This window comes from Balaenoptera physalus, assembly GCF_965194825.1.
Source record: "Balaenoptera physalus genome assembly, chromosome: 3".
NCBI classification, from domain to species: domain Eukaryota; kingdom Metazoa; phylum Chordata; class Mammalia; order Artiodactyla; family Balaenopteridae; genus Balaenoptera; species Balaenoptera physalus.
The window spans coordinates 50,811,519-50,875,178 of record NC_138890.1 but is presented as its reverse complement, the minus strand read 5'-3'; the positions used below and the strand labels follow the sequence as shown (position 1 = coordinate 50,875,178).

General features: G+C 52.7%; 2 protein-coding genes across 8 annotated transcripts; one reads left to right on the top strand and one right to left on the bottom strand.

Moving 5' to 3' along the window:
• Nucleotides 1-10,946: 10,946 nt before the first annotated feature.
• Nucleotides 10,947-49,504, top strand: TCOF1 (treacle ribosome biogenesis factor 1). Of its 6 annotated transcripts, none has more exons than XM_082454020.1 (26): nt 10,953-11,133; nt 13,554-13,609; nt 16,470-16,621; nt 18,687-18,760; nt 19,697-19,883; nt 20,506-20,579; nt 22,406-22,633; nt 23,521-23,703; nt 23,927-24,154; nt 24,331-24,534; nt 24,689-24,871; nt 25,001-25,255; nt 25,345-25,542; nt 30,754-30,894; nt 31,087-31,272; nt 31,400-31,606; nt 39,287-39,470; nt 40,641-40,777; nt 42,335-42,448; nt 42,757-43,003; nt 43,479-43,564; nt 44,106-44,286; nt 46,204-46,764; nt 47,430-47,527; nt 48,278-48,321; nt 49,114-49,504. In XM_082454020.1, exons 1-25 carry the CDS (start codon nt 11,026-11,028, stop codon nt 48,302-48,304), a joined length of 4,299 nt encoding a protein of 1,432 aa, XP_082310146.1. In that variant the 5' UTR covers nt 10,953-11,025; the 3' UTR covers nt 48,305-48,321; nt 49,114-49,504. The 6 variants fall into 6 exon arrangements, with proteins under 6 accessions (XP_082310150.1, XP_082310146.1, XP_082310147.1 ...); XM_082454021.1 differs by having other exon boundaries at nt 10,954-11,133; nt 43,482-43,564; nt 49,111-49,504; XM_082454019.1 differs by having other exon boundaries at nt 10,954-11,133; nt 49,111-49,504.
• A 1,346-nt stretch (nt 49,505-50,850) lies between these two features.
• Nucleotides 50,851-59,618, bottom strand: CD74 (CD74 molecule). Of its 2 annotated transcripts, XM_082454025.1 has the most exons (9): nt 59,361-59,618; nt 55,715-55,887; nt 55,433-55,506; nt 54,831-54,893; nt 53,966-54,061; nt 53,525-53,612; nt 52,302-52,493; nt 51,747-51,809; nt 50,851-51,471 (listed from the first exon to the last, which is right to left on the bottom strand). In XM_082454025.1, the coding sequence occupies exons 1-9, from the start codon at nt 59,435-59,437 to the stop codon at nt 51,461-51,463; spliced, it is 837 nt and encodes a 278-aa protein (XP_082310151.1). In that variant the 5' UTR covers nt 59,438-59,618; the 3' UTR covers nt 50,851-51,460. The 2 variants fall into 2 exon arrangements, with proteins under 2 accessions (XP_082310151.1, XP_082310152.1); XM_082454026.1 differs by lacking the exon at nt 52,302-52,493 and having other exon boundaries at nt 59,361-59,610.
• Between the last annotated feature and the right edge of the window lie 4,042 nt (nt 59,619-63,660).

The window sequence follows — 63,660 nt, the reverse complement described above, 5'->3', positions numbered from 1 at the left end:
GCAGAAGATAGTAGAAACAGACCCAGGATTAAAGCTGTCACAGATCAATAAGAACGACACAAACAAACCAGGGAAACAGGGCTCGGGATACAGAGGCAATTCACAGGAGAGGAAATGCAAAAGACCAGTAAAATGATGAAAACGTTTCTGCTTCACTGATCAAAGACATACAAATTAAAAATACGAAGGAGAGGCATTTAGCCCCTATCAGAGTGACATAAATTCTGAAGTCTGACAATTGCCTGCCTAAGCCTGGATGTGGAACGGCAGAAATTAGCCAGGCCTTCAGATGCAAGGATGTCCATGGCTGCGTGTTTTGTACAGTGGAAAACTGGAAATAAATACCCATCAACAAGAGAATGGATTAATAAACTGTGGTACATACAATGAAAAGGATTAGAATAGTGATGATGTATTCTGCAGAGCTCTGCACGTTAACGTGGATAAATTTCAAACAAAAGGTTGAATGAAAACAAGTTGCAGAAGACAACGTACGATATTATATCATTTACGAAAACTTCAAAAATCTGCAAAGCAACACTTTATGTGTTTTATGAATATATACATATGTAGCATAAATATGAAAACATGTACAGGAAGGATTCACACCAACCTCAGGGAATGGGGTGGTGACTCTCTGGGCAGGAGGGAGGGGAATAGGCTGAGAAGCTCCTATTTATTTGTGATGTCATGTTTCACAATCTAGGTCCTGGGAACATAGGAGCTGTATGTATTTGTCCCTATATTTTTCATGTTAAATGTTTTATAATAAAGAAAAGCAGGGAGCTGGATAGTTGCTCCAGGGTCAATTGTCTCTCAGGTCACTGATCACGGTTAGAGAATTCCATCTGAAATGTACTCCTAGTCATTGCTCCTAATTCTGTTTCTTCAGGATCCCATGTGAAAACCCAACTATTGGTGGCATACATCCGAATTGGCTCCTGCCCTCAGCAGGCTACTTGTGCAGGCTGGCAACTGCAGAGAGGAACCTGCATCTCCCAGCCGTCCCCTCCATTGCCACCCTCCTCCACCCCTCACCACCTCTTCCGGCCCTCTCAGCAGATGGCTGCTCACACAGCATGTTCTTTTCTGTGGAAAGTCCTTGAGAAGCTCAGAGGAAAAGACGGCTCAGATGAATTGCACCACATTTGTCAGTGGAGTTCTCTTTGCTAACAGTGGACCAGGCTCAGCAAGGGATGCTTAGTTGGAAGAACTGAGCTGGGAGTCAGGACATCTGCTGTTGATCTACTGGGTGACTCTGGGTAAGTGACACAACGTCTCTGAGCCTCAGTGTCTCCCCAGGTACACTGAGAGAGATGCAAACCTAGAAGCATCAGCATTTACTGGGGAGCTTTGAAAAATGCAGATGCAAGGGCCACATAATTGCTTGAGGTGGGGCCCTGGAATGGTCTTTCTAGTGAATCGCCAGGTGATTCCAATGCCTGGGCAAGTTTGGGAATCCTTAGACAGTCATTCCAGGTTGGATATTCACGTCTGTGAGAAAACTCTATCCACATCACCTTATTTTCTCTCCCCACCCCCAGTGCCTTCCTGCATCCTCGTTAATCATCACCCTGAATAGTTTATGCCAAACAGGGTGCTGGGTGAGAATGAGGGAGCAGATGAGTTTCCAGAATGCAGCCCCTCTCAGCCTCCCACTCCTTAGTAACTGCAGGAAAACTGAGAAAGAAGGCGGGGAGAGGGGCAAGCACTGGTACCCTCCACGGGGAGAGGAGGGGCTGTTGGTGGGGACACGGCCCATCTGCATAATTTCTGCCCCTCCGCCCCAAGAACCAGCACCCCAGCCCCTAGAGACAGCTCCTTCCTCTCCTCCCTCCCTCCACATCCGGGCAAGGGCAGGAGTCACCGCAAATCACAGAATTCTAGAACTAGAACGTCAGAGGCAGACCAATGTTTTCCCAATTGCAGCCATTCACCGCTGTCTTACCACCTGTACTATTATTTAATTGATACTTTATTTTACATTGACTCACTGTTTTTTTTTTTTACTTGAATGCCTACTTTAGCCCCACTCTAAGCAATGATATCTGTGAAATAACAGGTTTGATGTGCTGGTTATTTTTTGTCTAATACACTTTCAAATAAATACATAATGATTTCCATTTTGAAATGTCCATCTATGTATCTCCTGAAATCATTTTGTGAGTCACCGCCCTTTTCAGAAACATTAAACTTGTCCATCCCTCTTGTTTACAGAGATGCAAACTGAGGTACAGGCAGAGGTGGCATTTGCCACAGGTCACAGCCCTGGGTGGAACCTCATTTTCCCACAGGCATCCACACTGGAGAGACTAAGGAGTACACACCACAGGGCCCTCAGTGGGCCCCAGGCACCCTGGCGACCTTGACCTTTAGGGAGACCTTCCTTTGGCTGTGCACTGCCCCCTCCTGGCCTGTTCTTCTGCAATGTGGCTCCTCCTGGAAGGAGCAGCCGGAAGAGGGGTCCTTGCTGCAGACGATGATGCTGAGATGAGAAGCTGGGGTAGTCAGGGAAGGCATCATTGTGGAGGTGGCATTTGTACTTGGTTTTGAAGGATGAACAGACTGGGATGGGCCTGAATGCCTATTAGGAAACTGTGATTTGATCCCATGGTCAGTGGTTCATCTGGGGAAGGTTTGGTAAGCAGCAGAGTGGTGCAATGCCAAATGCAGTGTGAAGAACACACAGGGGAAGGGAGAGTGACGGGGAGAAGAGAATGAGGGCAGAGGTTGCCTGGAGGGAAGAGCAATGTGGCAATGGTCCAGGCGAAGAGAGACAGGGCCTACCTCTGCCTCTACCCCACTGGGGACTTCTCCAAGTCAGTTCCTACCTTTGGGCCCATTTCCTTATGGGCAAGACGAGAGAGCTGGGCTCCATGCCCTCCAAGGACCCTTTCGGCTCTGAGAAATAACCACGTAAAGAGGAAATTATGCAATAGCCAGGTCATGGAAGCAACCTAAATGCCCATCGACAGATGAATGGATAAAGAAGATGTGGCACATATATACAATGGAATATTACTCAGCCATAAAAAGGAACGAAATTGGGTCATTTGTAGAGACGTGGATGAATTTAGAGACTGTCATACAGAGTGAAGTAAGTCAGAAAGAGAAAAACAAATATCACATATTAACGCATATATGTGAAACCTAGAAAAATGGTACAGACGAACCGGTTTGCAGGGCAGAAATTGAGACACAGATGTAGAGAACAAACGTATGGACACCAAGGGGGGAAAGCGGCAGGGGGCAGGGGGTGGGCATGGGGGTGTGATGAATTGGGAGATTGGGACTGACATGTATACACTAATAAATATAAAATGGATAACTAATAAGAACCTGCTGTATAAAAAAAATTCAAAAATTACAAAGAAAGAAAGAAAGAAAGTGTATTTGAGTCAAAAAAAAAAAAAAAAGAAGAAATTATGCCGATGAGACTGGATTGTTACAACCCTTTTGGCAGTTAATCTGGCTTTAGCTATTAAAATAAACCTATTCATCTCCTCTGACCCCCTTTTGATTCCATCCTACGAGAATTAAAGCTCTGGTCTGTACGAATGTATTTACTAGGCTGTTCTGAGCGGCACTGTTGTATTAGTCAAACAACTAGAAGGGACTAACCTATATCACACTCTCTCCCGCCTCTGTCGGTCAGTGGTGCCACGGGGAATGGTTAAGGGCACTCAGCAGCGGGAGCCTGTCCGAATGCTGCCATTCACTGGCTGCACGGCTGAGGCCTTGACCTCTCTGAGCCTGTTTCCTCATCTATAAACAGGGCTGATAACCAGTTATATGCTGCCTAGGGTGCACAGCAGAGGCTCATGGTACCCACTCTACAAATGTGAGCTGTTAGTATTACTCAAAAGGCCGTGGCAGATCCAAACATCTGGAGAAATGTTATTAACTGAAAAAAAGCAAGTTGTGGATTTGTGTGTTTAGTATGATCCCCTTTCGTAAAATAGAAAGAAGAGAGAACGGAAAAGGGGGTTGAAACCTGGTGAAGGATGTCTGTGTCTGCGCGGACGAAGGACATGAAGGGATCTGACACTAGGCCCCTGAGACGGGTTGGGGAAAGGAGGGGCTGAGGGTCAGGAATGTTACCGAAAGCTTGGCCTCTCTGTACACCGGTGCCAAATCAAGTCTTGGAGACAGAGTTTTGGGTGAAGAAGAAAAGGATAGCTTTATTACTTTGCCAGGCAAAGGGCAGCTCCTGCCTCGAAAAACTATGTGTCCCAACAGGGGAGGTTCTGATGAGGGGCTTATAACGATGGTTCAAAGGTGGGGTCTCTGAAAAGATTAGGGGTGAGGAGGGCTTGCGCTCCCTTCATCTCGTCTCAGGTGGTCTGTCTCCTAATCTTGATGAGCTTCTCTCATCCCTTTCATCTTTTTTTTTTTTCTAATTTATTTATTTGGCTGCAGCAGCGTCTAGTTCCTGGACCAGGGATCAAACCCGGGCCCCCTGCATTGGGAGTAGGAGTCTTTTTCTTTTTTTAAAGACTTATTTTATTATTTATTTATTTATTTTTGGCTGCGTCGGGTCTCAGTTGCGGCACGCAGGCTCTTCGTTGCAGCATGTGAGCTTCTCTCTAGTTGTGGAGTGCGGGTTTTCTCTTCTCTAGCCGTGGCACGCAGGCTCCAGGGCACGTGGGCTCTGCAGTTTGCAGCACTCGGGCTCTCTAGTTGAGGCGGGCGAGCTCAGTAGTTGTGGCACGCATGGGCTTAGTTGCCCTGCGGCATATGGGATCTTAGTTCCCTGACCAGGGATCGAACCTGCATCCCCTGCATTGTAAGGCGGATTCTTTACCCCTGGACCACCAGGGAAGTCCCAGAGTGGGAGTCTTAACCACTGGACCACCAGGGTAGTCCCTTTGGTTCCTTTACTCTTTCCTCAGGTGGTTTCTTGACTGCAGAAGAATGATTAGCAACTTGATTAGCAACTGTTCGAATCTGCCCTTTGGAACTCAGGGACGGTCATGGAGGCTGGAGTCTTGACAAGAAACTGGGGACAAAAGGGCCTCCGTGCCCGGGAACCCCAAAGGGCCTCACTCGGTTTCAGGAGTGGGCTGGGAATGGATGAGAGAAGGGAAGATTAATTCAGTCTTTATATATCTATGAATTGTTTTATTTGTTACTGCAGTAATAACTTTTCAATCTTTTATAACGTTTAAAATCTCCAGTGCGGGGACTTCCCTGGTGGCCCAGTAGTTAAGAATCCGTCTGCCAATGCAGGGGACACGGGTTCGAGCCCTGGTCCAGGAAGATACCACATGTCGCGGAGCAACTAAGCCCATGCGCCACAACTACTGAGACTGCACTCTAGAACCCGCGAGCCACAACTACGGAGCCCACATGCCACAACTACTGAAGCCTGCACACCTAGAGCCCATACTCCGCAACAAGAGAAGTCACCACAATGAGAAGCCCACGCACCACAGTGAAGAGTAGCCCCTGCTCTCAACAACTAGAGAAAGCCAGCACACAGCAATGAAGACCCGACACAGCCAAAAATTAATTAATTAATTAATTTTTAAAAAATCTCCAGTGCGATTGAAGAAAAAAAGAAACAGAGAAATTGTCATCCCAGGAGAGAGAAAGAAGCTGCAGGAAACACAGCTGACACAAGTGACTTGGCCAGGGAGAGTCCATTTTCACAGTGGATGAAGGGGCCGATTTTGGGTGCTGGGGGCAAAGGCAATCTTCCCACATGGACTCCTCTCTTGCGAGTGTTTGTGCTGGAAGGGTTTTTGTCCAGCTTCTCTGACGAAAAGAAAATTTGAAGATCAGAGAGGGCAAGAGACTAACCCAAGGTCACACAGTAGAGCCAGGCCAAAAAAGCATTTTCCTGACTCCTGGCCCAGTAACCTCTCCCCTGTATCGAGCTACCTCTCACCTCTGTGCAGGAGCCACTCCTGCTGGGAAGAGAAGGGGATAGAGCCCTACCTGCTTAGCTTCCTTTCCTTCTACTGACAGTCCTTCCTTCACTCATTTCCTGAGTGCCCTGCTCGAGAATTCAAGATGACTAAGGCGTACTGCTTACCCGAGAGGCGCTCACAGTCGAGTGGCCTGGAAGCTTCTGGCTTCTAACACTAACAAAGACATCTTTTTCTAAGTGGTAGAAAAATGCTCTGAGGCCAGTTTTGTGTGTGCTTTGTTTTGTTTTGTGTTTGCTGTTTTGGTTTTTTTTTAATGCACTCTTTTGTTTGTTGCTGTCTTAATTGTTGCCATGTTATATTTTATCAGTTTGATGTTTTGATTTTGTGCTTGGGCCCCAAGGCAATGCAGTGAAGGGTATGATTTGGAAAATCAAGGAAACAGAGAAATTGTCCACAGAAGAGGCAGCCTCCCAGGAGCCAAGGATAAACCATAAATGCCTAAAATGAATTTCATTAGGAACAAAACAAAAACAAGCAACCTGTTGCCAGACCAAAGGTATTAGATCATCCTGGTTTGGTTTGGTTTTTGTTTTTTAATTTAATACCAATTCTCCATTTCTTCCCAGGTCAGCCAAGGACGGAAGACCCAGTTCCTTCTCCACTGTCTTCTAGAAGACTTCCACATTTCTGCTTCCAGCCCTGTACTCATGGTGTGTGCCCTGCCTGCTCTGCCTTCCTCTCTTCTTCAGGAGACAGGCTGTAACCACCCTTGCACTGACCAGTATTTATGGACCGGGCTTGGGAATAATGCAGGCAACAAGAGGACCACCAGTCTGCCTTCAGGGAATTTACATTCTACTAAGGCAGGCATTCTCAACTGGGGCCATAATGCCCCAAGGGGATGAAAATTGGTTCTTGGAGGGGTAAAAAAACTTTTATCTTCCTAATGATTTGCATGCTTATCAGCCTGTTCACTGTCTCAGTGAGGAGCCCTACCAGCCACCAGGGCATGGTCATCAATTCGAGTTGCCAACCCTGAGCTCAGGCTCCTGGTCACTGACCTTGTGGCTGCCCCGTCCATGGAGGCTTCCACTCTCTCCCTGAAAATGGACCCCATCGGTCTTCACTTCCCACCCCGCCCAGCCTAGTTCCCAGGGCCGAAAGATCGGGCATCTCTTTTGCCAACACTTTAGAACCCTTTGCCCTTTTCCCCACCCATCTGGCAAAGCCCTGGGCCTGGATAAACCCCACCAAGTACTCTCCCCTGTTTGCACGTGGGTAGGTGACCCATGGTGGGGGAAATCACCCAGCCGACGGGACAGGACACACCGGGTTGTCAACAGTGTCGGACATTTGGGGATTTTGTGGGCAAGTTTGCTCCTCAGCTGTCTGAATGCACGCTCTCCTCCTTCCTTCAGACTCCTCACCACCTCTTCCTCTCTCTCAGCAGAAGACCTTGCCTCCCACTTCGCAGAAAAAATAGAAGCTCAAGATGAAATCTCCCTTAACATCCCACTACAAACCTACATCTACATCTGCACCCATCCTCTCTTTGTTCCTTCTTTTGGTTCTAGAGAAGTCATCCCTCCTCCTTTCCAAGACCAACCTCTCCACCTACATGCCTGATCCCATCCCCTCGCACATGCTCATGAACATCCTCTCGCTGATTATCTCCTTTCTTTCCCACACCCTTAATTAATCTCTCCCCTTGATCTGCCATCAGCCTGTAAACAAACTCAGGTCTCTTCCACCTTCTAACACACCTTCCCCTCCCCGACATATGCTTTGACCCCATCACAGCATCTCTCTCCTCTCCTTCACACAAATACTTCTCAAAAGACCCACTGCCTCCTTCACCCCTCCTTCACTCATCAGACCCGCTGCCATCTGACCCTCTCATCACTCTGCAGAAACAGTGCTCCCCAAAGCTACCAACATCTGCCCGTGTCTGTCATTAACCAAAGCCGCTGCTTCCATCCGCATCCTTCTGACCTCTCAGAGCATTCCCCATTGACTCCTCCCACTTTCCTGAAACTCTCAGCTTCCTTCCCTTGGCTGCCTTCCCTACGCCCACTCTCCAGGGTTTTCTCACACCTCTCAGGCCCTCCTTCTCAGCCTCTGCAGGTATATCCTCGTTTGCACAACCCTAACCTGTGGTGTGTCTCACAGCTCCATCCTGGGGCGCCTTCTCTTTGGAGAATCCAGCCCTCATCCACAGCCTCGTGATCATTTGTCTCCTGACAACTTCCCATCCTCATGTGCCTCCAAACCCAGGCCTCCAAGCGCCTACTCAACATCTACACTGTGTCCCAAAGGCCTTTCAAGCTCAACACATCTAAAGTGGAAGTTGCACTTTTCACGTCCCCCTCCACACCCTCCCATCCTCACTCACCCAACACCGCCTCCCAGTGGTCTCCAGTTTTCCCCATCTCAGTGAAAACTACTGCCTGCCTGTTTGCAGGGAAACCTCAGAGTCCATCCTGACACTACCTCTCCCTTACCTTCCATTCCCACACATCTTTGTGATAATTTTACTTCCTGATAACTGGAACCTTCCACTGCTCTCCAACTGCACTGCCACCAGCACCACCTCTGTGATAGTCTCCCTGGATGCCTGCCGGTACTCCTAACCCTAACTTATCCTGCAGCTACTCATACACACACGACTCCACTCTCCACTAGGCATTCACACGGGTCACATTAAAATGCAAATGTCATCCTGTCCTTCTTGGGCCTACACTGTCAGTGGTTTCCTATCACTCGGAGGATGAAGAGAAAGATCCTTAATGTAAAATCCGCCTCTGCCCACCTTCTGCACTCCCCAGTCCCCCTGCTCTCCCTCTGGCCCTGTTACACAGGCCTTTTCTCACCTCTTCTCTAGCTGTAACTTCTGCCTCAGGCCCTTTGCACAGGTTCTTTCTCTGCCTAGGATTCTCCCCATACCCCATCCTCCCCTGCATATAGCTCAGATTTCCTCACAAAGATCATTTCCTCAGGGAATCCTTCCCCAAGAAGAGATAGGTCCCTCCATCTTGTCAAATGCTTTCACAGTAATGGCTAACGTACACACAAGCGCAGTACTATTCTTTGGAACTCTTCTGTGCATTTCTGCTTAGAACTCATTTACTCCTCATGGCAACCCTATGAGGTAGACATTATAATTATCTCTGTTTTATGGGTGAAGAAACTGAGGGACCAAAAAGTTATGTAACTTACTCAAGGTCACCTAGTTAATAAGAGGCAAAGTGGGAATTTGAACACAGGCAGCATGACTCCACTGTAGCTTTTTTTTTTTTTTTTAATTTATTTTTGGCTGCGTTGGGTCTTTGTTGCTGTGCGCCAGCTTTCTCTAGTTGTGGCGAGCGGGGGCTACTCTTCATTGCGGTGCACGGGCTCCTCATTGCAGTGGCTTCTCTTGTTGTGGAGCACGGGCTTTAGGCACTCGGGCTTCAGTAGTTGTGGCTCGCAGGCTCAGTAGTTGTGGCGCACGGGCTTAGTTGCTCTGCAGCATGTGGGATCTCCCCGGACCAGGGCTCAAACCCGTGTCCCCTGCATTGGCAGGCGGATTCTTAACCACTGTGCCACCAGGGAAGTCTCCAATTCTTCCATAAGAAAACACTATCCTTTTCCTTTCTGCACTTACTACTGTTTGTAACAATGTATTTGTATGACTATTTGTTTAGCTTGTGTCTCCCCCATTAGACTATAAGCTCTATTGGGGTAGAGACAGTTTTATCCCCAATAGTAAGTACTCAATAAATATTTCCTAAATAGCTGAATGTAGATTAGTCTCCTCTTTCACCACATTCCATCAGTCACCTGGTCCTGTCCCTGTTTCTTCCTAGAGCAGCAGTTCCTAAGCCTAGGAGGTTCAGGTATGTGCTTATCCATGTCCTAAAACTGGATGGAAAATGTTATGTGTCTGTACACTTCAAATTTTTCTGCAGCAAAGGTTAGGTTCGTGCTGTCTTCATTTTCTCGATGGATCCATGAAGTTAAGAACAGCTGATTCAAATATTCCCCAGCCTAGGTCACCCTCTCCCTGCCAACCTCCCCTCCACAACTACAACACCCTCACGTCCAGTTTTGTTCTCCACAAATCCATCTTCTTTGGTCATAGCAATCTTTTAAAAACATAAATCCAGGTCACCCTCCTGCATAAAATCAGTCAGAGACTATCTATTGCCCTTGGAGCAAAGGTGCAAACTGTGGCTGGGGGGAGGGGGTGCTGTAGGTCCTGCTAACTTCTCCATCCTTTTGTGTCCTCACTCGTTCCCTCAACCCTCCAACTCTACAGCCCAGCAGCACAGACTTGGTTTTTTGTCTGGGTTTCCCAGCCTGTACCAGGGTGGTTTCTCCTGTCTATACTCATGCAGTGCCCTCTGCGCGGGATGCCATCCCTCTCCTCTGCACCTAGAAATTCCTACTCCATCTTTAAGTTTAAGCTTAGATATCTCCTTGGGGTCAGGGGCCCCTCCTTCTTTCTCCCACAGGCTGTATCTGTCCCGGACAATGCACAGAAGACATTGAACCATAGTTGCTTGGTTACCGACTGTCTCCCTCCTCCCTGTGAGCTTTGAGGGCAGCTGCCATATCCTATTCATCTTTTTATCCCCCAATCCTAGCCTAGCGCTAACTCAAGGTATGGTGCTCAATAACTATTTGTTCAATGAATGAATGAACAATGACAAATAGTACTTGGTTTATGGGCTCTAAAACATCTGTGAAATGCATAAACGAGTGGGTAACTGCAAGTTCGGATCTAGAGAGAGCTGGAGATTAGGATGTTCAGAGATGAGTAAAACCTGATCGCAGCTGTCAGACAGCTAAGTGGAAGACAAATCTCAAGGAACAAGTCTGAAGGATTTAAGCGGAAGTCATTCGAATCGTGGCCGGCCCAGGGGGCGCGTCCGGGTCCGATCACGCCCTCCCAGCCAATGGGAGGGCTCGTTGTCCTCCTTGCCTCCGCCCCTTTCACCCACCGGGGCGGGGCCGGCCACTCCTGGAGATAAGACTACATGTTCCGGCGTGCCGCGCGGCGGGTGGAGGAGGAGCCGGAAGTGGGGGTCGCGAGGTCTAAGGGCAAGAGGGAAGTGGCGGGCGGGGACTGAGGGGGGCGTGCAGGTAAACCGACAAGCCGGGGGTTGCGGGCATGGCCGAGGCCAGGAAGCGGCGGGAGCTGCTTCCCCTGATCTACCAGCATCTGCTGCAGGCGGGCTATGTGCGCGCGGCGCGGGAAGTGAAGGAGCAGAGCGGCCAGGTAAGCGTGCCCGGGCCGTGTGCGAGGGCCGCGTGCAAGATCTGAAGAGAGGAGGCCCGCGCCTCCTCCCCTGGCGGCCTGGAGGGCGCCCAGAGCCGGATTCCCGCGGTGCTCCGGGACGCGGCCTGGGGTGCCGAAGGAGACTCAGCCTCTGCTCCCCACCCCGGCGGCTCCCAGTTCTTATGGGCCTCAGTTTCCCTGTCTGTGCAGTGGGCGGGCCGGGACGTGAGATATGACGCTCAGGGCTTTATAATTCCCGCGCCCCTTACCTCCACCCCCTTCCTGGGAGCGGCAGTTTAAAGTTTCCGAAGTCTCGGGCCACGTGGCTCGGCGCGGCTCCCTGGGGCGAGAAGGTTGCTGCGAGTCTGAGAGGTGGATTGCGACCAGCTCTGGTGGGGCGAAAGAGCGCCAAGAGAGGGGGTCTGAAGCGCCTTAATTGAGCTGGAGCTCAAGCCCTTAGCAGCCCTTCTGTACTGAGTCGGACAGCTTTGGGATTCGAACTCGTGGTGCAGTCATTTCTTACTTCATCCATTCTTTGAGCAGCTGTTAATCTGGCGGTCAGAGTACTGGTGACAGAATAGTGAGCACGGTCCCCCAGTTCACTGTTTAGAGTTTACAGTCTGAATCTGGTAGGGGAGATAGACATAAATCAAAGAACCATAAAAACACCTGTACACTTAACACTGCATTAAGTGCCAAGAATGAGGGGCATAGGGTGTTAAGACAAGAATGGCAGTTTGCCCTGGTCAGGGATATCCAGGGTTGCTTTCCTGAGGAAGTGGATGTTGCTTTGAGATCTGAGAGCAGGGAGGTGGATATTCCAAGCAGAGGTGCAAATTGTTGCATATGTACTGCCCCAGAAGGTTGGCTGAAGTGTGGAGTACAAGGGTGATAGAGGTCCCTGGGGAGACAGAGGCAGGGAGTTGGCTTACTTTGGTTTTCATCTGAAGAGCAGTGGTAAGCCACTGGGAAGTTTTAAGCTGGCGTGGTGGCTACTGACTTGGTTAATCAGTACCCCTTGGCTGTGGTGGAGGCTGTGGTCATGATGCTTGCTCTCGGGACCTCCTGGAGAAACTAAAGGATGATGGGCCTTACGACATTACCTGTGCTTTTTCCAGTCTTCTTTGGACCTCGGTAGCCCTTCTTACTCCAGTTAACATGACTTAACAGCTACAGGGGGTGAAGGAGAATACCCATCTGCTTTGGGGCATTTACCTAAGCAAAAGTATCCTGCCCTCATGGAGCATACATTCCAGCAGGAGCCGACAGAGGACTGATTTTTTTTTTTTTTTTTGAAGTTAATGATACAGTGTGTGGGGTGATGGAAGGTAGGTGCTAGCTATAAAAATAAGGCAGGCGGGGGCGGGGATAAGGAATGTCAGAGTTAAATTATCTATATAGGGTGGTCAGGAAACCCCAATGAGAAGGTGACATTCGGGCAAGGACCTGAAGGAAGCGAGGGAGTGAGCTGTATAGTTGGCAGGAGAGAGCATTCCAGACAGAAGGAATAGCAAGCCCCCATGCGGGCAGGGTGCGCTGACAGATTTGAGGGACAGTGAGGAGGCCAGTGTGCCAGGGGCCGAGGAGAGTGAAACTGACACTTTGAATTACTGTCAGTTACACTCTCAATGTTACTGGCTCCTGTGCTGGTCCCTGACTAGATGGTCTCCATCAGGCCTGACAGCAACATCTTAGGTGGGTACTGCTGTTATCCCCACGTTAGAAAGAAAGAACCAGAAGTTTGAAGAGATGAAGAGAGTAGCCCATCCAGTTAACACAGGCGCTCTGCCTGAGTCCAGGTGCACCCTCTTGACCACTCTGCCTAAATCCCCGGCACTGCCCTCGCCCCACATTACTCACTCAACCTCTTTGGGGCACTTGACACCCCAGGTTCTTGACATTTGCAGAGAGAATAGGCTTCTGATCTTGGCTCCAAAGGCCTCTGCTTCTACCAAAGGACTGGCACCATTTGTTTTCAGTCTCTTCCCAGCGGGTGAGCTGACAGCGCGGTATCTGGTGTGGTTCATACTGTCCTGGGGAGATTGACCAGCCTGGCTTTTGAAAGCCTTCTGAAAGGTCAGGGGTGGAAAAAGCCCTGTCTCGTGGCACCTAAGCCTGGAGAGTGCCAGGGAGGCTGGGGGCTAGATAAATGCTAGCCTGGAACATTCCAACTCTAATCTTCAAAGATACTCCTCACCAACATGTTGTCTTAAAAGGTTTTAGCTGGAAATACTTGGCCCTGCTTGTCTCTGGAAGGTTTGGGTGGTACTGGAAGGGTCAAGCAGACATACTTCCCAGAGCAGAAAGACCCCCTTCTCAACCACCTCTCTGTAGATCATGACGTTGTGAGAGTGGGGCCCAAGGAGGACCCTTACTGTGCTTGGGGGATTGATTGCTGCTTTCTCTTTACTTCTCTGCAGAAAAGTTTCCTGACTCAGCCTGTAACCCTTCTGGACATCTATACACACTGGCAACAGTAAGTCTAATGGGACTGAGAGAGTACAGCAGGGACACTGCAAGCCCTCAGCTTGGGATCAGCTAGGATACTAATCTGGTGTAAGGTCTGTCCCCATAGCCCACCGTAGATACTATTATCACCTCCAGGAAGCCAGGTCACAGATACGGGTGTCTGGTAATGGAGAGGACACTGAGCTGTGATCAGTGCCTCTTAAGGACAAAAGCTTCTCAGCAGCTTTTATTATTCAATCAGTAAACATTTATTGAGTAACTACTGAATGCCAGGCTCTGTTCTAAGTACAAAGATATTGTCATGAGTGAGACATACATGGTTCCTTCTTTCCTGGAGCTGACATTGGAGTCCAGGAAGGTAAGCACGCCTCAGAAAAAACAAATGAGTGTCAAATTACAGTGGTATAAGGATTATGCAAAGAGGTGCCCAGTGCCAAAACTATCTAAACAGGTTAGCCTAGCCTCATTTGGGGGTTTAGGGGAGGCTTCCCTGAAGTGACCTTTGATTTGAGAGCTGCAGGGAGTGGGGGAGTGAACAAGGCAATAGGTGTGGAGGGGCCAGTAGAGTGTACCTGGCAGAGGGAACTACTGGTGTGAGGCCTGTAGCTGCGGGCACAGTGCAGACGAGGCTGGACCGTCGGCAGGGCCCACTCCATGCAAGGCCTGATCATCCATGGGGAGCAGTTATGTCTTTGCCCCAAGAGCTGTGGGAGCCATGGAAGGGTGAAGCAGAGAGTGATGAGATCCCTGCAGCATGGCGCGACCAGGTGAGGCTGTGGATATCATTATGCAGATAAGAGCTGATGGAGCTTGAGGCAGTAATAACATGGAGGGAGACGGTAGATTCCAGGAATGTGAGAGGATGAGATGAGGGTCTGTGGGTGGTTTGGAGAGGCATCTAGTCCACTCCCAGGTGTCTGACTTGTACACCTGAATGGAAGGAACCCAATTTGGAGGGAAAGATTTCAAAGACACGTTGAATGTGAAATGCCTGTAAAACATGGGAAACAAGGAGGGGAATAATCTAAGGACATATCAGCAGAGGAATGGTTTGAAAATGAAGGAGGGATAATCGTTCCCTCCATGAACTGGCCTGACCACAGCCAACTATGGGAGTGAAGGACCTGCAGTCATGTCCCATGAGGAATGATAGTGAATACTGAACTGTCTGGGATGGGAAAGAGATGTCAGAGGGGCAGGCAAGGGACCTCTGTATGCACATCTTTGAAGATGAAGGGACTGGGGTGTTCCCTGGGACCCGAGAGACTGAAGTGGGACTCATATGTACCTGCTTTAGTAAGACAGGTTTCAGCTTCTGAATAAAAGCAGTGGGTCATCAGAGCTCTCCAGAAATGAGGTAGGCTACAGTGGAGTTGTGAGCTCCTTGTCATCAGAGGTGTGTCAACAAAGGCAGGCATGGTGTGGAAGGGATCCGAGCTTCCAGTAGAGAGCTAAGGTCTTTGAGAGCCCTATCAAGCCTCAGTTCTCGGCTCTCCTCTGCTGCTGAAGTGAGCACAGGGCACACCCCCACTTCCTTTCCCACTTGCCCAGGTGTCTGTGTGTTTGCACAGCACTTCCTTCCCCAGAGAACTCCTTCAGTGAGCTGCAGCGCACGCCCGTCCCTGCCACCAGCCCCTTCCGTGGGTGAGGAGTACTGACTGGGATGAGGCCCTCACACTCACCAGAACTAGCCTAACCTAGTGGTTCAAACCCAGCAACTAGCTGTATGACCTTGGACAAACTTGGCCTCCCCAAGTCTGTCTCCATCCGTAAAATGAAGATAATAATGGTAAATAAAGTGCTAAACCTAGCCATTGGAGGCATCCCCCTCCCACCCCCACTCACCTCCGTATTTACTGAGCACTTACTGTGAGCCAGAACTGTTCTTGATATAGCTGGGAACAAACCAGAGAAAAATCCCTGCCCTTGTGAAACTTACATTCTGTTGGGAGGAGAGAGGCAGAGTGAACTGGTACATGTAGTAAATGAGACCTGTTTTTGCAGAAGGTTCCCAGCAAGTAGCCTTCCTGGGAACAAGGGACCCAAGCAGCACATCCCAAACTGGCAGAGCAGCATCCGTCCCGTCTGGAGAGCATGGGGCACAGACAGTGACTCCCTCGGGGCAGGAGGCTGGGGTCAGGGGAGATGATGCTCGAAAGTTCCAACAACTCAGCCATCTGGGTGCTTATCCTCCCCAGTGCCTGAGACTTACTCTTTGACTCTGGGCAACTCACTTGGCCGTGAGACTCATGCTATGTGTTCAAGGTACTGAGGGAGCTGGAAAAGGCTCCTGCCAGCCCTCCTCTCCAGGGACCTGGCTGCGCAGTGGAGGCTTCAAGCAGGAAGTAGGTAAAATAACAGGAGAGAGGAACGTGCTCTGAAGAAAATGAAACAGGATGGCAGGGCAGAGAATGTCTTGGGGGGGTGGGTAATCAGGGAGGGCCTCTCTGAGGAGGCTGTATTTGAGTTGAGGCCTGAAGGACAATAGGGACCGACCTGGGCAGAATCTTCCAGGAAGAGGGTCACTGCAGGTGCCACAAGTTCTGGAGGAAGGAGGAGCCTGGATGGTGCTGTGAAGTGTCTATAGGGCCGGCACTTAACGCTCAGTGACTCTTAGCAGCTGTTATATAATATTGTCCACCCTTCCTGAATATTTGAAGACTCATAGACAATTGTAAAAATACGATGAAATGAGTGAAAATGCAGAACACAAAATTGTATCTAACACTGTGTTTCAGCACTGTTTAAACTCTCTTTATGCACGTTTCCTTTGGGGGCGGGGAGGATGTGGGGAGGTCTTCCTTTTCAACTCTCCTGGGGTTGTCCTTGTCACCCGGTTGAACTAGCCAGTCACCCTTGTCCTGCAGAACCTCGGAGATTGGCCAGAAGCAGAAGGCAGAGGAAGATGCAGCCCTGCAGGCCAAGAAGACCCGCGTGTCAGACCCCGTTAGCAGCTCAGAGAGCTCAGAGGAGGAGGAGGAGGAGGAGCAGGAGGCAGAAGCGGAAACCACCAAAGCCAGTAAGAGCCCTGTGTGCTGGGGGGCTCAGCTCAGCGCCCTGCACCTTTCGGGAACAGGCTGTTGTATACTGGATTGTTCCAGGGGAGAGTCCACCTCCAGCTTCTCCTTCAGTGAGCCCTCAGAGGACCGGCCCTTTTAGCGGGAAGGTTGGAAGGGTCCCACATACCTATTTCAGTCTTGATTTGAGCCCTTCCTCTGGGCCAGACATCGTGTCCCAGGTGCTAGGAATCCAATGGTGAACAAAAACATGGATGGGCCCTTACAGTCTAATTTGGGGCACGTAGAGTCAGCCCCTCCAGTGGGACCCAGGGGCTGCATTTTTACAAGCCCTCCAGGTGATTCTGATAAAGATAGAAAGAAGCCCACATTTTCAGAAGAACTGCTAGAGAGATTTCAGAGAGGGCAGCTGGCGGGCACCTCTTCTGTGTGCTTATGGGCTGCTTCAGGAGTTGCCGATCTTCCTGTTATTTTGGAAGTGTGCAGGTTAGCACTGGCAAGCCGTCCCGGGCACTCTGGTTTCAGGGTGTTGGCAGGGGTGACCCAGGGAGGCCTTCACAGCCCCTTTCTCCCATGTTCTCAGGGCAGTTTGTGCTTTAACCAACAGTGGTCATAGCTCTACAGAGGAATTATCGTTCTTCTTTGCATTATTGGTTTTTACTTACATAGAAGGTAATTTCTTAATTTTTAAATATGTTTTCTGATTGTAAAAGAAATACAGGCTTCGTTATGGAGTATTCATTATAGAATATGTGAAAATTACTTTTCAGAAAGGTAGGGAAAAATTACCTATATTCTTGCCACATATAATTTGGCAAATTATTCTTCCATTTATTTTTCCTGAACATGTTTTTTCAGATACTTGAGATCATACTGAATATGCATTTTATACCTTGCTTACTCTTTTAAAATTATAATGCAAAACAGGTTCACTGTGAACTGTACAAAAGCATACAGAAGAAAAGTGGGAGGTTTCCTGTTCCCCTCGCCTGCTCCCCTTCCACTCCCTAAATGTATCTCCTGGAGGGTAGCCTTACAGTGCTCTCCTTTGTATATGAAATCATACAGATAGACATCCATACTTGCCTACGTCCATACCTACACACTATTTAAAACAAAAATTGTAAAATTTCCTACTGACGGGCTACTTGATATTAATAAATTTTTAAAGCTGTAATAATGGAATTATAATTATACTTTTTAAGAGTCCTCATTGAGAGAAACATGCTGAAATATCTGTGGGCAACATGATACGGTGTCTGGTGTTTTCTTCAGAATAATACTCAGCAGGGAAGGGCGAATGGGGGGACAGTTGAAATAAGATTGGCCACAAGTTGATAATGGTTGGGGCAGGGTGGTTTTATACACTTTCTCTCTACTTAGGAACGGGCTTAAAATTTTCTGTAATTAAAAATAGAGATGGAATTAAATGTCAGGAAAAGAATTAGATCATATCATTCATTTCAACAACATCCTGTTTATTTCACAGCATACATTAGAAATCTTTCCCTAATCTGAGCTCTAAGGAGACGATACCCCGGTGTAAAAGCAACAAGAAGCTGGAAATCTCGACATCTAACAGGGTCCCGGTCTCATGGTTCAGCTACTTCTCCACTGAGAAACCGCTTAATTCAAGCAGCTTTCTCTGTGGACCTGGGGCTGCCTGACCTGCCCCTGTATTGCTGAGTGACATTAGGGCTGCATTGTGGCAGGTAGCCTGTGGGAATGGCACCCCTGGAGTTATGCGGGGCCTCCGGGGTAGTATGCGGCAGGACTAGGAGCCAATCCCTTTTCCTCTGGGGGCTTCAGCATCTCATGCCACCAGGGAATTGGGACCCCATCGGGGATGCAGACACATGGCTTTCATGTCGTCACTCTCCTCTCTTGCTCCTGGGGGATGTGGCTGATGCACCACCGAGCTCTTTCCCGGTCCAGGCTTAGCCTCAGATCTCATGCCAGCCCCAGGCAGCCATACCAGTTGAATTATTAGGTGACCTGAGCCTGTTTGCCACTCACCCATGAGAAGATGCTCATCTGGCTCACCCAACCAGTGTTTTTGTCTTGCAGTCCCGGCACTAGCATCTACCAACTCCTCAGCCACGGGGAAGGTTTTGCCTTCAAGTGTGAAAGAAAAAGCCAAGGTGAGTGAGACCACCTTCCAAGCTGTCACCCGTGGGAGTTGAAGTGCCCTGTAGGACACAGTCCCCTGTGTCAGAGAAGGATAGGGTTGTGGGTAATTGCCCAACTTGGATTCAGATCTCAGCCTCAGTCGCAGTGTGGTTGTGGTCTGTCCCTTCACCTCTGTGGGCCTCAGTTTTTTTTTTCTGTAAGATGGGGATAACGCCTACCGCCATGGGCCACTGGGCACATTACACACCTGGAAGAGACAGTTCCTTTCCTCCTCCGGCCCCTCATTCACCTGTTCACTCAGCAAATCGTTACGAATACAGTTATGTTCCAGGCACTGCACAAGGCAGTGGAGACACCAGAGCAAATAAGACACTTGTGGCTCTGAAAGCTTGAGAAGCATTTTTTTGTTTCTTTTTTTTGGTTTTTTTTGGCCGTGCTGGGGGGCTTGTGGGCTCTTAGTGCCCCGACCAGGGGTGGAACCCGTGCCCCCTGCAGTGGAAGTGTGGAGTCCTAACCACAGGACCACCAGGGAAGTCCCTCAAGAATCACTTTCTAGGCTGGAAACTACTTGGAAAGTAGAATATCCTTTTTTGGTCATCCACAAAGCAGTGTCACAGACATGTAAAGGATTATGTCCCTGATGTTGCCTGTAGCATTAGCAAAAAATATGTAGAAAGAATTATGAGGCTATGGTAATGTCCACAGCAAAATGCTACTTACCGCTGAGCAAAACTGCTGTGTCTCAAGAACTGTAATTCGGTTCTCTCCACACCTCTGCGAGGGGAGGTACCATTTTTAGCCCCACTTTGAAGATGAAGAAACTGAGGCTTAGGGAGGTAGTGTGCCCAAGCTCACAGGGCTAGGAAGTGGTGGAGCTGGGATCAGATGTGGTCTGTGCCCTCATTTGCCAGGCCATACCCACTGTCTGTCACTCCTGTTCTGTGTAGGCAAAGACCAAGAAAGCCAGCAAGACGGTGAACTCCACGGCACACCCTGCCTCCGGGAAGGCAGTAGCCCACCTCCTCACCAAGAAGTCACCCCAGAAGGCGGCAGGGCCCTCGGCAAATACCATCCTGGTCTCAGAAACTGAGGAGGAGGGCAGTGTGTCGGCCCTCAGAACCACTGCCAAGCCTGGTGAGCGGCCCTGCCCTCTAGGACCGGGCCCCCCGAGTGCGGGCTGAGGAAGCAGACCTGGGCGCTGCTTTGTCAGGCCCTGGGACCTTCTGGAATTCAGTGGGGTGTCTCTATGACAGCGAGGACCCCCACCTCAGGCCATTTTCCCCTCCCCTGGGTGAGGAAGAGTCAGCTGCAGGGACACCTCAGGCTTTGCGGAGGGCGTGTGAGCAGCCGGGGTGGGGTTGGAGCCCTTTCTGGTTTATTGCTCTCAGGTGGGTGCGGGGCCCGCCGCAGAGGCTCAGAGGCTAAGCTGAGAGGCCTGGGCTTACCTCCGTCTCCCATGTAAAATAGGCATCTGCCCTGCCTGCTGCTGTGTGCTGGTGGAAGGAGATCTTCTGAGCCACCAGCTCCTGGCGCTCGTGTATTAGGACCTAACATCATAGGCCTTACCGGGGCCTCAGAGCCACGCAGGAGCACAGGGGGAGTGGCATGCCCCTGGGCTGTGCGCCTTCCAGAGAGCGCGGAGCTGCGGCAGGAGGAGGAGCGCTCGCACCTGGCCCTGTGTAGCTGGCGTGGAGGGTGCCGGCGAGGGGCAGGCGGGTCTGGAAAGGCCCTCAGTCCCTCCTTGTTTATTCCTCAGGAATGGCGGCCGCCAGCCAGGCCGCCAGCTCCAGCGAGGACACCTCCAGCTCGAGCGATGAGACGGACGTGGAGGTAATTGCCGCCCATCCTCAGGAGCTGCCCTCTGCAAACCTGTAACCCTCCTGGGGGCCTGGCCGGGGCCTCACCTACCAGGGGCACCAGATGAGTTCAGCAAGAGTGTCAGGGTGACCGGGAGCTGGGAAGGCTGAGACCTGCGGAGGCGGGGAGCCAGGCGCTGCTCACTGCTCTCTAGGCAGGCGAAGGTGTGGGGCTGGGGGGAAGAGACGCCATCCTGCCTGTGAGGTGGGGGGAAGCCTTCCTGGGAGAGGCGGCCCTGGACCACGGCCTTGACGCACAGGAGGCTTCACGGCGAGGGAGGTGGGGGGAGAGGTATTCGAGCGGGAAGAACTGCACGAGCAAAGGCCACGGGGCAGGAGCGTGGCTGTCCGGGTGACTGGGGTGTGGGGTGAGGCTGCTGAGGAGGCTCTGGGCCTGCTGGTGAATGCCAGGCCTCAGCACCGGCCAGGGGCAGGCAGGTCTTTTAGTCTGTGGCCGTGTCTATTCTGTGAACCGTGACCTGGGAGGAGTCCCCGCAGGTTATTCCTTATTGTGCACCTTCCAAGCGCCAGGCCTTGGGGAAACAGTGGTAAGCAGGATGGGTGGGGTTCCTGCTGCCGTGGGGAAGTGGAGGGGTCCCTCAGAAATTTAACTGCCGTGGTGATGGTTACTGTGAAAGGGAAACGTGGAGAGCTCTGAGGCGTAGTAACAGGAATGTGACGCAGGCAGAGGGACAGCATGGGCAGAGGCAGACACAAAACGAGTTTGGTGCTTTTAAGCAACGGTGATCTGCAATTTCATCAATGAGGTGGAAAGTGATACAAGGTGAGGTCAGTAGGCAGGGGCCAGATCCATGCCTGACCAAGAGGACTGCTGAGAGGAATTTGGGTTTTATTCTGGAGACTGTGAGAAGCCACTGCAGGGCTACAGTCACAGCGGTAAGATGGCCTGACTTACAGTTCGGGAAGATCGCTGGTTGTGGCCTGGATCGGAGGACAATGCTGAATAAACATAATGAGGTGGTTGAGGGGCTGTTGGAGTAGTGCTGGCAGGAGATGCTGGTGCCTGGCGCCAGGACACCCAGGGGAAAGGTGTTGCAGGGGGAGAAGAGTAGGATGCAGGGATGGATTGGCCTGGCACCCACGGTGCTTCCTACCTTGCCTTCCTGCCTTAGCCAGTCACCCACGAAGGTGGAGACCTTGCTCCCAGCTACCCCGGGCCTAGCTGTGGGCTGCTCCCCACATTCCGTCCCACCTTTGGGCCCTAGTTACAGCCAGCCATAAGGACGCCCTGGGCTCCCATCCCCCAGGCCCTGCCAAGGGAATGAGCGACACTCCTGGCCCTGGGAAACCAGCAGCCAAACACATAGCTTCAGTGGGCCAGAGCCCAGAGAGGGAAGGAATGGACCCCAGGAATCTCAGCAAGCTAGTGCCAAGACTGGAGTTCAGATCCTAGCCTCCTGGCCCGTGGGGTGGCCACCATGACGAGATACTGTAGCTGGAGGGACAGATAATCATGAGCTGTCCTGGTTGAGAGTGGCTGCCCCTCTGCTGGGCCCTGTGTGCCAGGTGGGAGACGAGCATCGTGGTTGAGAGCTCCGCCCCCAGAGCCATATAGACATGGGTTCAAGTCACAGCTCTGCCCCTCCGTATTGGTGTTGAGTGGTTTAACCTCTCTGAGCCTTTTGTCCTGTACTGGAAAACAGGTGTAAAGATAGTATCTGTCTTAGGGAGTTGTTTGAGAACCAGATGACATTAGGAAAGAGCTTTACAAACTATGAAGCATCTTATACTCCTCACGGGTGGAGAGGATTATTCTCTGATTCCATCCTCTTGTTCCAGGTGAAACCTGCAGTAAAACCACCACAGGTCAAAGCCTCAGCAGCTGTGGCCAAGGAGTCTCCAAGGAGAAGGGCAGCCCCGACCCCAGGGAAGGCGGGATGTGTGACACCCCAAGTCAGAGGGGGTGCCATGACCCCAGCCAGCAGGGCCAAGAAGCCAGAAGAGGTCTCAGAGAGCAGCGAGGAGTCTGAGAGTGAGGAGGGGGCCCCTGCAGGGACACCCAGCCAGGTGAGGCCCAAGGGAGGCCTGCTCCTCGGGGTTCCCTGGTTCCCTGGCCCCGAGACTGGTGGAGTAACTGTGTAATGAGCACCTTCCCTGCCAGAGGAGACTCGCCGTGGAGTTTGGGGAGAGGGAGGCGGGGCTGTGGGAGTTGAAGGGCAAGGGCACCTGGTTTTGCTCCAGCCGCTTCTGGAAATGGCCCTTCCTGTCCAAGCAGTGGCCTGGAATGGCTGCTTCCCAAAGGGCAGGTGCTGCACCCCACCCAGTCAGTAACCACTCCCTTCACCCCAGTTTCCCTGTCTAGTAAATGGGCTGCTGTCCTTGTCCCAGCTAGTCCTGCTGTGAAGGGGCTTGAGAAGTTTTAATTACCTGGTCCTCTGGCTTCTCAGGCCAAATCATGGCTTGTTAGCAGACAGGAATCCGCTTCCATTCCATCTGCTGGGACCCCCTTCTCCTCGCTTGGGTAGTCGCAGCTGCAGCTGGGCATGTCCTAAGGGAAAGCCAGAGAGGCTGGGAAGCTCTTGGAATCAGAGAGCAGGGAGGAATAGGGGTCAGACAGGTGGTCAAAGGCCCCTGGGAGCCCTGAGCCTGCCCACCCTGGGGCAGGGCCATCATGGAGAACTGCTATAAGGAACTGGCATCTGTCTGGGACCCAGGGGATGAGGCGGTAGTGGTAGTGGTAGTGAAATGGGCAGGGGGTGTGAAGGCCCCGGGAATGAGGAGGTATGGCCATACTGGCTGGTCGGCCATACCGGCTGGAGCACCGGTCAAGGTGGGGAGTGCGGAGAGAAGCAGGGGGTCTCGTGAGCCTCACTAAGGCCTCGAGCCTTATTCTTAAGGTGTCACGAGGGGATTTTCAGAAGGAGGGGAGCAAACTGCACTTTCTCTTTTACTAGGTGAAGGCCTCCGAGAAAACTGTCCAGGTCAGAGCTGCCTCGGGTCCTGCCAAGGGGACCCCTGGGAAAGGGGCCACCCCAGCACCCCCTGGGAAGGCAGGGAGGCCAGAGGAGGACTCGGAGAGCAGCAGCGAGGAGTCGGACAGCGAGGAGGAGGCGCCAGCTGCCCAGACTCTGCTGCAGGTGAGGCCTGGGGAGGGAGAGTCCCGCAGCCAGCGCCCCATCCCAGGAGGCCTTCTCAGGGCTTGTTCTCCCACTCTGCATGCGCCCCAGCCATGCTCAGAGCCCTGCGCCGTCTCACCGTGTGCTGTGGTGTCTGCGGTGTCCTTGACCCTGTCCGCTCTCCTGTGTTTCCTCACGCCCACCGTCTGGGCTCCCTCCTCTGATACTGTTTCTCTCGCTCCAGGCAAAGCCCTCAGGGAAGATCCCCCAGGTCAGAGCCACCTCAGCAGCACCTGCCCAGGTGCTTTCCCCTGGGAAAGGGGCCCCTCCAGCACCCCCTGGCAAGGCAGGGCCTGCAGCCATCCAGGCCCAGACCAGGGGGCAGGAGGAGGACTCAGAGAGCAGCAGCGAGGAGTCAGACAGCGAGGGGGAGGCGACCACAACCGTGCCCCAAACCGCGAGCCTGGCTCAGGTGAGGCTGGAGGGACGCCCGGCCTGGCCCTGTGCATCGCCTGCAGAGACCCTGTGCGCCTCTCCTCCTCTGCACCCAGAACCGCTGCCCTCCATCCGCTCTCCTCACCTCCTGTCTTACCTCACACACATTCCCCCCAAGCCCCCTATCCTGACCCTGTCCTTTGTCACTCCCAGGCAAAGCCCTCGGGAAAAAACTCCCAGGTCAGAGCTGCCTCAGCCACAAGCACGGGGCCCTCAGCGAAGAGTGCTGTCCCAGCGCTCCCTCGGAAGGCAGGGGCTGTAGCCGCCCAGGTGGCAAAGTGGGATGCGGACTCGGAGAGCAGCAGCGAGGAGTCGGACAGCGAGGGGGAGGCGCTGAGGGCAGCGGCCTTGGCCCAGGTGAGGCCCCCGCTTGTCAGTCTCTTGTCTCCGGCCCAGTGCCGGAAGCCCCTCCCCTTCTGCTCACCGCGCCTGTTGACCCTCCCCGTCTCTGTGTCTCTGCGCAAAGCCACACTTCGGGTGCTCTCCCCTGAGCCTGTGTGTCTCGCTGCAGGCAGAGTCCTCGGGGAAAGTCCTGCGGGTCAGGCCTGCCTCAGGTCCCACCCAGGGCCCCCCTCAGAAGGCCGGGCCTGCAGCCGCCCAGGTCAAGACTGAAAGGTCCAAGGAAGACTCGGAGAGCAGTGAGGAGGAGTCAGACAGTGAGGACGAGGCCCCCGCAGCCAAGACTCCAGCCCAGGTAGCTGCCCCCGCCGGTCAGCCCCACAGGGAGCGGTGGGGGAGGATGGCAGTGGGGCTCCAGCCCTGAGCGGATGGGGGCTCTGAGTCCAGGATCCTTCTGTAGCTTCTGACTTCTGTGTCCCCTCAGGCGAAATCAGCTGTGAAAACTTCTCAGACCAAGGTCTCCCCAAGGAAGGGCACCCCTATTACACCCGCATCTGCCAAGGCCCCACCAGTGCAAGTAAGCGCACCAGCCCCCTGGAAAGCAGGAACGGTGACTTCGCCAACCCGCACATCATCCCCAGCGGTGGTCAGGGGCACCCAGAGGCCAGAGGAGGACTCTTCAAGCAGCGAGGAGCCGGAGAGTGAGGAGGAGACAGCTCCCGCCGCCTCAGTGGGACAGGTGAGGCGAAGTTTGTTTGGCTGGGGCAGGGCCAGCCCCCACGTGGTCCTTTGGCTCCTGTGACATGCCTCTTTTCCACGTCATTCCAGGTGAAGTCTGTAGGGAAAAGCCTCCCAGTGAAAGCTGCCTCGGCACCCACCAAGGGGCCCTCAGGGGCACGGACCACCCCGGGGCTCGCTGGGAAGGCAGGGCCTGCGGTGGCCCAGGTCAAAGCTGAGGTGCAGGAAGACTCAGAGAGCAGTGAGGAAGAGTCGGACAATGAGGAGGCGGCCTCAACTGCAGCACAGGTGAGACCTGTGGGGAGCCAACCTGCCCCACCCACACCGTTGCCTGAGGTGGGGCTGAGGATGGGCTTACCTAGGCTGCTCTTGCCCCAGGTATGCAGAAGCCTGAGCAGCAGCCTCAGCTCAGCCTCATTCCACACTTTCCACTCGTCTCCTCTGCCCATCAGAGCTCCAGGGTCGAGCTCCAGGGTCTCCTTCATCACCTTTTGAGCTCCCACTGAGATTTCTTTTTACACAAGCTCTGTTAAGTACCCCATCTGCCAGGTGCCAACTTGTCTGGGGCTCCTTTGGCCCTGGCCCTTGGAGTTCCCAGCCTAGATGGGGGGACGTGGACATGTACAGATTATTTCAGCATGGTATGATAGTAGGGTTGAGATGGAGGGTGTGTGCCTAGGCTAGCAGGGCGTGGCAGGTGATGGTGTCTAGAGGTTTCTCAGGAGAGAAGACCTCTTGTAAGAAGTGGCATTTAAACTGTGGGCTGAAAGAGTTGACCAGGTGATGTGGAGTGTTCCGGGCAGAGAAACCAGCCTGCGCAAAAGCCAGGGGGTGGGAGAGTGCCTGGCTTTGTGAGTTTCCCCAAGCAGAACATTCTGGTGGAATCACTAGGGGAGACCATGTGAATGCCGAATGGTGGGAGGTTTGGAGCCAGGCTGCCTGGGTTCAAGTCCTAGCTCCATGTCCTAGCAAATGAAGTAATCCATTAGGGCCTCTGTTTATTTTTCTGTAAATTGGAAATCAACCTGCACAGAGTTGAGAATTTGATGAGATCTCAGCTGCCACACCCAGCAAAGGGCCTGCACACAGCAAGTTCTCATCCGTCTCCCTGAGGGAGCAGAATCAAGAGTTGCCTTCCAGCCTGGGAGAGCGGAGAGAGGTGAAGATATCTCACTCCCTGCATTCACCCACCCATCATTTATTATTTTTAATTGCCGCTCTTTTTTTCACTAACCACTCAAATTAGTCATTTCTTGTTTCCCTGTACCAAAGCACACATTTTTATGGATTTTTTTTTTTTTTTTTTTTGTCCTGATCTCACTATTATCTTGTGGGACCCAAGGTCCTATCATTCCTTTACTGAGATTTTAAACTATTCTTGGCCTTCACAGAGTCTCAGGTCAACAGTCTCCTATCCTGTTTTTCCAAGCTACAGACATATTCCAGACCAATGCCTTAAAAGTTTCAGTGTGCCAATCACTTAAATATCTGTCTTCCCATTTGAGCCTCCCACCTGAACTATGAGACGGTGTTCATTTACTTTGGTTTCTGGAAGAGGAAATTGGAGCGTAGAGGAGTTGTTTGGTGACTTGCTCCAGCCCCACCAGCGCCTGCTTCCAAAGCCTTTGCCTTTCCCACTTCCTTCTGCTATATCTTGGCCAAAACTTTTCCAGCCACAGAAATGGTCATGCTTTGGGGCCTTATTTTCTCTCAGGTTGAAAAATAGAGCAGCCAGTCCCTCTCTATAGGGGCGTAGCCTTATAGCCTGATGCTCTGTCAGAAGCTACTGCCTTTCCTAGCTTCAAGAGGTCTGAAGAGCTTCTGCTAAAACAAGCAGGGCTGATAGGAGTCTTGTTGGCCACCTTCTTTTGCTCGCCTTCATCTGAAGGATGAGGATAATAATTGCCTCTTTTGTGGTGTTATTATGAGGATTGAAATAATACTTGTATGGCCTCACCCACAAAATGCTGTTCTAGTCTGCTTAGCATTGCTGGGGTCAGAAATGAGTCACAATCTCTGATCTGCTCAGAGACACCCAGCCAGCTCAAAGTAAACCATCCGTTGAGGGAATTGAGGTTCAAAACAAATTAACAGGACTTCCCTGGTGGCGCAGTGGTTGAGAAACTGCCTGCTAACGCAGGGGACACAGGTTCGAGTCCTGGTCCGGGAAGATCCCACATGCCACAGAGCAACTAAGCCCGTGCGCCACAACTACTGAGCTTGCGCTCTAGAGCCCATGAGCCACAACTACTGAGCCTGCGTGCCACAGCTACTGAAGCCTGTGCACCTAGAGCCCGTGCTCCAGAACAAGAGAAGCCACCGCAGTGAGAAGCCTGCGCACCGCAACAAAGAGTAGCCCCTGCCCGCCGCAACTAGAGAAAGCCCGCCCGCACGCGGCAACGAAAACCCAATGCAGCCAAAAAATAGTAATTAATTAAAAAAAAAAATTAAAGTCAGAGAATCCGTTCTGGAAAACCAAATGTGCCAGAGACTCAGGAAGGAGATGATTCATGACTTAAATATCATAGAAAGACAGCCCTTGTGTGAGAAAGGCAGGAGAGAGATGTTCAGTCAGTGTTTGATGAATGACCAGATAAGTGGTGTGGTGCCTTCTGGGCCTGACCTTGTGATGTATGTTGATCTCATGTCCTGTGACATTGTTACACATGCTTACCAGTTCTAGTGGCTTTTGTAGATTCCTTAGGATTTTCTCTATATGGATCATGTCTGCAAATTAAGGGCAGTTTTACTTTTTTCTTTCTAATCCAGATGGCTTTTCTCTTTCGTGCCTTATTGCACTGTCTAGAACCTCCAGTAAAATGTTGAATAGTAGTGATGAGAGCAGACATCCTTGCCTTGTTTTTAATCTTACTGGTAAAGCATTGTCTTTCACTCTTAAGTGTGATGTTAGCTGTAGGTTTTTCATAGATGCCCTTGATCCGGTTGAGGAAGTTTCCTTCTATTTCTAATTTGTTGAGAGTTCTTATCATGAATTGGAGTTAGGTTTTTATCAAATACTTTTTCTCTGTTGAAGTGATTTTTTTCCCTTTGTTCTGTTAATATGTGTTACATTAGTTGATTTTCAGGTATTAAATCAATGTTTCATTCTTGGGATAAATCCATCTTGGTCATAGTGTATATTCCTTTTTATTTGTTGCTGGATTTGGTTTGCAAATCACTTGTTAAGGATTTTTGTGTCTGTGTTCATAAAGAATATTGGTCTGTAGGTATCATGTGATATCTTTGCTTGGCTTTGGTATTGAGTGATACTACCTCATAAAATTAGTTGGGTAGTATTTTCTGCTCTGTTTTCTAAGAGTTTGTGTTGGATTGGTATTATTTCTTTCTTAATAGAATTCATCAGTCAAGCCAACTGGGCCTGGGCTTTTTGCTTGTGTGTGTGTGGGGGGGGATTTTTAGTTACTAAGTCAATTTCTCTAATTGATATTGGTATATTCAGATTTTATTATTCTTGAATCAGTTTATATTTTGTACCTGTTAATAATTCTGTGCACAGTTAATAATTTGTGCCTTTCTAGAAACTTGTCCGTTTTCATCTCAGTTGTCTAATTGGTTAACATAAATTTGTTCATAATATTCCCCTATAATCCTTTTAATATCTATAGGGTCTGTAGTGATGTCTTGCTTTCTTTCCTAATTTTTGGTAATTTGTGTCTTCTGTCCTATTCTTGGTAAGTTTAGCTAAAGACTTATCAATTTCATTCTTTTCAAAGAAACAACTTTTGGCTTCATTGATTTTTCTGTATCATTTTCCTGTTTTCTGTTTCATTAATTTCCACTGTGATCTTTATTATTTCTTTCCTTACTTTGAGTTTGATTTGCTCTTCTTTTTGTAGCCTCTTAAGGTAGAATCTTAGTTTTTTTTTCTTTTCTTTTTTTAAATTTATTTATTTTGGCTGTGTTGGGTTTTCATTGCTGGGCACGGGCTTTCTGTAGTTGCGGTGAGCGAGGGCTACTCTTCATTGTGGTGTGTGGGCTTCTCATTGCGGTGGCTTCTCTTGTTGTGGAGCATGGGCTCTAGGCGTGCGGGCTTCAGTAGTTGTGGCACGTGGGCTCCAGTAGTTGTGGCTCGCGGGCTCTAGAGTGCAGGCTCAGTAGTTGTGGCGCACGGTCTTCGTTGCTCCGTGGCATGTGGGATCTTCCCAGACCAGGGCTCGAACCCATGTTCCCTGCATTGGCAGGTGGATTCTTAACCACTGCACCACCAGGGAAGTCCCTGGAATCTTAGATTTTTGATTTTAGCTCTTTCTTTCTAATGTAAACATTTAAAGCTATAAATTTCCTTCTGAGGACTGCATTAGCTTTGTCTCATGAATTTTGAAATGTTGTATTTTTTTAATTTTTATTCTTTGTATTATTAAGAAGTGGCTTAACTTCCAAATATATGGAATTACACAGATTTCTTTTTGTTGTTGATTCCTGATTTAATCCTGTGTGGCTGGAGAATATATTTTGTATGATTTCAGTTCTTTTAAACTTTTAAGACTTGTTAGGTCAACTTAGACTTGGTTTCTTTTGTTTTGTTTTTGTAAGTCTATGTAAAAAACATTACTCCCCTCTGGATGACTTGAGTTCTGTGCTGCTAACCACCTTAGCCTTAGTCATACATAGTCCATGCTTTAGAGAATTTTCTTTCTTCAATTCATGACTGATAATTTCACTTGGTCCCATGTGAATGAGGGAAGCTGGGTTGTAGGGCATATCACTGTTCAGATGACATCTCTGAAGGAGACAGGGGCCTTGAGATGATGCCAAATTCCTCATCCGATTTCACATTAGCAAGGCTTGCTTTCACACTCTTATCAAGGATTTTGCTCTTTGTTGCTCTTATGTCTATAGTTCTGTTTATAGACCCTGACAAGCTTTTAGGGGATTCCTTGAATATCAGTTTAGGTTAGGTTAAGCTGAAGAAAACCTCAAACAACAGTGGTTTTCCTTTTTGTTCTGCCATCCTGAGTACTTGGCTCCCATCTCATAGACTAAGATGGCTGCTTGAGCTCCAGCTGTTACCTCAGCATTCCAGGCAGCAGAGAGGAAGAAGACACATTTCCTATGTGTGTAAGAAAGTCAAATGTATGCTTGACTTACATCCATTAGCCAGAAGTTAATCAACATGGCCACCTAGCTAAAAGGGAGCCTGGAAAACACCTTTGCTCTGGGTAGTCTTATACTTAGCTAACAGTAAGAAAAGTTCTCACAGTAATAAGTTTGAGTGCTTATTGTGTGCCAGGCGCTGTGTTAAACACTGGGAATCTCCCATTTAATCCTCACCCTCCCTATGGGTAGGCCTCATTTATTCCCATTTTATAGAGGAGGAAACTGAGGCCCAGTGAGGTCAAATGATTTGCCCAGTTTCACACAGCTATTACTGGAGGAGCCAGAATCCGGACTCAGGCATCTGACTCCAGAATCGGCATTCTTGGCTACCTGCTCTATTGCATCTCACCCCCTTTCCGTAATTGCCTTTTCTCCTTCCAGGTGAAGACCTCAGTGAAAACCCCTCAGACCAAAGCCAACCCAGCTGCCACCAGAGTGGCTTCAGCCAAAGGGGTTGGAGCATCAGCTCCTGGGAAAGGGGTTTCTGCAGCTGCTCAAGCCAAACTGGGGTCCCCAGCCAAGGCAAGTAGGACCAGTGCCAAAAGAGGTGCCGGGTTGGGATGGAGAGGAGGCCAAGCAGTGGCCCCAGCCTGGACAAGGGTCCTGCACAGGCGGGAGTGATCTCCCCACAGCCATGCCCTGGGTGGGGCTTCACTTAAGGGGAACTGCGCTTTCCTCTTCCTTCCCCAATACTGTTCCCTCCTCATGATTCAGGTAAAGCCACCAGCAAGAGCCCCCCAGAGCAGTGCCGTCTCGGGCAGGGGCCAGGTGTCTGTGCCGGCTGTGGGGAAGGCACTGGCTGCAGCAGCCCAGGCCCAGCTGGGGCCGGTCAGGGGCCCACAGGAGGACTCGGAGAGCAGTGAGGAGGAGTCGGACAGTGAGGGGGAGGCGCCCGCTCAGGTGAGGCCCGGGAGGGCAGAGAGCAGCCCTGTGCTTCCCCTCTGTGCCAGGAGCCGCCCACAGCACAGCTACACATGCCCCATGCATCTCCCGTCTCCCTTCCCTGACTCCGCTTCTCTCACTCCAGGCGAAGCCCTCAGGGAAGACCCCCCAGGTCAGAACTGCCTCAGCCTCCACCAAGGGGTCCCCCAGGAAAGGGGCGGCCCCAGCACCCCCTGGGAAGGCAGGACCCCCAGCCGCCCAGGCCGGGAAGCGGGAAGAGGACTCGGAGAGCAGCAGCGAGGAGGAGTCAGACAGTGACGGGGAGACGCCGGCAGCTGTGCCCCCAGCCCAGGTGAGGCCTCATGAGGAAGCAGCTACAGTGCCAGGCCTCTGAGCCACCGCCACCTACTCCTGCATCAGAACGTGGGTTCAGGGCCAGGTGAAGAAGGAATTAAGACCAGATTAAGGCTCTGACCCCAGGATCCTTTCCCCCAGCTGCTGTCCCCCGTGTCTCCTTAGGTGAGACCTGCTGTAGAAACCCCCTAACCAAGGCCTCCCTGATGAAAGGTGTCCTATGCACTCCCATATCTACCAAGGCCTCCACAGCACAAGTGGGCACACCAGCCCCATGGAATGCTAGGCCAGCAACTCCCGCCAAGCCCCCAAAGATGTCACAGAGGGCCATGAGGAGGCTTGGACTGTGATGCAGGTACCATGAGGCCCTGGGAAGCTGGAGGAAGTCACATCCCTCACCTGGGCCTGGGGCCTCCTGTAGGCATGTGTATCTCTGAAGGAGAGCTCTTCTAGCTTAACGTGAAGCCTGGGGAGTGGGGAGAGGGAAGGAATGAGCAACCGACTTTTATCTTGACGATTTTCCCTCTGTCTGCTTGCACAGAAGAAGTTCAGGGTGACAAACTCCAGGACTCGCAGGGCTCAGACATGTGATGGAAACGACGGGCTCAGGCCTAGTAGAGGTGATAGATGGCAACTGACATGGAGCCTTGGTGTCAGGAGAGACAGTAGGGAGTGGTGGCAACCAGTACAAACTGGAGAGCCCTTGTCTCATCTAGAAAAGCAGTCCCTGTCAGCTCCAGCCAGTTGTGGCCTGGTGGAGATGGACCCTTTGTGAGGCCAGATCTTCCATTTCTTTTTTTTTTATTATTTATTTATTCATTCATTTATTTTTGGCTGCATTGGGTCTTCATTGCTGGGCGCACGCGGGCTTTCTCTAGTTGCGGAGAGCAGGGGCTACTGTTCGTTGGGGTGTGCGGGCTTCTCATTGTGGTGGCTTCTCGTTGCGAAGCACGGGCTCTAGACACGCAGGCTTCAGTAGTTGTGGCGCACAGGCTTAGTTGCTCCGCGGCATGTGGGATCTTCCCAGACCAGGGCTCGAACCCGTGTCCCCTGCATTGGCAGGCGGATTCTTAACCACTGTGCCACCAGGGAAGTCCCTTGAGCTTCCATTTCTTAAGGGAAGCTGGAAATCCCTGTTCCACGCTGAGCTCTAGCCCCTCCTAGATTTCTGTTTTCTTCATGAGTAAACAAGCACCAAGAAGTGTAAGTGCTCCTAGCACTAACCTCTCTGCCTTCAGTGCATCAGACCACTACTGAACACGCTGTCTTATTGATAGGGACAAAGGGATGAAAGATGTTGGCCCTGCCCTCAAGGAGCATATAGTCTGTAGGGCAAGACAAGGTGACCGGATTATTGGAGAATGTTCTGGTTGTGCTCTGATGGTGCTGGGAAAACAAGTGTCTGAGAGGCCAAACGAGAGGATTGAGCTGAGCTTGGAGGAGGACCTGGGGTTCCCTAGACACAAAAGTAGAGACAGACCCTCCAGGTTGGGGAGGGGAGTGTGGAAAAGGGAGGGGGGTTGTAAAGTCAGGTGGGTTCAGCAAAGGCCAGCTGTCCTGTAGGCAATAGTCACTTCTAGTTGCTTGTTACCAGTAACATTTATGGGGGCCTAAATGCCAGACTAAGACACAAGGGTCCCAGCCATGTTTTGGACTGTGGTGCTTTTTGTGAAGTTTCTTTTGTTTGTTTTTTATTTTTATTTTTTTTGGCTGCCTTGGGTCTTCATTGCTATGCTTGGGCTTTCTCTAGTTGCGACAAGCGGGGGGCCACTCCTCGCCACGGTGTGTGGGCTCCTTATTGTGGTGGCCTCTCCCATTGCGGAGCACAGGCTCTAGGTGCGTGGGCCTCAGCAGTTGTGGCTCGTGGGCTCCAGAGCACAGCTCAGTAGTTGCGGCGCACAGGGCTAGCTGCTCCACGGCATGTCAGATCCTCCTGGACGAGGGCTCGAACCCATGTCCCCTGCATTGACAGGCAGATTCCCAACCACTGCGCCACCAGGGAAGTCCCTGTAAAGTTTTAAACAGGTTATTGTATCAGTCGGGACATCCTAATCTGCAGGAGAAAACAAGAGCTACTTCACAAGCGCTTAGATGCTAAGGGGATTGGTTATCTCAGTGCACGATGTTTCAGGTTAAGGTGTCTGTAAAGGTCGTTCCTTCAGCTCAGCATCATCTGTCCTTCAGCTCAACATCATCAGTGACTCAGTGCCCTGCCCGCCCCCTGCCACCCCCCAAAAAAGTCACTCACTGATGAGAGGCCTGCAGTTCCTGTGATTGGCTAGGAGAAGTAGCCACCCTCTCCAAAGCCTGTGGTGGGGACCCCCAGAACAGAGTCAGGGTTCTGTGAGCAAGGAAGCCATGGGGGCGTGGCTGTTGCAGTGTGCATTGTAGTTGATTCATTTTAAAAATTGGGAAATACACAAATCAGGATCTTCTAGCTTTTCTTAAGAAATTGAGGCTCAGGCAACATGAGTCCTGCTTTTCTGAGTGGTGAAAGTGGGGCCTTTGCACCAGTAGGGAGGCCCAGAGCTGCCCTCTGCACCTACCTGGGCTCCCCTGAGCTGGTCACCGCCAGCACCTTGCTGATTAGTCACTGCTCTCTGAGTCGTCCTCTGGCTCCTGACGGCTCTTCCCAGCCAGCCCGCCCCCCTCATTTATGCCTGGTCCGGCAGGAGGGAATAACAGCCGCTCGGAACACTCAGCCAACTCCTGCTTTTAGCTGGAGGTGTGACAGCCAGATGTGAGCCGTGCTGGGGCCACTGGCCCCACCCCTGCCACCTTGTCCTGGGCCACTGTCACCTCTTATTCCAATGCCCGGCCAACAGCACGCCAGCTCTCAGGTTTTAGTGATGTCTGACTCACACATCCCTTTCACGTTCAGAGTCAGCTCTGTAGGAAGGATAGACAGAGTGGAGACCTGTGTTCCCAGTGGCTGTGAGGCATGCCGGGCCAGCAGCTGTGCCCCCCGTGTGTATATAGGGGGGTCATGCTATCTTCCCCGGAGACTGAGGGTCGTTGCTCGCTGGCCATGGTTTCCCCACCCCAGCCTCTCAGTGGTGCTGCCTCTCGGCTAACAAATGCCCCCTCACCCACCATATGCTTGTCCCATCAGAAGGAGGGTAACTCCAAAACTGCCAGAAGCAAGACCCTGGCCCCAGCGCCCCCGGAGAAGAAGGCAGAGGGGTCCTCAGCCAGCAGTGATGAGCTGCCAGCGAGACAGGTCGGCCAGGGCTTGTCTCTGAGGACACTCAGGCTCAGAGCTGGGTGGTGGGCCCGGGCGCGGGAGCAGATCTGTCCCACTTAAATAGCACTTCCCAGTTTCCTGAGCTGTCTCCTCTGTTTTAACACCTTCATCCTCACAATAACCCCGGGAGGCAGGCAGCAGAGCCAGACGGTGTAGGGTCAGAGCCGGCTCCCCCGCCCTCCAGCTCCAGGGCCCGGGCTCGCCTGAACCATGCTGAGGCCCGGCTGTTCCAGCTGTGAACAGACAGGGTGGCAGTCCTGCTTCCCCGCTCTGCATGCTGGCGCAGGTACACAGCGTGCCGCCCGACAGGGAGGGCCTGTAAACGCAGGAGGGCACGTGGTGGTGCATCAGGAGTCAAGGCCCAACAACTTGAAGTGATTTCCCCAGACTCCTATGACCCATAAGGAGCCAAGGAAGGGGCAGACGCTGATACCCCTGCTTCCTGTTGGGAACCAGGAGCCTTCTCTGCAGGGCCTGTCAGAACCCCACAGGCCTGGTCCCAGACCGCACTCATGCACCTGCAGCCCATCCTCACACGCTGCCAGCCGTCCTCCCCTGACTCTACCCCTGAGGACGGGACCAAGCCCACCTTGTCTGCCCAACTCCAGAGGCCCACTTTCACCTGGCAGGTGTCTGAGCTTCTGTGTGAACCCCAGGCCTTGCCTGCAGCTGGCACTGCCCTTTGTCCTCCTCTAGCCCCAAGTTCCTAGAAGCTTCTGCCAGGCCCTTCAGAGATGCTGGAGCCCGCAACCTCCAGACCAGTGGGTCTCCTTAACCAGCTCCCCTTAAGGACTTTCCTGGTGATCCAGTGGTTAAGACTCTGCGCTTCCATTGCAAGGGGCACAGGTTCCATCCCTGGTCGGGGAAGTTCGGCATGCCACGCGGTGCAGCCGAAAAACACCCAGCTCCCCTTAGATATCATACCACGTGCTAATCAGTCCATCGGTAGAGTCAGATGCCATTTGCACACCCCCAGTGCTGGGGTGCTCACTGCCTTTCTCTCCTTAATAGCCTAGATTAGAAAAATAACCATGAGCAACTCCGTCTACCATTGGTCACGTCCTGAGTGCCAAGGACTGTGCTAGGCCCCATACTTTCATTGTTCTGTTTAATCCCCACCACAGACCTATGAGGATAGGTGCTTCTTTTATTCCCATTTTGAGGAGGAAGGAATGAGGCCCAGAGAAGTTGGGTGAGCTGCCCTGGTGTCACAGGGCTGTAGCAAGGGGACAGACCCGGTGTTTGAACCCAGGCTGTCCGCTCCCTGGCACTACCCCGACACTCCCCTCTCCGTGGCAGGAAGGAAGCAGGGCTTGGACACTGCCCTCTGGCTCTCTGTGGAGCTTTTTGGAGGCTGCCCCCTTCTCTGAGCAGGATCGAAACAGCTGGGAGGGAGGGGGCCGCTTCGCCCTTCTCTGCGGGGGTGGCCTAACACAATTAATATGAACATCATGCTTAAACTGAGCCATTTAATTGGTACGTTAGTCCTCAGTATTCTGGAGTCCCTATTAAAAAAGAGGAAAGAAAAAAGTCAGCACTTTGTGCATTCCCCGGGAGGATTCAGGGAAGACGGCACAGCTCGGGGAAGCTGCAGCCTCCTCCTAACTGGGGGGTTTTTATCTCCTTAATCCCCAGCTCACTAATTATGATTATTATCGTTATTATGCGTTTATCAGGCACTTCTCTGTTGACGAGTTTCACTGTTTTTATTATTAGCCCGTCCATGCGGGAAAGGGATTGTTCCCAGGGTGGTGGGCAGAGCCCCAGGCTGGGAGGCAGAGAGGGGATGTGGTCCATTCCCAGGCCCCCTCACCGTGCCTCAACCTCCCCCCATGCAGGGGATGGGGCCTGCCCCCTTGCTCTGACGGGCACCTCAGGGGGTGGTCTGTGGCTCAGCCCTGCTGTGCTGGCATTAACCCCAGGCCAGGGTCTGTGCTGGGGCCTGGGGTAAGTACCAAATTAAAAAGACAAGGCCCTGCCTTCAGAGTTCCAGGTTGAGTCAGAAAGAAAGAAGAGACCTGTAAGAAGCTAAATGAGGGTGTTAAATCAGAGGCTTAGCATGGTTGGTCCTGGAAGGAGTTCCTGTCTGGTGCCTGGAGGACTAGCTTCCAGCCCTGGCTCTGATACCAGCTTGCTGGTCACCCTGGGTAGGGCCACTTGCCCTCGCTGAGCTTCAGCCTTCTCAACCCCTGGGGTGAGATTCCCTGGGAGTGGGATTTCTCATCTCCCTGGGGTGGAGTGGGCCCAGGATCTGCTAACCAGTCCCAGGCAGTTCTGGGAGAGGCTTTGGAGAAGTGCTGCCATCCAGAGCTCGGGTGCCTTCATGGCCTTGGGGTCAGCAGCCTGGGCCAATCCGCCCGACCCCTGCTCTGCCCCAGACTGGAACGAGGGCACTCTTGTGATGCGCTCAGCTGTGACTTCTAGAAGGCCCCCGGGTTTGGTCCTACAGACGTCAGACCCTGTAGTAGGAAAGGAGTGCCTGCATTCCCTCTGGGCCCTCACTGCCCAGCACCTACACGGGGTGTCCAGCCAGATGTTCGGGCTGCTTCCATTTCCAGTGCGTCTTTTCTGACGTACCCCAGAAAGAAGGCCCTTGTCACCCCTGTGTGTACTGGGCAGACCAGAGGCCCTCCGGTGAGTGAGCCCAGGCTGGGGTTACTAATAGCCCTTTCAACAGGTGGGAGAGTAAGGCCCACGAAGCTCAGGGGCTGGGCCACAAGGTGAGGTCGTGGCAGAGGTGGGATCAGAAGTGCATCCCACATACCCCTGGGCAGCACAGCCCTCCTTCTGAAGCCTCCTCCCCAGTCCAGGGCTCAGCCAGGGTCCCCCTCGTGCCCCGCCCCCCAAAGCCAGGCCCCCTGCCCAGCCCCCAGCCCGGGGGAGGGAGGGGTGCACGGCGTGGGCAGGTGGAACAGGGCGGAGGCTTCTGCTGCGGAGCTGCTTTTAACATCCCAGACGCTATTGTTTGCCTCAGTGGGCTTGCTGCCTCTCTTCGTCCCCGACAATCTGTTCCTCTGTCTTCTCACATATATATAGATCCCCCCTCCCTCAACTGTAAGCCTTCTCCCACTTTCCATCTTCTCTCTTTCATCACGTGGGAAGGAAGGCTCTGGAAGTGGTAGAGCAGAGCAGCCATGGGGGAGGCCGTTTGGCAGGGGTAGGAAGGGCCCAAGCCCAGCAGAGCTTCCCCCCTTGGGTGGGCCCCTTTCTGCTTTCCTTTTTACTTTACCTCTCCCGCAGCACCCTGGGAGGAGGTGGAGTCAGGCTCGGGAGGTGGTCAGAGACCTGGGTCCCAGGCCGTGGCCGTGGCCGTGGGCAGCTCCCGCCTGCCGCTCTCCTCTCCCCGTGGGGGTGGGGCCAGAACCCAGACCAGACCTGACCTTTGGGGACTGGAAAGTAGGCTCCCCAGATGCCCTTCTGTGCAGTGGGCATATTCACTGGAGCTGTGGTTCCCAGGTGTCCGTAGAACACCAGGTGATGCTGCTTTCTTTCTCTTTGTTTCAGTGTCTCACTGGAAAATGCAAAGCATACCCACAGATAGAACAGTGTACAGAGCCCCCAAGTACCACCCCCAGCTTTGGTAGTTCTGAACTTGTGACCAAGCTCGTTTCATCCAAACCTTCAACTCACTTCCCCAACACCACTGAATCCCTCCTTTTTTTTTTTTTTTTTTTTTTTTTTTTTTAAGCACAATCTCTAAAAAGTTGACCCACCTAGTAGGTGTCCCCATTCCCCAGTTGTCTCATGAATGATGTTTTCTATATCTGGCGTGGTCAAATAGGAGTCCATGGAAGAGCCACACACTGTACTGGGTCCCTTCGGCCTTACTCTGTTGATTTTCCCTGTGCAGTTTATTTGCTGAAGATACTGGGCCGATGTTGCTGGGTTGCTGCGTCCTGGCCGCCCCCTCAGGAGGCGGCATCAGACTCTTGGGCATGGGGGCAACTAGACTGTGAACCACTCCCCGGTGAATCATGTATTACAGCCCGGCTACTGAGGGGGGCGCTGCTCGGAGCGCCCCATGCGGCAGGCGTCTCTGAAGTCAGCCAGAGGAGGGAAGCTGAACTGCACATTCTGGCCCTGACTCTGCTTCCGTTGGGCCGTGTGACCTTGGGCAACTCTCCTCCCCTCTCTGGACTTGTGGCTTTCCCATCTGTATGGTGGAGCTAACGCCGCTGACCTCAGGGGTTTATGTGAGGGTCAGATGGGCTCCTGTGAGCTGTGAGGTGCTGTGTGGGGTCTCAGCGGGTGCGTGGGCTGGGAGTGAGCTGGGAGTGCCCTGGGCAGCTAGAATGGCCTCTGACTGTGCCCAGCCACCCCAAGCTCTCTGGACCCCTTGCCTTACAAAACCCTCCCCTACCCACCTTCCCCTTCCTCTTCCCCTGGCCAAGCCTTTAATCACTGGGGGGGTGTGTTTTGTTTTTGTTTTTCAAGGTGATTAAAACCCCTCTGATTTTTGTCGACCCTAATCGTAGTCCAGCTGGCCCAGCTGCTACCCCCGCCCAAGCCCAGGCTACAAGCACCCCGAGGAAGGCCCAGGTCTCAGAGAGCACACCCAGGAGCTCCTCTGAGAGTGAGGATGAGGACGTGATCCCCGCTACGCAGTGCTCGACTCCTGGTGAGCACAGGCCCACTGTGCAGGGCTGACTCCCCTGCTGCAACTGCCAGACACACGCACACACACCCACGTGCACACACACACACCCACTGGGCTGGCTCAGGAGAAGTAGCTGCTGGGGCTTCTCTGTGCTGGCTCCAAAGGGTAGAACCCAGACCAGAGGCTAGAAGCTGCAGGGACCAGGTTTGTAGTATAAGGAAGAGCTTTATAACAACTGACTGACTGAACATGGAGAGGGCTGTGAGGTAGTGAGCCTTCCGTTCCTGGTGGCATGTAAAGGGGGGGGTTAGGTAATCCCTAAACAGAGACATGTAGGGAAGGATTCCTGGAGACAGGACCAGATCTGGGATTTCTTTGACTTTTGACAATCTGTGATTCTAACAGTGATAGCAAGAAAATGGTTAATTACTATTATTATTACTAGAACACTTTTTAATGAAGATATTAATACCTGATCTTGGTAGGCTAATTAAGAAATGCAGATTAGCACAAAAGAAAAAACCTCACTTGGAATCCCACTGTCCAGAATAATTACTGTTAACATTTTACAACTATTAACTTTACAAAAACCTAAGATAACGCCATGTGTTTTTAGTGAGACCACACTGTACATACGCTCAGTAATCTTTATTTGGTATGTTGTGACGTTACATATTTACAGCGTGATGCCTGCTGGCTACAGAGTGGTCACTGGGGTGAGATCCCGCAGTTCGCTTAGCCAGCGCCGCGTTGGAGGAAGCTGAGGGTTTTGTTTGGGGTGTTTGGCTGTCATGAACAGTGCTGCAGTGAACGTGTGTAATCGAGCCTCTGCACATGACCAAGGCTGTCCTCAGGAGAGACTGTTTTACATGCGTGGAGAGTCACGTTTGGCTCCAGTGCTCTGCCTGTTGCTCAGGAGGAGCGGCCTGGCCAGCGGTGGGGGCTGAAGGTGGGGAGGGGCCGAGGAGGAGGCCTGGGGTGACAGCCACAGCAGTTGTGTCATCTCCCTGTGATGTGGAGACAGTGGCAGATCCTACCTGGAAGGCTCGGGAGGGGATTTAACGGGCTTCTACCACACAGGCCCCGGGCACCGCGCCAGGTCCCCAGGATGGGCTGAGAGATTGAGTGTTGCTTCTCTGGGGAGGCCACGGGCTCCTGTGCCCTGACACAGCCCCTCCCGCTCCATCTCAGCCATTAGGACCAGCGTGGCGACTGTGCCCACGGCCCACCCCAGGGCAGCCCTCAGAGCCAGCATGGTGGGGGCCGGCAGCAGTGAGGACACCAGTCGGGCGTCTGAAGGCAAGAAACAGGAGACGCCAACCACTAAGGTACCTGACGGGCCGGGGGGCGCTGTGCGGGCTAGCAGGGCTGAGGGGCTCCCTCCTCTGCCCCCACTTCCCCACAGGGCTTCTGGGTGGCACCGCAGTTGCTCTCACCCACGCCCTCGAAGCCACAGCCTTTCCTGGCCTGGCCGTAGCCCTGATCCACGCTCCCAAATTAGCCTTGTGTGATCTGGCACGTGGCGTCCAGGAAGAGCCAGCCCTGCTCCTTGAGTCTCTCAGCAGCTTTTTTAGCAATGTCAGGCCTTTGTTTTGTCTTTTCTCTCCCGGTTTGAACAAAAGTTTGCCGTTGTCAGTGTTTGTCACAGTGACCATGAGCGTTCTTCCCAGCCTTCACGGTTTTCAGTGCATTTTTATTTATTTGGTCCTTGCTGAAACTTAAAAACTGGGCAGGGGAGAGTTAATGGCTCATCATTCAAATGATGAAACTGAGCACCACGCCCGCAGCAAGAGGGTCGAGACGTGTCCAGGATCAGGCAGGGTCAGAATCGGGGCTCCTGCCTCCCAATCCATTGCTCTCAGGACTGTAGGGTTTGTTTCCCTGACCCCTCGTACCCGCCCCTTTTTTCTGAGAGGGCAGGAGGAGGGAGAGCTGGGGAGGCAGCAGCAGGACTTGGGCACCTCCACTCAGAGGGGCTCATCACGAGCTACAGCTCAAAAAGAGCTTCCTGGGAGCATGGGTGCTGAGTGGGTGGCTGGTTTGTGGTCACGGCACCCAGCAACCTGCATCCATTTGGCCATTCAGCCAGCAGATGGTGCTGAGCATCTGTCCATGTGGGACACTGAGGATACAACAGGAAGAAGACAAGGAGGGCCCCTGCCCTCGTGGCGTTCCCACGGCAGGGGTCAGCCACTAAACAAGGAGACCAAAATTTAAAGTACTCACCAACTAGGGAACAGGGGGATGACGTGCTTTAGAAAGGACGGGCCGGGGTGGCCTCCCAGAGGAGGCAGCACTGAGGCCGGAGAAGCAGCCAGGCCTGGGCGAGCTGGGGAGCCCTGCAAGCAGGGAGTCCCAGGTGCAGGGACCTCTGGGGAAGCACTTGGGCGTTCGAGAGCTGGAAGAAGCTGGGGCGGAGGGGCCAGGCCTGATAACCCATGGTGAGGGCCGCGGGGGGCCTGGAGGTTTCAGCGAGGGATCACACCCAGGTCTCGTTCCGTTCTCTCTCCTTGGCTGCTGCCGTGTGTGGGAAGCAGGAGTGGCACCAGGGAGACCATTAAGGAGGCTGTTGCAGCCACGAGGCTAGAGGCTCAGACTGAGTGGTGGGGCCTCCGGTGGAGCCTGAGCTGCTTCCCTCCCCTGGGCTGGGAGCTGTCTTTGGACCTCTGAGAACGCTATGATTAGCTCATAACCTGAAGCCTGGCACCATTTTCTGCCCAGATGGTGGCGTTGCCCCTTTGCCCCTCAGTCCTCCACTCCAGCCCCAGGTTCCTCTTGCAGCTACAGGTCCCCTTCCACCCCAGCCAGACAGGATCTGACCAGGCTGTGGCCTGATGGCATCCCGGGAACCCGGGAGTCTCAGGGCTGCCTTTGGCTGTCCACAGGTGACAAAGAGGAACCCAGCTCACCTCCCGCTGACCCAGGCTGCCCTGAAGGTCCTTGCCCAGAAAGCCAGTGAGGCCCAGCCTCCTGCTGCCAGGACCCTGTCTTCAAGTGGGGTGAGCTGGGGAGCCGGGGGCCAGGCCCCACTCTGGAGGGGACGGTCATCACAGACCGCAGAGGGTAGAAGGCAGGGCCCAGGCAGGGGCCTGAGTCCCAGCACCGGCACTTACCAGCACTGGCCTTAGCACACGCACTTACCTCCCGGGCTTCTGCTGCCCATCTTAGAGAGTTGTGGGAGGATTAAATGAGGCCTGTGTGCGAAGCAGCTAACACGGTGCCTGGCCCTTAACTGAGGTGTTCAGTAAGCACCAGATCTTATTTCCCCTGATTTTTCCTTTCACCCTTTCTCCTCTCACCAAATTAGACCGACGGTGCTCTGGGAACACTGCCCATGACGAGTCCCCAGAGCACCCCCGCGCAGGCCAGAGGGGCCAAGAAGCTCAGAAAGCCTGAGGTTCCTGCAACCCAGCGGGCCATAGCCACTCCCTCGGGACGCCCCAAGGCCAAGGCCTCTGGGACCTCAGGTGACAGCAAGGACAGCAGTGGCAGCTCTTCAGGGAGTGAAGAAGATGCTGAGGGGCCCCAGGTGGCCCCATTGACCCACAGGCCAGGTGAGGGTCCTGGGAGGGAAAGGCTGGGGGACCTGGTGGAGCCCTCGGCTCAGGCCTCTGCTTTGCACCTCCACTTGTTCTGCGACTTTGGCCTAGCCATCCCACACAGGGTCTCAGTTTACCCAGCTGCACAACCCCATAACAGAGTTGGTCCACATGATGTTAGAGGTCTTCCTACTCGGCTGTTTGGCCACTCCCAGCTTTCTGGTATCAAGCTCCCCTAACTGAGCCCCCAAAATCCCAGGGTCATGGCTCCCTTGGGAAGTAGAAGGTTTTGGCATTCAGGTGTCTCACTTGGAATGCTGTGAAGAGCAGTAGACCTTGGAAGGGAGCAGTGGGAGCAGACGAAGCCGTGGGCGGAGGGTGAGGCACGCACACAGGGATCAGGCCGCCCTGGGGCCCTCCTGAGGGCTCTGGCCTGTCTAGCTGGCAAAGGGTACCTGGGACTCCCAGTAGGATACCTGTGCTTCTCCAGTAGGCCCCGCCCCCTCCAGGAGGGAGACCTTGGTGGAAGAGACCACAGCAGAGTCCAGCGATGATGAGGTGGTGGCACCTTCCCAGGTAACCGCGAGGGAAGGGGCTGGCAACCTTGGGGGCCTTGGGGCAGGAGCCCCAGGCCTGGCTCTTGCCCACCTATGCAGTCGTAGGCCGAGGCCACCCCCTGGCTCATGGGTCTGGGCGCTTCCTCTTCCCAGGGGCCCTGGGCAGGGTCCTGTCCGTGTGGAGCCAGGCTGGCTCCTGCCCCGAGGCCCCTTTTCAGCATAAAGGCGTGAGTAGCGGACTCTTGGAGTCTATAGACAGGGCTTACCTTGATTTAGGTGATCCCCATATAAAAACGTTCTTTAACAGATGGGATTTCTTTTAAGGTTATCATCTGTACGTGGCAAATGCTAGTGCTTTTCCATTTGCGTTAGTAATAAGAAGTTTCCTTTTTAAATGTGCCTGTTAAAACTATATATTAATTAAAATAGTGCAGGAGGTACGCACAGAGGGCTGATGTGCCCACCGCCCAGTAGGGCTGGCCCAACCCTCGGGGTCCCTGTGCTGGTGTCCTCATAGCAGGCCATGCACCGCTGGGCCTCTTCACACTGGGCTTCTTCAGTCTCTCCTCTCAGGTTATGTGACCCCTGGGCTGACTCCGGCCAGTTCCCAGGCTTCAAAGGCCACTCCCAAGCCAGACCCCAACCCCTCGGTTTCCTCTACTCCGGCCACCAGAGATGCCCCGGACGGCAAGCAGGAAGTGGAGCCCCAACAAGCAGCAGGCACCATGTCCCCTAAAACAGGTGAGTCAAGGGCTGCAGGAAGGACACAGCAGGATGTGGAAGGACAAGGCAGGGGCCCCTTTCCCTCCCTCAGGAGCCGTCCCACCAACATGGTCCTGTCTGCCAACAGGGCCTCCCCAAGTGAGGCCTGGTACCCCTGCATCAGGTCTGGAGGTGCTCATCAAAGGGCAGGGGCCTGCGCCCGGGAGGCTGGCTGCTGTGGTCTAGGGCAGCCTGGAGGTTGGGTTATCCAGCCCTGTGGGATGCTGGTGCACATGGTAGGGTGACCCCTGCCTTAGAGGAAGTGCACCTTGACTTTCAGGGCAGGCCTTGGCTCTCTCTAGCTGTCCGTGTTGACTTTTCTTCCTAACAAGTAGGCTCATGGTGCGGGACGTCAGGACTCAGGGTTGCTCAGACAGAAGGTGGGGCCACGTTTGGAGAAGTCTTCAGCACATGGCGAAGCCCCCAGGCTATGGACTGACGTTCTCTAAAGCCTCAGACAAGCCCCTGGCCTCTCTGGACCTCAGTGCCTTAACCAGACAGGGCAGGGGTTGATGCATCCATTGGTGTCACGTAGAAAATTGCACATGTGGAAAATGGTCACGCAGTGTTTGGAGGGCAGACTGGAGTGCTCAGGTCACCTGGCCTGGGGCATCAGCCACCGCTGACCGTGCCAGTGCTATGGGACATTTAGAGGGTACACCTGGGACAGCTGTAGGGGTTCCCCGGCCTTGGTGTTCTAAGGTGTTTGGTAGACAGGAAGCAGAGAAGTGGGCTGCAGGGAGAGAGGTTGCCGTGGCACCCTGTGCCCTCCTCAGCTCCCTTCTCTAGCCAACTCCTGTCCTTGCCAAGAAGCACCAGAGGACTGAATTGGGCCTCCGTCTGTCCTGCGACCCCCTCTGCCCACCACCCCTGGCCCACTAGGGCTCTGGAGCCAGAGCTGCTGCAGGGCCCACTGCACACTGCCGGGAACAGCCCTCTCCTCCCCACGTGGAGCAGGGCCAAGCCAGCAGCACCTCCCCAAGCCTAGGGTGTCAGCGCACTTGTGCTGTGAGGCCCTGAATGGAGCTGAGACCTGCCAAGTCACCTGTGAAGTTGGGGCGGCGTCAGGACATATGCTGAGTCCCCCATTCCCCGGTCCCTGGGCTTTTCGTTGCAGCTTGCCTGGTGCCGGGTCAGCAGAGGAGTCATTGCTCACTTTCTTCCCCAGCGTTTTTCTCCTTGTGAGAGGCGGGTGTGACAGGGAGACATTTTAGAGGGGGCTGTGGAAGGTTTTTCACACGTGTAGTCAGCATACAATTATCAAAGGAGAGCAGAGGCGTGGAAAATTCTAAACAAAGGAGTCACTCTGGCAGGCAGTAAACCTGCTTAGTCAGCCACCATGTGCATGTTCACTGCACCCAGCACCCCCAGGCCACGCCACCTGGACCCCTGGGCCCACTGTGTGCAGGTGGGCGTGAGTTGAATGACTGCGTGGCCTTCGCTTTTATTATGAATCTGTGATTTAGAATGGGGGTGAGGGGGCTCACAGTTCATCTAACCCCTCATTTTACAAACGGGGAAACTGAGTTTGGTTGTCAGACCCAGAGCCCAGGTCTCCTGCCTCCCAGCGCTGGGCTCCTGACTGGAAGATACTATCCCTATCCTGACGGTTAGATTCTTTGATTTGTTGGTAGATTTCAAGCCCACTGATGAATATTCTGGAGTTAATTTCCATCCCCAACCTGAACTTGAGTTTTTAGTGTGAGGAGACAAGAAAAGAGCTCTAAGTTAGAAGCTGGCAGAGAGGTGTGAGCAGGAAACCCAGCGGGGCCCCGCTGTCCCCCTCTACTGCATCAGAGGAGGTCAGGTCTGTGCTGGAGCCCCTTGACTTTCATGCCACGAGAGGTCTACTTCCTGATTCTCTCAGATCCGTGACCCTGGGTCCTCTCTCCACAGGCAGAAGAGAGGCTAGCGCCACACCTCAGAAGCCCCAGAAGCCCGGGAAGGGGCCCAGGAGCCCCCAGGCCTCCATGCTGGCGCTGCAGAACGACATCACCCGGCGCCTGCTGAGCGAGCCCTGGCCCCTGAGTGAGGCGCAGGTGCAGGCCTCGGTGGTGAAGGTGTTGGCGGAGCTGCTGGAGCAGGAGAAGAAGAAGGCCGTGGACGCCGCCAAGGAGGGCAACCGGGAGGGCAGCCGGAAGGGCCGCCTGGGCAACAAGCGGAAGCTCTCCGAAGACCAGACGGCCGCCGGTGCCCCCAGGAGCAAGAAGAAGAAGCAGCTGGCGGCCGGGGATGGCGGGGAGCGTGCCGTCTCCCCAGAAAAGGCCCCCAGGACTTCCAAGGGGAAATCCAAGAAGGACAAAGCGAGTGGTGACATCAAGGAGAAGAAGGAGAAGGAGTCTCCCGGCTCCCAAGGGGCCAAGGAGAAGCCAGAAGGGGAGCCGGGGAAGGTGAAGGGTGAGGGGGGAGACCAAGGCAACCCAAAGAGCAAGAAGGAGAAGAAGAAATCCGACAAGAGTAAGTGCCCAGTGCAGCCCGGAGCGCGTTCCCCAGCCCCGCCGAGCGCTGTCGGTCACCTCCCAGGCAGGCAGCCTTCAGCCAGCACAGAGATGGGGCTGAGAATGGCTTGTCCATCATGGGGGGCAGGATGGGCAAAGCCAGAACCAGGTGCCGCAGCACAGGGGCCACGACCGCTGAGAAGGTGCTCTCGGCTCCAGGGCGCGTGCTCATAGCCGCGCGCACTTGCAGCTCAGGCCCCTGCGATCCAGGCTCCTGGACAGCAGCCGCCCCTCAGCGCGCTCTGCGCTGGACTCCGCGTGCGGCAGGGCTGCCTTTAACCCTCACTCTGGCCCTGTACCATGGGTGATAACTCATTCCCATTTACAGGTTGAAAGGGTCTTTTTAAAATAAACGTGTAGAAGATTTACAGAGTGAGTTAAAGGAAAATGGTAACGGTACAGGTGGTCCATGGATGGAGCAGAAATCACGAGGCTGGCCCGAGGGCCAGGGCAGGTGGTCGCAAAGGCCTATGGCCCTGTGCTTTGATGGCTCCCCACGGTGTGGGGCATCGGGAGGAGAGAGCTCCAGGGCCCCTGGAGACCTACCTCCTGTGTCTCTCGACATTGACGCCAACATTTAAGACTTAACACCTGTTGTTTAGCAAGTTTACTTTCTTCCCTTAGAAAAAAAAGACAAGGAAAAAAAAGAAAAGAAGAAGAAAGCAAAAAAGGCCTCAACCAAAGACCCTGACTCACCATTGCAGAAGAAAAAGAAGAAAAAGGTACAGTGAGTTCCTGAGGAGTCTCAGGCGAGAAAAGGGGGCCCAAACCCTGTCCCCAGGGTGAATGTGATCAGCCCCAGCCTCTGCGTGTCAGGGTAGGGGGTCGTGTGGGCCAGACCTGGTCCCTGTGCCCCTTCCATTCTCGGGGTCCAGAACGGGGGCTTGTGCGTTGTGATACACTAGAGAAGAGCTAGGGGTGGGGCGTCACCCTGAGGGGCACGAGGTCTGTGCACATGGGCACCATGGAGTGGCCCTATCTTGCCTGTGAGATAGAAGGATATTCTTATGACAAGTGAAGAAAGTAGAGCCCCCCAGGGGGGCAGGGAGGCCAGGTAGGCTGTTGCAGGTTTCCAGGTGAGAGGAAACGTTCCCTGGGATGTGTGTGCCCCAGCGGGCAGGGCATCTGCACCACAGAAACACACACAGTCTGCTTCATGCATGTCAAGGGCTGATCGCCTGGCCAGGGGGCCCTCAGCGCCTTATACTCAGGCGCAGTTCTCAACGTGGCCAGCAGGGCTTCAGCTGTGGTCAGAAAAGCTGAGCATCTGCTGCTGCAAAGTCCTGAGCTCCTTCCTCCAGGGCACACGGGGCGCCATCCCTACCCTTGGGATCTCTATATGCCCAAAATCTGTTCTGGGAGAGCCACGAATCCTCAGGAGACAACTGTCACATCCCCTCCTGGTGGGGGCAGCGTGGGTGGGGAGATGCTTCAGGTACAGGAGCCTCTCATACGTACTTCTCTCTTCACAGAAGAAGATGGCAGAGCAGACTGTCTGAGGGACACCAGGCGGCAGGTGCACTTCCTGACCCGGGAACCCCTGCTGACCATCTGCTCCCCGGGGAGGGTGGGAGGGCAGGCCCAGCATTCACTGTGGTTCCGGGGAGACTGGGCTTCGTGGGTAGGCCCTGAGGGGAAGGGGGTTTGGAGAAAGAGGTTGCATTCCTCAGGGTCAGTGGGTGATGCCGGGAACCAGAGCTGTAGAATCAGAAGTGTCCGGGACAGTCCTGGCAGTGACCAACACTGAGTGTGCAGTGGGAGGTGGGCACTGGGCTGGTGCCTCTGTACATGAGGATAAGGCTTGAGGTCGGGGACAGCTCAGGCTCCCCCTTGCCACTGCCAGTTCCTTTTCCTTATGATTTTGTAATTCGAAGGCATTTCCGCATGGGAAGGAAGATGATTTGCTCAAAACAAGCCATTCTGATGGCTGTGTGCTTCCCAGGTAGTGGTGAAGTGGTTAAGTGATCCGCCTGGCTGAGCCGGCCCCAGCCTGCTGTAAATGGGGGGTAATACAGGCCTGGGCTGGTAGTGAGGATTCAGTGCAGTTAATTAAGCTCTAAAGCACTCAGCCCAGTTCCTGGGACATGGTCAGCACTGACAAGTATCCACTGTGGTTAGTTAATGCCCCTCCCTGCATAGGAGATGCCAGATTTTGAGTTTGTTCTCCTTGGTGGAGAAAAAGGTCAGGAAGTCTGACGTTTCCTTCTCCCAGGGATTTCTTAGCCAAGCGGTGGCCAGCCCCATGCCTCTTCCCTCTGCCCACCAAGGGTTGGAATTGAATTTTTAACTTCCCCTCCTTCCCCAGAAGATGATGGCCAGCTGCGGTGTACATGCTGGCCAAGCCAGTGAGCCCTGCAGAGAGGCTGGTCCCAGGAGGAGGAACCCCGCCCAGCTCCCGTGACCTCCACTCACTGACCCTGGCCTGACTTCTGTGCCGACAAAGGATGCCTCGTATGGACATGTACAATATATATATATATTTTTTAAGTGACCTGCCCCTCCCTTCTCAGTCCCAATATGCCCAGAGGTCTCGGGACTTTCCACCTCTGCCCTGCAGACCCAGTGAGGCTCAGCCTGTGACTCCTTCCATGCCCCTGGTCTCCAGCTATGCTGAGGCTTTGTCCTCTTTTTGTCAGTTTTCTCCCATTTTGTTTGTGTGTTTTTTGTAATAACTCAGAAAATAAAAGACTTGAAGGAAAGGTGCAAGTTCCCATTGCATCTGGGGCAAACGTTTTGCAATTGATTGATTCTTGGAAGGGAGAGTCTGGCTGACACTTGGAGATGAACAAACCATCGCTCAGGATTTATTCTTGACCGTGTATCAAGGCTCTGGGATACCGTGGTGAGTGACACACTGTTTGCCAGAGAAGGAGACTCAGCAAAAGGCCCTGGTGTTGAATTGGGGTGGGGAAGGCTTCCTGGAGGAGGTGGCATCTAAGGTAAGGGGGAGCTCAGGCATGGTCATGGCTGGTTGCTGGGGTAGGTAGGTCAGGCAGATACCCAGAAGCAAGAAATGGAAGGGGGTCTTCCAAGTCACCTTTTGAAGTTAGGGCAAGCTGCAGGCACGCTCCGTTGAGGTACTTGGTGGAGAGTAGCTGGCAGGGACAGGAGGAGCAGGAAGCCCAGTTAGGACTGAGTTGTTCACGTGTCTAGGTAACAGAGGTTCTGCGATGATGAAGGCAAGAAGTGCAGGAACCTGAAAGATGTGTCAGGGTGACGTCCGCAGGACTTTGTGATGGCCAGTGGTGCAGAGGTCCACCTCCCTGAGCCCAGAGTAGTGTGGAGCACCCAGGGTCATGGAGTCCGCTCCAAGGCTTTTAGCCTTCTGCTAGAGGCAGCAAGAGGCCGTGCAGACACAGCACTGGGCTGGGGAGGTCTGGGAGAGCCAGGGTGGCATCCAGATTTACCCTAACTTGGGGCTCCTGGGCCAGGCCCTCCCCCAGGGAGCCTCTCTCCCCCTAAGTGTGTTGATCTAGAACAGAGGCCGCAGAGCAGTGTCCTATTGGGCTTCTTTGACCCACAGCAAGTCTTCACACTTAGAAATGGAGATTTCAGTGAACTTCTTCATTTGGGGCTCCTCTTGAAAAGTCCAGAAATCTGACCACAGGGGCCTCTGCTCCTCCTGGCAATGAGCGGCTGGGGCACCGCAGCGGCCACCCCTTAACTAGGACAGAGGCCCCCACTTCCACAGCCGCCACTCCCTGGTGATCCCGACACGAGGGCCCATGTTGTTGCCATCTGTCATCACACTTGTACTGTTCTCAGTATAGAAAAGAAAATGGGGACGTGAGAAGCCGGACCCAGAGGAGCTTGCGCTTAAAGGACTGTGGGCAAGAGCCTGTTTCTTCTTGGAAGTAGAGAATATATTCCCGTGTGTGGAACATGGAGACCAAGCGTGTCTGCGTCCAAAGACTGCAGCCCCGCTCCCCACGGCCCGGCCCCGCCCCACAGGCATCCTCCCACCTAGACCACAGGATGCAAGGTCTGCAGTTCACCCCCTTCGGGGAAACGAACTGGACCCAACAGAGCAGCCGGGAACTGGGAGTGTTCTACTCACTACCTTTTATTCTCACAGGCGCCATGGCCCTGAGGGCCGATGACAAGCTTGGCTGCGCAGACGGAACTGGGGGTTGGTAGAAAGGAGGGGCTGTGGGTGGAGAGGCTGGTTCTTCCTGGGTGGGTGATGCTGGGGAGAGGGAAAGGGTGGCTCCTCCCCCCCAGTTAAACGGGCTGGAAGGCCGAGGCCAGTGGGGGAGGGGACAGCAGAGGTGTCCGTCCTGGGGCTTGGGTCAGTGCCGTCCCTTCTCCCTACACCTGCCCACCTCTTCCATGGGCCTAGATCTTGGAGCACCATGTGGTGTCAGAAGTGGGGGTCGGCCTGGTTCATGGTCCATCTCCCTGGGCCTTGTGTCCCTGCTAGTAGATGGGGTTTTGAGCAGCAGGGCCCTTCTGCATTGTTAATCTATGCCGTTCTGATGATTTGATGTGTCCAAGGATGATGGAGAGCCAGGCTTCAGAGTCTCATAGAATGAGGTGCAGGGTGGGAGACGGCAAGGGGAGGGGTGTGCAAAGGAAGGAGAGGGGCTAGGGTAGGGGGCCAGGGAAACTGTGGCCATGCAGGGCTGGCTGAGTGCTGGCGTCTGCGTCTGCTGTGCTCACAGGATGACTGCGGAGAGAGACACAGCAGGTTAGGGTTGGAGTCACCTGTTGTTGCTGCCCCTTCCCAGCATCTTGTGGCCTCAGAGCTGTCGAGGACTCTTTACCCTCCACTGCCTCCTGCTTGGGTACAAGTACTGACCGTCATAGCCCCTGAAACCCCCAACGTTGGTCCTCATCTGTGAAATAGATCTTGGAGAATGGCCCAGGGTCATCTACCCACAAGCGAGTAGGCCCCTCGGGGGATAAGCTGCTAGGGACCAGATCCCCTGCAGGGGCCCTTACCCTGACCAAGATCCTGCTTGGACACGCCCAGCCCAGACGACAGATCCTCCATTTCCAGTGGGTCTGCAAAGGAGCACAGTTCCACTTGTTAGTTGCAGCCCGGCCTACCGCACCCGTTGACAAGGGGCCTGGGCGGGCTAGTTCTTCCCAACCTCGCCACGAGCCTGGTGCTTGGTAGAACAGACATGAATGGAAGGATGCTTGTTGGATGGCTGCAAGCGGCAATGAAGTGCGGCTGGGGAATTGAATGAGCAAGGCCAAGGAGGGGGGTGATGAAATCAGATGGGTGGATCTGGAGACTCCTGGATGCATGCATGGAGGGGTAAAGTGGAAGGACTGAAGGATAAATGAGTAAGTAGATGAGTGTGGGCAAAGGAGAGAAATAATAAATGCACAAACAGATAAGGAATGCACAGGTGGGTGGATGCATGGCTGAGTGGCTGCCCCCCAGGAGTTGTCACCTCGAGTGTCCTGGCCCCATGTGCGCCAGGAGGGACCTCCTGCCCCTCAGCCTTCCTGGTCCTTCCTGCTCCTGGCACAGCGGCCACTGCTTACCGCTGCAGTTATGGTGCCCACGGCTCCTGGTGTGGGGGACCTCGGTGCCGTTGGGGAAGACACACCAGCAGTAGCCGATGCTCCCATAGCATTGGAGCGGCATATAGTTGCCGTTCTCGTCGCACTTGGGCCTGAACGTGCCCGGGTGGATGTCAGGGATGCGGCTGACCTCTTTCTGGCACTTGGTCAGTACTGAAGCGACAGGCACGGTGAACACAGTGAGTGAGCGAGCTCTGGGCCAGGGTCTCAGCAGAACCAGAGATCCACATACCACTGCTGTGGGCCTAATGCCTTCTGTCCAAGTGGCTGTACTTGCTCTACCCATTGCACAGATGGAGAAACTGAGGCCTGAACCAACAAGGTCCAGGATCAAAGAGGAAGTGAATGGCTGTGTGGCTAATTCATCCCAGAACATGATTTTTTCTAACACTCAATGCCTATTAAAGTTTAGAATTGCACCTCTGATTCTGACTTCTAGAGAAAAGCAATGGACACCTTGGTAAGTCTGAGCTTGCATTACTGGGGGTATCCAAGTAGAAGTGGGGGTTACTATGTGATGGGGATGTTATAGAGGGGATTCAGACATTAGCTGGGAGTTGGTCGAGATAGCATCCAATGTGCCCTCTATGACTCTATGATGGAGAATCCGAGGCCCAGAGAGGGGTGGACCGTTGATCTTCCACTTCTGAAACTGAAGCCCAGAGGGAAGAGACTTGCCCAAAGTCACACAGTAAATTAGCACCAGGATGAGAACACAGGACCCGTAAAGGCTTTAGGGCTGATAACCCTGGTATACATTGTCCATGAGATGGAAAAACCCCAAGGCCCTCTTATCTAGTACCTGCTGGCTGTGTGACCTGGGAGAGGTCCCTTTGAAGGGTGAGACTCATGAGCCCAGCCCTCTCACGGGAACCTGCAGGGCGCAGTGCTGGGTGGAGAAGGTCATTGCCATGACTCCTGGGATGTTTTGGGTGGTTTTTGCTCCAGGCCCCCTTGTGCAGTACCATCCTCCACAAGGAGGGTCACCTCCTGAAGGGAGGACTCTGTACCCCAGACAGGATGGGGGACTGGGGGCAGCCGAGCCCAGAAGAGCAGGCAGGAGAGACAGGAGTGAGAGCTGAGAGGCTGGGAGAGTCCTGTGCATGGATCAGGAAGTGCCCAAGGCCCTACCCCAGAGGGAGCTCCCAGAAACCCTGCCTCCCCAAGGCTCCCATTCCCTCTACCTTTTGGTGGAACTTCAAAGGGCTTCTCCTCCACTGAGATCTTGCTCATTTCAAACAAGAGCCACTGATGCATCCAGTTCTCAAAGAGCTAATGGGGATAAAGGCAAAGAGTCAGGCTCAGTAGCCCTCTCCAACCCAGCCTGACTTCGTCCCTGGGGACAGAGACATGGAGGGCCAGCGGGAGCCTGGTTCCTCCTTAGAGACCCCACAGGGCTTGGTCGAGGTGGTTCCTCAACTCCAAGCACTCCTGCATGGCTGGGGTTTTCTAGGTGCTGGTAAGCTGCCTCCAGCTCCCTGAGAATGGCTTCCCTGCTCACCCCACCTCTTCCCAGGGCTGCTCTAGATGTCGGGAGAGGGAGGCTTCCCTGCTCACCCCGCCTCTTCCCAGGGCTGCTCTAGATGTCGGGAGAGGGAGGGCACCAGGGCAGGGAAGCTGCTGACCTTCCAGTCCATGCCATCCATGGTGTCCTTAAGGTGTTTCAGGTTTTCTGGGAAGCTCCCCTTCAGCTGCGGGTACACCTTCAGGGGGTCAGCCTTCTGCAGGGTAGCAAGGCAGGAAGGAAGGTTAAAAAGCTTCCTGGCAGGCAGGGTTTAATGTGCAGCCCATGTTCCCCTGGTCTTCCGTTCTGAGGGCTGGACCCCAGACCTCAGCATGTTGGAGCTAGTGGGGAGGGAAGGTGGTCTAGGTAATCCGGCTACACAGCTACAAGACCCCAGGGCTAGGAGTCAGGAGACCCAGTTCCAGGCCCAGTTCTACCAATAACCCTCAGTCTTCTACTCCTTGCAGGCTCCTATTAATCTTTTGGGTCTCACCTCCTTCAGGAGGACTTCCTTGACCTCATCCCAACCACCCAGATAGGTTGGGTCCTCGGCCACTTTCCTCACAAAGCTCCCTGCACATCCCTCATCACCTGGTCACTTGTCTGTCTCCCATGCTAGCCTGAGATCTCCATGGGACTAGGAGCTGGATCTGATTGCTCCTGATTGTGGGTCCAGAGCCTTGCACAGTGCCTGGCACTGAGTAGACATGCAGCAAAAATTTGGGAAGGAAAAAACAGGCATCTTCAGCAAGTCACTTCCAGACTTTGGGCTTTGGTTTCTCCATCCCAAACACAAAACGGGGAATGGCGGGTCTGGACTTCATATAACGTTTAAGGGCCACACTTGTCTTCCTTCACTAATCTGGTGATCCCATATTGAATGTCTGCTGTGAGCCAGGCATGGTGCAGGTCTTGAAGCATAGCCACACTGGGGGCTTATGGGGATGGGGCAGGAGGTCAGGGATGCCTGGCTGGGTTCCACTCACCAGGAGCAGCTGCATCACATGGTCCTGTGTCATGTTGCCATACTTGGTGGCGTTCTGCATGGGCTGTGGAAGGAAGGAATAGGGTGTTTCCCAGCACTGGCCCATGGAGGAGGGGCCCTAGAGCAGAGCCAGCAGCTGGGGTCTGGGTGAGAGTTTGGATTCCCAGATGTTCAACAGGCCCATCTCTGCCACCTCCAAATGTGAGAGCTCGGGCAAGTCACTACCTTCCTGCCTCAGTAGCCTGTTCGTCAACTCTGCATAAGCCTTCCTGCCCAAGGCTTTGTGGACAGGAGATCGTTTTGTGAACAGAAGCATTATCCACATATGATATCAAGGGCTTTGAGAATAGGAGGCACTGTGAGACGCTCTGGGAAATGAGAAGTATTTTGTAAGTTGTGGGGGACTGAGCCCTCTTCCCAGGGAGCGCCCCAAGAGGCTCCTTCCTCCCCCGCCTCTGGAGTTCCTCCTCCTCCCCAGCAGTCAGGACCCCCTCTCCAGCTCTACTTTTCCCGGGCCAGCTGTCCTCCCCTGTCCCTTGGCACCTGCCCTCCATCCAGGCTAGGTAACGCTTCCCTCTTCCGCCGCCCTGGGGCTGGCCTTACCTCCGGGCCTTCCATGGGCAGCGCCTGCATCAGCATCGGGGTGGCGACCCGCATCTTGCTCAGAGGCTTGGCGGCTATGGGGCAGAAGGTACAGCATGAGCGTGGCCCCAGGGAAGAGGGCACTCAGGTCCGGGGACCGAGATCTCAGACCCAGAGGAGGGACTGGAATTCCAGACCGGAGGGAAGGGACGGCGGGCGCAGCTGGGTGCAGGAATGGGGGGTCTTCTGAGGTGATGGATGGGGGGGGCGTGAGGGCTGTGGGGATAGAGGTGGGGCACGCACGTTTGGGAAGCTTCATGCGCATGTTCTCCAGCTGCAGGTTCCGCGAGGTGACTGTCAGCTTGTCCAGGCGGCCCTGCTGCTGGTACAGGAAGTAGGCGGTGGTGGCCTGGCCGGCCAGGAGCAAAGCCACCAGGACGGAAAAGCCTGTGTACAGGGCTCCACGGCTGCACTTGCTGTTGGGGGCGGGGGAGATAGGTCGGAAGAGGGTCCGCGGAGGCGGCTGCCCCGAGGACTAGCAGGGAGTGGGGAGTGTGCCCCCCATTTCCAGCCCTCAGCCCTCAGCTACCCCTAACAAACACACACTTTAAACACAAACAAGTGCCTATGAACCTGCAGCTTGAAGACGTTCCCCTGACCCCCTACCTCCAATCAGTGCTGCCCCTATAGCCCTCCCAGGTGGAAATCCTGGAGCTGCCCCTGGGCCTAGGCTGCATGGGGAAGAACCGGGGACAAGTGCCTTGTCTTCTCCGGGCCTTGGTCCCACCTGTGCAATGAGGGGTTGAGGTGGAGGGTCTCCCCAAGTTCCCTCTACCAGAGGATCTCCTGAGGATCAGGGCTGCCCTCCAGGCAGCACCCACTATGCACCCAACCCCTGCAGTGAAATCAGAGACGAAGGAAGGAAGTAGGGCCTGGACAGCAGAGCATGCAGCCCACCTGAAAAAGAGAAGTGAGGCCTTGCCATTTTTAGGAGTGGGTTGGGTGCATCAGACAATGTCCGGCTGGAAAAGGGCCAGGGACCACCCCCCTGTGGGAGCACATCCTCTGCCCAAGACACTCCCTGTGCCTCTGAGCACATCTCTGCCATTCTCTGGGCCTGTTTCATGGGTACCTCTCACCTCAGCAATTCTAGAATTTGGTGGTCATCATCTGAAGTAAGATCTGTCTGTGACCACAAAAGTATTCTGAATGGTAATATCTACCGGGGATGGGGGTTAGGGAGCAGGGCGGGGCGTATCTCAGCAGGAGTTTGGTGCCTGAGACTGTTTGACCTGGGAGAACATCTCACGCTCTCTGGACTGGCTGGCTGCACAGGGAGGGGTGGCTGGACCTCGGCCAGCCCTTAGAGCTATTGGCCTTGGATACAGTTTTGAGGGCACATGTACATATTACGTGCCGGGGAAGTAAGAATCCCACCCCAGGCCCCTGAGAGTTCCTGACCGGTTTGTTTTTTCCCACCTACCCCAGGGATAGAATTACTAGGACCCCACTGGAAATTGAGGACGAGACTGCACCCTGCTTACTCCAGCAATCAGCAAGGTTAGTTTAGGAACCTCCAGGAACACCCTGCTGCCTAGTAACTCATGACATCACAGACATGGCTCATTCTCACTGGCTCTCTGCTTGTCAGTCCTCTGTGATTTCTGGGCCAAGGCCCAGCCCAAGGGATTATTATTCTGAAAGGAGAAAGTAAAAAGCCTGTGTGGAGAAAAGGAGAAAAACAGACAGGAGGGGAAAACAAATCCTACTTGTTGCCCTTCCCAAGGAACAGGGGTGGCCTGGCCTCTGAAGTGGTGAAAAGTCCACCCAAGTCTGGGTCTTGCCTGAGTTCAAGCTCTACAGTCTCACCCCCTCAGCAGCCCCACCCCCAGTCTAGACCCAGCTCTGCCTCCCACCATCCGCTCTCTGAAGCTCAGTTTCTCACAAGGCCTGAGACTCTATAGAGTCATAATGAAGACGAGACCATGTAACCTGGATTGGAAGCCTGGTTCTGCCACTCCCTTAGCTCGGGGACCAGGGGCAAGTCACTTAACCTCTCTGAGTGAGTAACTTGAGGTAAGAACACCTACTCTACTCAAAGGGCTGTTATATAAAATAAGAGCGGGGGGAAAACTCTCGACTCCATACCTAGCATGTAGTTAGCACCCCATAAGTAACACTGAGCACTAATCTCAAAGGAGTTAATAGTTAACTTTAGCATCTGGTTTCCTTCCTCTTTATGCATCTTGATTGCCTGTCTCCTGGTTCTAGACAAAGGCCAATTCTTGTCACCCCTCTCTTCACTTCCTCCTTTCTACTGCCTCTTTCTTGACTAGTAATAATAATTGGCCAAAGTCAGGAGCCAACCAGAACTAGCAGGAATCATGATACAAATGTTGCCAGGCAGAAGTGTTCACAAAAGGGTCCAAAACAGGCCAGGACAGTTTTTAGAAGCAGTAATTGAACTAAAAGGAAAATTAGACAAGGATTTGACGAGGGGGCACCCTTTCTGCTCACTGAGCCCATGCTGGGTCTGCAACTCACTGGGAGGCCTGAGCTCAGAGGGGGACCCATCTCCCCTCCCTGCAAATCGTGCCTCTAGAAGGAGGTCAGATGGTAGAATAAACTCAAACTTTGATATCAGACTAGTCCTGGGTTCAAATTCTGGCTCCAATATTCAGTAGCTGTAATAACTTAAGTAAGTCACTTACTGATATGTCTCAACTTTCTCTTATGTAAAACTGGGAATAATAAAAGTACCCAACTCATAGGATTTCTAAGAGAATTACGACTGAGTTTAGCATTTAGTTATATGTCTGGCACAAAATTAATCATAGTAATGACTAACAGTGACTGAAGATTGGTGACAGGTATACAGTGAATAGGAACTATTATCATAACTCCTGTCATAGTTATTATTATTATTACTACTACTGAGACCCAGAGAGAAACACTGATTTATACAAGTCACACATGACAGTAGCAGAACCTGGACCAGAATCCAGCCCTCGTAAGAGTTGGCCCTCCTAGCCATGGGATTCCCCAGGATTTTCACAGGATGTGAAAATGGTCTCTAAAGGTCTCTATCTAGTTACCTGTCCCACAGTATGCAGTTCCTCATGACATCTCTGAGAGTCTCTCCCAAACCCATTTCTGCCTGGCAACAGCTGACATCACAATTGTAAGTCCCTGTAATTTGCGAATTATTTGGGGGAGCAGGGGCATTAGGGTAGCTGCATTCTAACCACCTCCCTTTCTTTTCAGGGGAACAGATGGATGAGGCCATCTTGGAGTTGGGAAGGGGTTCTCTGGATGGCTGTGCTGGCCCCTTGCTGCAAGGGAGAGGGGCACAGGCAGGGTACCACCCACATCAACCCACAGTCCCTTCTAGAAATTTAGCCAGAGCCCCCCTCCCCCTTTTTTGATCCCCCTCCAACATCCCCTCCTGTGATGGCAAATGTCTCCATCTACTCTACAGACACCTGCAACTGTAATTCCCTTGATATAAACACATATAGCAATTTATGGTAACTAGGAGGGAAGTCCTCTATGATGAGCTGCTTCTCCATCTAGGATCCATACTATTTTCAAAATCTGGTCCAAAATTTCTAACCTAGGCCTCATGGCCCAGCTTCAGGGGACTCTGTGAAGCTCCTGATATTGTGTGAAGCTCTAGGGAAGGAGTCCAGAGCTCTCCCGATTTTCAGAAGAGAAGTACATGATGCATAGAAAGTTAAAACCCCTGTCCTAGAGGAGCTCCCTCATTTTACAGGAGGGAGAACTGAAGCCCAGAGCGGGCTGGAGACTTGCTCAAAATCACCCAGTTAGCACTGGGGTCAGAGCCCGAGTCCATGCCTCCTCTGGCTCCCGGTCTACTGCTCCTCCCGTAGCACCTGCGCACTCTGTGCGGTCCAAGGCTTGTGTGCTCTCTCCTGCCGTTCACACGTACCTCTCCTGGGCTCTGGGGCGCTGGCTCAGCATGGGCATCTGCTCATGGTTGGAGATGAGGTCACGTTGGTCTTCCATGGTTCTGGCCTCTGGTCTTCCCCTCTCCTGCTGCTGCTGCTGCTGCTGCCTGCTGCGTGTCTGGGACGCTGAGCCCTGGCTCACCTCTTGAAATTGGGGCTGAGAAGGAATCTGATTCGTCCACAGGAGGGCACTCCGCCCACCTCGTAGAGGTGGAAGTGAAAGCCACAAAGCTGGAAATACCCCCCACTTGAGCAAAGCTGCCTTTAACGGGGCAGGATGAGTAGGGGGAGGTCCCCCAGGCAGGTGGAAAGGCCAGCATGCTTCCACTGGCTGCCCAGGGCCCTCATCACTTGTTTCTGGGCAGACCTGTGGATTCATAAGGCTCTTTGGATGTTTCGAGAAACAGGCAAATGTTCACTCCCTAGACAGGAAATCACTTTGAAGCAAAAAATACCGAAAATGCTTTGTCTCCCCTCTCACCTATAGATGAGTGGGTGCAGAAAGGGGCTGTTCCCCCCTTGTGAACTTAGACAAGTTCCTCTCCTTCTCTCAGTCCTCAGTTCTGTCATCTCAAAATGGAGGAGGAAAGTTGGATTCACTGTTCCCTCTGCTTTCTTCTAACTCAAGCATTTTATGAACCTGAGTCCATGGTTCTAAGGCTCTGGTACTAATATTTGCCACCACTTACCAAGCCCTCCTTTGTGCCAGACACTGTGCTAATCGTTTTGCTTGCTTTGTTTCATTTCATCTTTACAGTAACCCTTTGAGGGCTGTTTTATTTTATGATCTCCATTTACAGATAGGGACGCTGAGGCTTTTGAGAGGCTACGTGTTTGCCCAGGATCGTGCATCCAGGAATTGCAGCCCATGATTTTAACCATTCTACCCTTCTGCCTCCTGATGCTCAAATTGTGTCGTTCAAATTCATGAAAGCAGGGACCTCTACAGGGAGGGAATGAGGAGGGACTGGGAAAGGGTACCCAGGGGAGGTTTAACTGTGTTGGCATGGTTTTATTTCTGACTATCTGTGGCTTGTAGACCATATTTGTTTTATTAATCTTTATGTCTTTTGTGTGTGTGTTTAAATTTTCATTAATAAATTAACAAATTTATGGTCGATAAGTACATGAAAAGATGCTCCACATCATTAGCCATTAGGAGGCAAATCGAGGCCACGGTGAAGTACCACTTCACATCCACTACAATGGCGATAATCACAAAGACAGATAAGTGTTGACAAGGATGTGAAGGAATTGGAACTCATATATTGCTGGCAAGAATGTAAACTGGTGCAGCTACTTTGGAAAACAACTGGGCAATTTCCCAAAAAGTTAAATACAGAGTTACATATGACCCAGTAATTCCACTCCTAGATATCTACTCAGGAGAAATGAAAACATGTATCCACACAAAAACTTCATAGTTTTTGTGTGGATACACAAATGTTCATAGCACCGTTATTCATAATAGCCTCAAAGTGAAAACAACCCAAATATACATCAACTGATGAATGAGTAAACAAAATGTGATTTATCCGTACAATGGAATATTATTTAGCCATAAAGAAGAATTAATATCACAATAAAACTGTTATTTTTAAAAAAAGGAATGAAGTACTGATTCATGCCACAAAATGAACTTTGAAAACATCATGCTGGGCTTCCCTGGTGGCGCAGTGGTTAAGAATCCGCCTGCCAATGCAGGGGACACGGGTTCGAGCCCTGGTCCAGGAAGATCCCACATGCCACGGAGCAACTAAGCCTGTGCGCCGCAACTACCGAGCCTGCGCTTGAGAGCCCGTGAGCCACAACTACTGAAGCCTGCGTGCCACAACTACTGAAGCCCGCGCGCCTAAAGCCCATGCTCTGCAACAAGAGAAGCCAGTGCAGTGAGAAGCCCATGCGCCGCAACTAGAGAAGGCCCGCACGCAGCAACAAAGACCCAACGCAGCCAAAAATAATAAATAAATTAAATAAATAAATTTATTTTAAAAAAAAAAGAAAAGAAAACATCATGCTAAGTGAAATAAGCCAGACACAAAAGGCCACATATTGTATGATTCCATCTATTTGAAATGTCTGGACTAGGCAAGCCATAGAAACAGAAAGTAGATCAGCAGTTGCCAGGGGCTGGGGGGAAAAGGGGATGCGGAATGACTGCTAATGGGTATGGGATTTCCTTTCAGGGTGATGAAAATATTCTGGAATTAGATAGTGGTGATTGTTGCACAACTTTGTGGATATATGGAAAAACCACTGAATTGTACCATTTTAAAAGCTTGACTATTATGTGAAATTTATAGCTCAATTTAAAAACAGATTTCTTGGTAATGATCGCTAGAACACATATATAGCTTTGCTTCCTCTTTCACTTGGCTCTGTCACTAAAATGGCAAAGAGTTGCCTTTTTTTTTTTTTTAGTGTAAATCTATAAGGACAAAGAGAACAGGAGAAAACAGTGCAGAATTTTGGAGGCTGGAAAGCAGGTGGATTAGAGGTAGTCATTCACAGACCCCAGAAAGCTTAATCCTAAAGCTTTAAAGCCTTAATCTAAACCTGCAGCTAGAAAAGCTGAGAAGCCACCAATTTACATGATAGAACAGGCTCAGGAATTGAGGTATTAGGCACACTGTGTGGGGGTACAGGTGGGGCTTAAAAGAAGATTCGTTGGAAGTCTGTTTATGAAAACAGTTGGATATCCATGTACTCTCCCTCCCCAACTATCCCTCCCTCCCTGAAAGAGGACTGGAAGTCTATCCCCAGGCACAGTGCAGGGCATGGGCCCAGTTCTGAAGCTGAGAGTCCCAGCCTTCTCCCCGACCCAGTTCCCAGAATGCCAGAAGCCAGACCTTCTTTCTCCAGGCAATAAATGAGAGAAGGCTTCCCTGGAGAGCATGACCATCCCACAAGGAATGATCTAAAGATTCTGATACTGGGGTTCAACAATGAAACAACCCAGCCAGATAACCCTATAGGGAAGCCCTCAGTGAATAAGCCCTTCACATCGGTCACGGCTTCCACTTGATTTTTTAGACAATCAAGGGTCATGGGACATATGAAGTAAACCTCTAACATAAAAGAGAGTGAACAAAACAACTAACCAAACCCCCAAAACCATGGAGGAAGCGAACAGTCATTAATAGCCTTAGGGAGATAAAGGATGATACTGCACCCATGAAACAAGGATAGGATGCTATAAAGATAGAAGTACTGTTAGAAGAAGAACAACAAAAAATCTCTTAAAGACTAAAAATATGAGGGTAGATATTAAACAACCAGTAGGTAAAAGATAAAGGTTTTGTGTGTATGTGTGTGTGCGTGTGTTTTACCTCCCAGAAAGTAGACCACAAAGATAAAAAGAAAGAAATAGAGAGAAAAGATAAGAGAATTAAAGACCAGTCCAGGATGCTCAATAGCCAAATATCAGAGTTCCAGAAATAGGGAACAGAGAAAACAGAGGGGGAGAAATCAGTGAAAAAATTCAGTACAATTTCCAGAACTCAAAGACATAAATTTCCAAACTGAAAGGGCCCAGTCAATACCAGGGACAAAGTATAAAAATAATTTCACACCAAGGCACATCAAGTGAAGTTTCAGAAAAATAAAGACAAAAAGAAAATTCCACAGAAAGAAATAAACAAGACAGATATAAAGGACCAGGAATCAGAAAGACTTTGGACTTCTTAAGAGCAACCCTGGAAACCAGAAGATAATGGAGCGGGCTTCCCTGGTGGCGCAGTGGTTAAGAATCCACCTGCCAATGCAGGGGACACGGGTTCAAGCCCTGGTCCGGGAAGATCCCACATGCCGCGGAGCAACTAAGCCCGTGCACCACAGCTACTGAGCCTGTGCTCTAGAGCCCACGAGCCACAACTACTGAGCCCATGTGCCATAACTATTGAAGCCCATGCGCCTAGAGCCGGTGCTCCACAACAAGAGAAGCCACCACAATGAGAAGCCCGCGCCGCACAACAAAGAGTAGCCCCTCCGCTCACCGCAACTAGAGAAAGCCCGCGCACATCAGTGAAGACCCAACGCAACCAAAAATAAATAAATAAAATAAATTTATAAAAAAAAAAAAAAAAGAAGATAATGGAGCAACGCCTTCCAAATTCTATGGGAAAATGATTTCCACCCTAGAATATTTACTGAGCCAAATTAATAAATAGGTAGGAGGGTGTCATTAAGATATTTTCAGACATTTGGTATCTCAAAAATTTTTTCTTCCTCAGAAAGCTTCAGGAAGGTATGCTCCACCAAAATGAAGGTGTTCACTAAAAA

What these genes read in the sequence shown, in the direction of transcription:
- CD74 (XM_082454025.1), bottom strand. Translation starts at nt 59,437, where the DNA reads ATGGAAGACCAACGTGACCTCATCTCCAACCATGAGCAGATGCCCATG. An exon ending in CGCCCCAGAGCCCAGGAGAG is followed by an intron (nt 55,888 to 59,360) that starts GTACGTGTGAAC and finishes CGCCCCCAACAG; the next exon opens with CAAGTGCAGCCGTGGAGCCC. An exon ending in CTTTGAAGTTCCACCAAAAG is followed by an intron (nt 52,494 to 53,524) that starts GTAGAGGGAATG and finishes CTGTCGCTTCAG; the next exon opens with TACTGACCAAGTGCCAGAAA.
- TCOF1 (XM_082454020.1), top strand. Translation starts at nt 11,026, where the DNA reads ATGGCCGAGGCCAGGAAGCGGCGGGAGCTGCTTCCCCTGATCTACCAG. An exon ending in CTGCAGGGACACCCAGCCAG is followed by an intron (nt 22,634 to 23,520) that starts GTGAGGCCCAAG and finishes CTCTTTTACTAG; the next exon opens with GTGAAGGCCTCCGAGAAAAC. An exon ending in GGACCCTGTCTTCAAGTGGG is followed by an intron (nt 42,449 to 42,756) that starts GTGAGCTGGGGA and finishes TCACCAAATTAG; the next exon opens with ACCGACGGTGCTCTGGGAAC.